Below are 72,089 nucleotides of genomic sequence, written 5' to 3' on the forward strand. Positions count from 1 at the left end.
CTCGGCTATCTGCTTCCCTTTCCTAAGCCTTGCCTCTTCTGTTCACATAACATAAGTATCTATCAATACTCAACTCATACGATAATATTCAACACACACTTCTATCTACCCTTCGTTTTACCCAAATTCGATTAACGGATTAAAAGTTACGCTATAAACAAGTAAACACCGAACATATAGACCGACAATCAACCAACATGTCACATATAGCTCATAACACGTCAAACAATCAATGATATATCATTTATAAAGGAGTCGCGGGTCATAAACAGACTTTCGGGTATTTAAAATAATATTTAAAACATTTTTCGGAATTAAAACGGGTCGTTGGATCAGATTTAAAGTAACAAACAGGGTTCGGTCCGTCAAATCTGGCTTCAAAACAATTTTATAATAATTATCGAGCCTTGGAAACAATTTCAAAATTTATTTTAAAGCACGAAACTATTTTTCAGAATTTTTAAATCATTTTAAATATTTAAATCTAATTAAATAATTAATTAAAATCAATTAATAATTAATTAAATCAATTAATCAATTAATTTTCGAATTAATTGACTAATTAATCAATTAATTATTAACTAAAATTATTTAACTAATTAATTCAGATTTATTTTTGAATAAAAAATAATTTTTTGGAATTAAAATAATAAATTTTGGAATTTTCAGAAATTAAAAACGAAATTTTAAAATCACAACTCCCTCCTCTAAAGACCTCGTCGATTAGCAAGACTTATACGATTCAATTGCAAATTTCATAAGGAACACAACCCACCCCTCTAGAACATCTGGTTATCCCGAAATAAGAAACCCCCAAATTCAATTAAGAACATTCAAACGAATTATAAACCCTAATTTCAAAATTCGAAAATCAAACTCAATTTTGAACATGTTATTGAACTCCAAATCAATCATATAATATATCAAAATCATCAGAAAAACAAGCTCTACAACATGCAATCATCAAATCATTCAAACAATCATCCGAACAAAAATTCATATTTTTAATCAAAATAATTCAAAAATAAATAAATTTACAGAAAATAAACCTTTGATTCTGTAGTTCTAAAACTTGAAGAAACTGATAGAACACTCTGAGACCTTCGTTTTGGTTACTCAAGCTTTGAAAATAGAGATCACTAACACCTTCAAACTGCTGTTTGATTCTCAGAAAGGTTTATGAATATAAGAATTTTCTCTGGAAAATTATATAAATACTGTCTTCAAATGATTTTCGGTACGAAATGAAATACGGTAAAGGCTATTTATAATTACGGAAAATTAGTATCCCGTTGGATCATTCCGGATATAAAATGGTACGTTTATTTATAAAAACTGATCCAAACGGTACCGGTTTTCGGGATAATTATCCAAACTAGTACAATTTGTAGTGCGGTCTTGGTCTCAGCACCTAGTTACACGTATTACGAGGTGATAGTTTAATAAAAAGATCCCGTTTATCAAAAATACGAGTTTTATTGATTTACCGAAACGAATAATGTATCGAAAATGTTGCGTCAGGACCCGCGCAGGATAAACCGTACGCCGGATCGAAAAAGTCGAAACATGAAAAATGCTCGGAATATTGCAATTAGGTTAGGAAGGAGTTATCGGAAGAGTTTCGGGTTATAAAAACGTAAAAACGGATGACGTCGGTTGGTTCATGATTGTATAAAATAGTTTTTAAATACTCGGAAAAAGATTTTATAATATCCATATATTTCCTATAAAATCATAAATCAACATAAAAATAGATAGGAAGATATGACAATTATTTATATTTTATTTTGGACATATAAAAATTAAAATACTCAATTAATATTATTTGTAAACATCCAAACACATTTAACACTTAACAAATAATTCACAGAATAAATACTGAACATTCATAATAATTATTTATTAGCAAAAATAATTACACGATATATCCCAGATATTATATCCTTCCCCCCTTAAAAGGATTTTGTCCTCAGAATCTCCTAAGAAAACAAATGAGGGTACTTTTCTTTCATATCACTTTCTAGCTCCCAGGTTGACTCTTCAACATTTGGGTTTCTCCACAATACTCTTACTAGCTTTACCACTTTATTTCTCAATACTTTCTCTCTTTCCTCTAGAATTTTTTCCGAACTCTCTATATATGACAAGTCTGCCTGAAGCTCTATTGGCTCATATTCTATTACATGCCTAGAGTCTGGATTATACTTCTTAAGTGTAATAACCCCAAAATTTTGGACTTTTTGTAACCCTTATGAATAGTGATTTTGCTGATTATGCTGAATAAGAAAACTTTTCATGCCACACTTTGTAGGGGTTCTTTTATTGTTATTTCAGAGATCTTATTAGTACTCTATATGGTATATAAGTGTATGTAAAGATCGTCAGAATCCAAATTCGAACACTTTGATTTTTCCCGAAAATCCACCAGATACCGAAAAAATTGAGTATAAGGTAACAGGATAAAAAAGATTTAAATTCAAGGATTATAAGAGAGGATCATAAAAGGAATATAATATATAGAGAAAGGTTAAGGGAAACCAAGTAATAAGATTTCGGGTATGATCCCTCAAACGATAAACGAAATTGAAAGTTAAGCGAACCGTATAACATATCAGTGATCCTTAGCCAAGTAATTAGGAGTTAATCAAAGAGGTTAGTGATGATGATGTCATCACACCAACAAGAAGAAGACAAGTGTGGGAAGATGACATAAGAGGATGATATAAGCATGATACAATGGGAAGGAATTGTTGGTTGATTATAAGCTACACAAATTTTACCATGGTAAAAGGTTAATTAACAACAAAAACAAAGCAACCAAGCCAAAACAAATCAAAAACACAAAACACAAGTTGACTTTCACTTTCCAAGCAAAGAAGCTCTCGGTCTTTGTCCATTTCAAGAAAGAAGAAAATCCAAATTTAAGTTCCAGGCTTTGTTAATTAGTGAGGTAATTATCCAAGGTTCCTTGTACATAGATATAGATATGCTATAAATCTAAGCTTCCAATTCCTTCACAATCTCTTCCAATAATTCATGGAAGAAGAGAGTGAATAGTGTTTTTCAAGAACTTGAAATTTTGATCTTGTGTTTTTGTTTAGATAAAGCTTTAGTAAGGATTTTCCAAGGTTGTTTCAAGCTCATTAGTTACTCCTACTCACAAGGAAGGTATAATCTCTTAACCTAGCCTTATTATTGAATGTTAAGATCTTGTTATGAGTAGTATAGTTCATGAGAGGCATGATTATTGTATATTTAGAGATTGGTTGGTTTTGTAATGTTTTTGGAGTTGTAAATCTTGATTATTAGTTAATGAACTTAAGTATAAGCTTTTAGTTCATGATTGAGGGTAGTATGAATTGAAAATCTTGAGACATTGGGGCTGTTGTAGTAGAGTATGGATGGAGTTTGGTTGTAGTAATGATTGTGGGATTGATTGTGGATTGATTTGGAGTTGTACAAATTTGGTAATGGCGTAAACATAGCCGTTGTAATGCCCGATTTACCTTAGGCTGCTTTTGTTCTTAACATCAGGACCCATGAACTCACTGTTAGGTTTTAACCATTGCCATGATTAGATAGTTCATGTTACGAGCTTCATTTTGATATGTGGTTCACTTAAATCCGATGTACGGTTTAGGAGAAACGACCGTTTTAAGTAACGGCGTTTCGCGACCGAACCATTACCCCTCACCTTACTTTGAAACCTTGGTTAAGGCCCTTAAATGACAAATTGGAATATGAAAGAATTATGTAAAGTGGATTAGGCAGTTGGTAGGGTACTCGCGAAAGAATCGCCTTCATATTTCTAATGGTTAATTTATTAAAAATGGTGGAGCCGAGGGTACTCGAGCGACTTAAGTGAATCGTTAAGCGCGAAAGCGAACGTTAGGGTCTAATTGGTTAAAGTATAGATTCTTAAGCGACTTTGGTTTAATTCCAACTTATATGTTGTTTATAGGTTACCAGACTCATCCCAGGACTTTTACCACCCCCAGTCGCTCATGCAAGTTTTCTACCCGTTATACTGTTGTTATGAAGTATATATGTATATGCATTATCTTGTGATAGATGCATGATGGTTAATTAGCAAATCTTGTGATATATTGGAGCATGCTGATATGGTTTATATGCATGTCTGTTTCGTAATCTTGATATCTATCTGTTGATTCCAATGCTTATAATTGCATAATACCTATGCTAGAGATAAGCAGTAGTTGCGTATACCCTTAGTATAGGGGACCCAAAGGCGAACATTTTCTAAAACCGGGAGTCGATGTTCCCGAGTATATTATATATATTATATATATAGATATAGTTTTCAAAACTATTAATCAAATAAGGTTTATTCGATAACTTTATTTTTATTAATGAATATTATCTTGAATATTCATTCGAGGAGTTATGACTCTGTTTATTCTATTTAATGAATATTATTTTGAATATTCATTCGAGGACTTATGACTCCGCTTATTTACTAAATAATATTCTTTATTTTATTAAAGAATAATGTTTCGATAATCAAACTTATTTTCGATTATTCAAATAAAGATCGTACTTTCGTATAAGTATATCTTTGGTTATTTATTATTCATTTCAAGTATGAGTTTTAAAACTTCTACTTCAAGTATTTATATAGAGATTATCTTTATGGGAATATTATTTAAATAATAATATTCAGATATTTTCTAATATATCGGGACTGATTTATTTCATTAAATCAGCATTACTCCAAACATTCTTAAAAATATTTTCGAGTCTTCAAAATGATTTTAAAAGTCAGAGCGGATCCCAAAACTCATTTTTATATTTAAGATCTTCCTTTCGAAGGGGATTTAAATACTTGCTCAAAACCTGAGGGATCCGGCTCTATGGTGTATTTTATATTCGCAACGAGGTTGCTGTTTTGATAAATGAATTGATTACTTACCCAACGTTCGGGAAGTAAGTCCATCTATTGAGTCGGCATAAGCAACATGGGCTCAGTGGGCGTCCATGAAAGTGTAAGTGGCTCAGTGGGAGTCCATCAAATGCGTAAGTGGCTGAGTGGAAGTCCAGCATAAGGTCTTATTGCGGCCAGGGTGATGACCAGTGGGGAATTCGTCCATCTACTAGTAGAAAATGTTACTTATTGGTATCTTTGCCTGATCAGCAAGATATCGGGTTTATGCCAAATTTCTTTTCTTTCCAAAATTCATTGGATATTACAAACTATGTTCATACTTTACATGACAGAGGTTTCCTGGAAATGTATAAGAGATATATATGTGGATATATATATCGGGACTTAATGAAGTATCTCGTAACTTCATTTCATTCAATAATATTTCAAATATTTAATCTATTAAAGTCTTAACTTGTGGTCTCATCTATGGGATGAACTTTTGAAACCTATTATACTTTGAACAGTGGTAGTTCAAGTAGTTTTCTAAAATGGTATAAGTATAGTGAAGTAATGGGTAACTTCATCTTCCTTTAAGCTTATATCCAGTAAATAATTACCTTACACTTAATAAAGGGTTCTAGTAAGTTATCTATTTAGATACTTGCATTATTGTTTACACAATATATTATCTTGCGAGCTGTAATGCTCACTCTTGCTTCATTTCTTCATCACACAACAACAGTTAGGAAAGATGGCCAGACTCAAGCAGACCCAGCGCAAGCGCGTGGGAAGCGTCCCGCGTCTTCCCGTTGATATCGTAGCTGCTATAGCTGCAAAGGTAGATCTATTTGTAGATCAGGCATTCTACTATTGGGAATGAATTATGTATAATTATAACTTGTGGCAGATAATGGCAATTAACTGTAAACTTATCAAGTAATCATTTTGGGTTGTAATAACTTTTAAATTGTGGATTCAAGGAATTGTACTTATTTCAATTTCATCTCTGAGACTATAATGTGTTGTGGTGTGTGTTAGTATGGGGTCACGTCATGAGGTTATTTATTTTTAGTTAAGTTAAGTGATATTGTAGAAAGAAAGACCGTGACAACCTGGATCCCTGACCCCGGATCTGGGGGTGTTCCAGATCTGGTATCAGAGTTGTGCGTTATAAACCTCAGAGATGATGCGACGATATAATAATAAACTCACAAAGATAATGAGAACTCTTGCCAAGTTCATAGTCGGACTACTTAAAGTAGCACTGACAGTTAAAACCCTTACGGGAACCCTTATAAGTATCATGATAGTAACTTAGCTCATTTAATGTGTAGGCACATGAGATAGAGGACCTAGAGATGTTCGAGCGTGAGCATGATGAGGCATTGCTAGATGCCGAGGATCAAGAGGAGCCTGAGATGGAGGAGGAGGAGGAGGACCCCTCAGAGGAGTCAGAGACGGAGGTTATTGCGAGTTCAGATGAGGAGGACCCGCATGAGGTCCTAGTAGCTGAGGAGCATGTCGGAGCTATGGTAGAGTACACTGGTACCCCTTTACCCTCACTCCCGGTGGTCAGAGCTCCTACCCCTCCACCACTATCTTGGAGACCCTATGATGACAGCTCTGAGACCCATACTCCCGATCCTAGGCAGACCGAGGAGGCACCCCCAGCGGCTCCAGATTCACCACCTCTCGACCCTGCCCATAGACAGTCTTTGTTAGTTCACGGCTATGTTCAGGATGTACTGAGGACTCGAGTGGCTGTTGCTGAGGCCCGACTGGATGAGGTCAGGAGGGAGTTGGAGGTGAAGAGGGCTGGTAGGCGTGCCCGAGCTTATGAGGCTAGAGCTACCATACCCGATCCCTGAGGAGGGAGCTGAATGGGATAGAGCTCACGACCCGTGCGAGACTGTAATAACCCCCAAAATTTTCAAATTTTTGTAACCTTTATGAATAGTGTTTTTGCTGAATAAGAAAACTGTTCATGCCACACTACGTAGGGTTTCTTTTATGGATATTCTGAGATTTTATTAGTACTCTATATGGTATATAAGTGTATGTAAAGATCGTCAGAATCCAATTCCGAACACTTTGATTTTTCCTGGAAATCCCCTAGATACGGAAAGAATTGAGTATAAGGTAACAGGATAAAAAGGATTTAAATTCAAGGATTTTATTAGAGGATCATAAAAAGGAATATAATGTATTGAGAAAGGTTAAGGGAACCTAAGTAATAAGATCCCAGGTATGATCCCTCAAACGATAAACGAAAACGAAAGTTAAGCGAACCGTATAACAGATCAGCGGTCATTAGGCAAACAATTAGGAAGTTAATCAAAGAGATTAGAGGGGATGATGTCATCCAACCAATGAGAAGAGGATAAAGAGGGGAGGATGACATCACATGATGACATAAGCATGACATAGGGAGGAAGGAGATGTGGTTGAATTAAAACCACACAAAGTTCAAGACTAAAAAGGTAATTAACCAAAACAAAAACAAAACTACATCCACCAAGCCAAAACAAATCATTTCATCAAAACAAAAAATTCTATTTCTCTCCACCAAGAAGCTTGCTCTCGGCTTTTTACATTTTCAAGAAGCAAGATTTTGAAAATCCAAGTTCCAAGCTTCCTAAATTGGTAAGATAATTCTCTAGTACTCCTTATGCATAGATATGGCTATCTTATGAGTTTAAGCCTCCAATTTATTCTCAATCTTCTCCAAGAAATCAATGAAGAAGACAATGAATAGTGATTTCAAGGTTTTTAACTTGATTTTTCTTGTCTTTCCTTTAAGATCCAAACATCCCCAAGACTCTTCAAGGCTTCCTAAGGCTTCCTAGCTACTCACACCACTTCAAGGAAGGTATATCATCTCCAAACCCTAGCTTTACTTGGTATATTAGGATGATTTTGGTTGTTATGGTAATAGAGTAGCTTAATGATGGTTGGGTTAGAGTTGGGTTGGAATGGTGGTGAATGAAATGTTGAAATCTTATGGTTTGGTTAAAGGATTTAGTATAGTTTAAATTCAAGTTTTAGGAACAAGTATAATTGTTAATAATGAGTTTATTGGGGCTGTTGTAATGTGATATGGATGGACTTTGATTGTATGAATGGATTGGGGTTGTTTGATGATTGAATTGGAATGGCATAAAATTTGGAAATCGCGTAAACATAGCCGTCGTAATGTCCGATTTACTTTAGACTGCTTTTGTACATAACATTAGGACCCTAGTTCATGTTACGAGCTTCGTTTTGATATGTGGTTCGGTTGATTCCGATGTACGGTTTAGGAGAAACGGCCGTTTTAAGTAACGACGTTTCGCGAACGAACCATTACCCCTCGCCTTACTTTGAAACATAGGTTAAAGACCTTAAAGGGTTAATTAATGTATGAAACAATTATGTTAAGTGTGTTAGGCAGTTGGTAAGACACTCACGAAGGAATCGCCTTAAAACTTGTAATGGTTAAATTATTAAAAATGGTGGAGCCGAGGGTACTCGAGTGACTTAAGAGAATCAGTAAGCGCAAAGCGAGCGTTAGAGTCTAATTTGGTTAAAGTATAGATTTACAAGTGACTTTGGTTTAATTCCAACTCACATGTTGTTTATAGGTTACCAGACTCGTCCCAAGCCATTAATCACCCTCAGTTGCTCAGGCAAGTTTTCTATCCGTTATACTGTTGTTGTGATGTATACACTTGTATATGCATGATCTTGTGATAGATGCATGATGGTTAAATTAGCAAATTCTTGCGATATATTGTAGCATGTGATATGGTACATATGCATGCCTGTTTCGTATTCTTGTCATATATATCTGTTGGTTCAGTTGATAATACCTATGCTAGAGAATAGCGGTAATTTGCATATACCCTTAGTATAGGGACCCAAAGGTGAAAACATTTTCTAAAATCGGGAGTCGAGGATCCCGAGTAGATTTTATATATATATATTTATATATATATGGTTATAGTTTTCAAAACTATTAATCGAATAAGGTTTATTCGAAAATTTTTATTATTTAATGAATATTATTTCGAATATTCATTCGAGGGCTTATGACTCAGCTTATTTATTTATTGAATATTATTTCGAATAATCATTCGAGGGCTTATGACTCAGCTTATTTATTTATTGAATATTATTTCGATTATTCATTCGAGGGCTTATGACTCAGCTTATTTTATTTATTGAATATTATTTGAATATTCATTTGAGGATCTATGACTCCGATTATTTGCTGAGATATATTCTTTATTTTATTAAAGAATAAGGTGTCGATAATCAAACTCACTTTTGATTATTCAAATAAAGATAGTACTTGCGTATAGGTATATCTTTGGTTATTTAATATTCATTTCAAGTAATTTTTAAAACTTCTACTTCAATTATTTTTATAAAGATTATTCTTTATGGGAATATTATTTAAATAATAATATTCAGATATTTTCTAATATATTGGGACTGATTTATTTTGTTAAATCAGCATCACTCCAAACATTCTTAAAAATGTTTTCGAGTCTTCAAAATGATTTTAAAGGTTGGAGCGGATCCCAAAACTCATTTTTATATTTAAGATCCTCCTTTCGAAGGGGATTTAAATACTTGCTCAAAACCTGAGGGATCCGGCTCTGTGGTGTGTTTTATATTCGCAACAAGGTTGCTGTCTTGATAAAAGAATTTTGATTACTTACCCAACACTCGGGAAGTAAAATTCTTGGAACAAGTTAATCCATTAACAGGCATCGCCTGGGAAATATCGGTGAGTTTTCCTTTCCAACTAGATACGACTTCTTGGTGGAGCCGTATCAACAAGTTTCTACTTGGGGAAAGTGGGGACGAGCTTTACGTTTCAGAGTCATGGATTTCATCTGAACTAGGAGTGGCGTAAGTGGTCGAGTAGCGCCGGCCCAGCCTTATTATATTGGCCCAAATGGCCTGGAAGTTCCGCTAAGGCGGTCCATTCCTTATGAGTTCAGTGTTCGGTTGACAAGTAAATCCGACAGGTTCTCCTCTACATGTAGAAAATGGTGGGGTTGTACTACTACGACTGATCATCGTAGGTGGTCTTCCTGGCGTGACAAACTCCCGTAATGAGTTCATCATCCAGTTGGATAATTCTGTAACACTACCCGTAGCATTTCGATCGAAAGGCTACGAATGGGTGGTTGCCGAAGCATTGACAGGGTCAAACAGTTTTATTGGTGTTTCTATTGAATGAAGTATCTCGTAAATTTATTTCTTTTAAAAATATTTCAAATATTGAATATATTCAAGTTTTAATTTATGGTCTCATCTATGGGATGACCTCTTGAATCTTATTATACTTTGAGCAGTAGTTCAAATAGATTTCTAAAAATGGTATAAGTATAGTGAAGTAATTGGTAACTTCATCTTCTTTCAAACTTATATCCAGTAAGTAATTACCTTACACATGATAAAGGATTCTAGTAAGTATCCATTCAGATGCTTGTATTATTGTTACCACTATGTATTATCTTGCGAGCTGTAATGCTCACTCTTGCTTTATTTCTTCATCACACAACAACAGTTAGGAAAGATGGTCAGGCTCAAGCAGACCCAACGCAAGAGCGTGGGAAGCGCCCCACACCTTCCCGTTGAGATCGTAGCTACTATAGCTGCAGAGGTAGATCTACCTGTAGATCAGACATTCTACTTTTGGGAACTAAATATTGTATAATTATAACTTGTGGCAGATAATGGCAATTACCTGTAAATTTTTTATGTAATCATTTTGGGTTGTAATAACTTTTAATTGTGGATTCAAGGACTTGTACTTATTTCAATTTCATCTCTGAGACTATGACGTGTGGTGGTGTGTGTTAGTGTGGGGTCACAGCTTGAGGTTGATTATTATTAATTAAGTTAAGTGATAATTGTGGAAAGAAAGACCGTGACGACCCGGATCCCTGACCCCGGATATGGGGGTGTTACAGAAATGGTATAAGAGCTAAGCGTTATAAACCTCAGAGATGATGCGACGATATAATAACAAACTCACAAAGATAATAAGAACTCTTGCCAAGTTCATGGTTGGACTACTTAAAGTAGCGCTGACAGTTAAAACCCTTACGGGAACCCTTATAAGTATCATGATAGTAACTTAGCTCGTTTAATGTGTAGGCGCCTGAGATAGAGGACCCTGAGATGTTCGAGCGTGAGCATTATGAGGCACTGCTAGATGTCGAGGATCAGGAGAAGCCTGAGATGGAGGAGGATGAGGAGGACCCCTCAGAGGAGTCAGAGACAGAGGTCATTGCTATTTCAGATGAGGAGGACCCGGATGAGGTCCCAGTGGCTGAGGAGCGTGTCGGAGCTATGGTAGTGTAAACTGGTACCCCTTTACCCACACTTCCGGTGGTCAGAGCTCCTACCCCTCCACTACCATCCTGTAGCACCTATGATGACAGCTCAGAGACCCATACTCCCGAGCTTAGGCAGACCGAGGAGGCACCCCCAGCGGCTACAGATTCACCACCTCTCGACCCTGCCCATAGGCAGTCTTTGTTAGCCCACGGCTATGTTCAGGATGTACTGAAGACCCGATTGGCTGTTGCTGAGGCCCGACTGGATGAGGCCAGGAGGGAGTTGGATGCGGAGAGGGCGGGTAGGCATACCCGAGCTTATGAGATTAGGGCTGCTATACCCCGATCCTTGAGGAGGGAGCTTACGGGGATAGAGCTCACATCCCGAGCGAGGCTCTGATCGCTCCAGGGGGACAAGCATGGTAGGATCTCCAGGCGGAAGGCCGACTATATCTTCCGTTGTGCGATGGAAAGGGTATGGGAGCTGATCCGCTCCGGTTTGTGATTCAGGATTGACGATGGAATAGTCTAGTTGTCTAGTTAGTCGAGGCCTTAGTAAGAGCCAATTTTCCGGGATAGTTGACTTGTATATAGCATCCCTTTTTCTGACTAGACAGATAGACTCTTATGTATCACTTTTGGGACAGATGGCTGTAGCACTGTTGTACTTTTGATCAGATCAAACTATGTATTTCTCGCATTATGTATATATTTGTTTCCTTTCAGTTCAGTTCCTTAGTGACGAGATCACTGTTTCTATCATTATTATTACTGCACTTCTTATTAGAACTGTCATAAAATAATAAAATTACGAGATACATTCTCCCCATTATAGAATTGTGCAAGGCACAATGTTGTGTATGATTGTGACCTAATGTTGAATTTCCCAATAATTTTTTTTTATTATCAGTATCATGCCGCCAAGAAAGATTGAAACTAGGGCGAACCTAGATCTGAGGACCAGGGAAGCCATAACCACGACGATAGGAACCAGGAACACAGTGAAGAGGAAGATGAGGATTATGTGGAACAGGATGACTCCCTGTATGAAGAGGAAGAGGAAACATATGATGTTGTGGGATTTGAGATAGAGGCTGAAGAAGGAGAAACTGATGTTGAGCAACCAGTACCAAACCCAGGCATAGATCCCATGGGCCATTTCATGCAACTACTAAGGCAGAACTTGGAACGTCAACCCAACCCACCCCCTCAAGGAAATAACAATGCTGTGGCAAACTCTTTCAGGGCTTTTAAGTCCCTTAAGCCCCCTGAGTTCCACGGATCAGCTGACCCAGTTGAGGCAAGGGCATGGTTAAAGGAAATGGAGAAATCCTTTGAGATTTTGAGTACCGATGAGGTACAGAAGACTGTATTTGCTACCTACCTTCTGAAAGGAGAGGCTAACTACTGGTGGGAGGCCAAGAAAAACATGGAGACAGATGCTATTATAACCTGGGAGAGGTTCAGTCAGTTGTTTCTGGGGAAGTATTTCCCGAGGTTTATGGAAAACCAGATGGAGCTCAAGTTCTTGGAGCTAAAGCCGAATAACTTATCTGTAGCAGAGTACGAAGCGGAATTTACTGAGTTATCAAGGTTTGTGCCGGAGTTTGTGAGCACCGAGGAAAAGAAAGCTAGGAGGTTTCGGCAGGGACTGAAACCGTGGATTCAGAATAGGGTGGCAATCCTTGAGCTTACGGATTATGCCACTCTGGTGCAAAAGGCAACAATTGTAGAAGCCGGAAGTGAACAGATGCAGAAGGAAAGAGAAAAGAAGGGAATAAAGAGGAAAAGTATGAGCATGGGTGGGGGTTCAGCAGGAAGGAGCTTCCCAACTAGATTTAATCGAGGAGCAGTGTCCCTACCGGGAAAGAACATTGGGTTTAAGCGGCCAATGAGCGTGAATGTGAGCCAGAGCGGCCAGAAGTCAAGAATGTCCTATTCCAACCAGTCTCGACCCTCATTTCCAGCCTGTAACACTTGTGGAAGAATGCATTTTGGGGAATGTAAGGGAAAGCCAGTAACATGCTTTAAGTGTGGGCAAGTGGGCCACTATTCTCACAAATGCCCTTCGTCAGCCCCTGCCGTCATTCCAACCACCACTTGTCATCAGTGTGGACGCCCGGGTCATTGGAAGAGGGAATGCCCAATGAACAAACCAGCAGCTTCAGGAGCCAGCAGGGCTGCCTCCAATAAGCCACCTACTGCGAGGACTTTCAACATGACAGTCCAGGATGCAATGAAAGACTCAGATGTGATAGCAGGTACCCTTTCTCTAAATTCAGTCAATACAAACGTTTTATTTGATTCAGGAGCAACTAAATCTTTTATATCAAGGGATTTTGCGCGTAAATTAAGACTTAAAGCTGAACCCTTGATAGCACCCTTACAAGTAGAAATAGCCAATCATGAAATTATTCCTGTTAACCAGATTCACCCAGCCTGTGAGATAGGCATAGGGGAGCAATCTTTTAGTGTTGATCTGATCCCTTTTAAATTAGGGGAGTTTGATGTAATTTTGGAAATGGACTGGCTATCTGAGGGGAAGAAAGTTAAGTTAAATATCCCAGCAAAGAAAGAAGTTATATTTAGAGGAAAGAGGCAGACGCATAAATTTTTAACTATGGCCCAGGCCAGAAGGATGCTACGAAAAGGAAATGAGGCCTACCTAGCCTATGTGGTGGACACGCAGAAGGAGGTGCCCAATTTACAAGATATTCCGGTAGTCAACGAATTTGAAGACGTATTCCCATAAGACCTTCCGGGATTAGCACCCGATAGAGTGATTGAATTTGCTATTGAGTTGGCCCCAGGGACGGCGCCAGTTTCAAAAGCACCTTACCGATTAGCCCCGTTAGAAATGAAGGAATTAGCTATCCAATTGCAGGAACTCTTGGATAAGGGTATGATAAGACCTAGTGTGTCTCCGTGGGGAGCACCAGTTTTATTTGTTAAGAAGAAAGATGGGAGCATGAGGCTGTGCATCGACTATCGAGAGTTGAACAAGCTAACCATAAAGAACAGGTACCTGTTACCTAGAATAGACGATCTGTTCGACTAGCTAAAGGATGCTGTTTATTTTTCCAAGATTGACCTGAGAACTGGATATCACCAACTAAAGATTAAACCCGAAGATATTCCCAAGATAGCGTTCCGTACCAGGTATGGGCACTATGAGTTCTTGGTATTACATTCACCCGGGAAGCACCAAGATGTATAGGGATTTGAATGAGTATTACTGGTGGCCCAACATGAAGAGGGACGTAGCAGAATGGGTAAGCAAATGTTTGACTTGCCAAAGAGTAAAGGCAGAGCACCAGAGACCCAGTGGACTTTTACGACCCCTAGAGATTCCCGAATGGAAATGAAACATATAGCCATGGATTTTGTTGTTGGCTTACCAAGGACGAAAGCCAATCATGATGCCATATGGGTGATTATAGACCGACTGACAAAGTCCTCATTTCATTCCTATTAATGAGAGATACACGGTCGATAGACTGGTGGGCATTTACCTTAAGGAAATAGTGACGCGACATGGAGTCCTAGCGTCCATTGTCTCAGACCGAGACCTCAGGTTCAACTCCAGATTTTGGAGGAGCTTTCAAGAATGTGCGGGGACCAAATTAAATATGAGTATCGCTTACCATCCCCAGACGGATGGGCAGAGTGAAAGGACCATCCAGACACTAGAGGATATGTTAAGAGTCTGTGCAATAGACTTTAAAGGAAGTTGGGATGATCACTTGCCTTTGATCGAGTTTTCTTATAACAATAACTTTCATGCCAGCATCGGAATGCCGCCTTATGAGGCCCTATATGGAAGAAGGTGTCGATCTCCCTTATACTGGGATGAAGTAGGAGAGCGGAAGATGCTCGGACCTGAAGTGGTCGAAAGGACCAAAGACATAGTGGATCTCATCAGAGGACGGCTGGTAGCAGCCCAAGACATATAGAAGAAATATGCAGACCTAGCCCGAAAGGACAAGGAGTATGAAGTAGGGGACTTAGTACTGCTCAAAGTATCCCCTTGGAAGGGATTAACGAGGTTCGGAAAGAAAGGGAAACTAAGCCCAAAATATATTGGACCTTTTGAGATACTAAGACGGATTGGGAAGTTGGTTTACGAGCTAGCCTTACCCCCGAACCTACAAAAAGTTCATAATGTGTTCCATGTGTCAATGATAAGGAAGTATCATCGGGATGCCAGACACATAGTGGAGTACGAGCAGGTGGATATGCAACCAGATCTGAATTACGTGGTGAAACCAGTAACGATTATGGATAAGAAGGAGCAGGTGCTTCGGAACAAAGTGATCAAGCTAGTCAGAAGGCTATGGCAGAATCATAATGTGGAAGAATCAACTTGGGAACTAGAGAGCGCAATGTTAGAAAAGTATCCCCATTTGTTTTCTATTTGATTCCGGGACGGAATCCTTTTAAGGAGGGGAGACTGTAATAACCCCAAAATTTTGGACTTTTTGTAACCCTTATGAATACTGATTTTGCTGATTATGCTGAATAAGAAAACTTTTCATGCCACACTTTGTAGGGGTTCTTTTATTGTTATTCTGAGATCTTATCAGTACTCTATATGGTATATAAGTGTATGTAAAGATCGTCAGAATCCAAATTCGAACACTTTAATTTTTCCCGAAAATCCATCAGATACCGAAAGAATTGAGTATAAGGTAACAGGATAAAAAAGGATTTAAATTCAAGGATTATAAGAGAGGATCATAAAAGGAATATAATGTATTGAGAAAGGTTAAGGGAAGCCAAGTAATAAGATCTTGGGTATGATCCCTCAAACGATAAACGAAAACGAAAGTTAAGCGAACCGTATAACAGATCAGTGATTATTAGCCATGTAATTATGAGTTAATCAAAGAGGTTAGTGATGATGATGTCATCACACCAACAAGAAGAAGACAAGTGTGGGAAGATGACATAAGAGGATGACATAAGCATGACACAATGGGAAGGAATTGTTGGTTGATTATAAGCCACACAAATTATACCATGGTAAAAAGTTAATTAACAACAAAAACAAAGCAACCAAGCCAAAATAAATCAAAAACACAAAACACAAGTTTACTTTCACTTTCCAAGCAAAGAAGCTCCCGGCCTTTATCCATTTCAGGAAAGAAGAAAATCAAAATTTAAGTTCCAAGCTTTGTTAATTAGTGAGGTAATTATCCAAGGTTCTTTGTACATAGATATAGATATCCTATGAATCTAAGCTTCCAATTCCTTCACAATCTCTTCCAATAATTCATGGAAAAAGAGAGTGAATAGTTTTTTTCAAGAACTTGAAATTTTGATCTTGTGTTTTTGTTTAGATAAAGCTTTAGTAAGGAGTTTCCAAGGTTGTTTCAAGCTCATTAGTTACTCCTACTCACAAGGAAGGTATAATCTCTTAACCTAGCCTTATTATTGAATGTTAAGTGATTTTTATGAGTAGTATAGTTCATGAGAGGCATGATTATTGTATATTTAGAGATTGGTTGGTTTTGTAATGTTTTTGGAGTTGTAAATCTTGATTATTAGTTAATGAACTTAAGTATAAGCTTTTAGTTCATGATTGAGAGTAGTATAAATTGGAAATCTTGAGATGTTGGGGCTGTTGTAGTAGAGTATGGATGGAGTTTGGTTGTAGTAATGATTATGGGATTGATTGTGGAATGATTTGGAGTTGTACAAATTTGGTAATCGCGTAAACATAGCCGTCGTAATGCCCGATTTACCTTAGACTGCTTTTGTTCTTAACATCAGGACCCCTGAACTCACTGTTAGGTTTTCACGATTGCCATGATTAGATAGTTCATGTTACGAGCTTCGTTTTGATATGTGGTTCGCTTAAATCCGATGTACGGTTTAGGAGAAACGACCGTTTTAAGTAACGACATTTCGTGACCGAACCATTACCCCTCGCCTTACTTTGAAACCTTGGTTAAGGCCCTTAAATGACAAATTGGAATATGAAACAATTATGTAAAGTGGATTAGGCAGTTGGTAAGGTACTCGCAAAAGAATCGCCTTAAAATTTCTAATGGTTAATTTATTAAAAATGCTGGAGCCGAGGGTACTCGAGCGACTTAAGTGAATCGTTAAGCGCGAAAGCGAACGTTATGGTCTAATTGGTTAAAGTATAGATTCTTAAGCGACTTTGGTTTAATTCCAACTTATACGTTGTTTATAGGTTACCAGACTCATCCTAGGACTTTTACCACCCCCAGTCGCTCAGGCAAGTTTTCTACCCGTTCTACTGTTGTTGTGATGTATATATGTATATTGGAGCATGCTGATATGGTTTATATGCATGTCTGTTTCGTAATCTTGATATCTATCTGTTGATTCCAATGCTTATAATTGCATAATACCTATGCTAGAGATAAGCAGTAGTTGCGTATACCCTTAGTATAGGGGAACATTTTCTAAAACCGGGAGTCGATGTTCCCAAGTATATTATATATATATTATATATATATAGATATAATTTTCAAAACTATTGATCGAATAAGGTTTATTCGATAACTTTATTTTTATTAATGAATATTGTCTTGAATATTCATTCGAGGACTTATGACTCTGTTTATTCTATTTAATGAATATTATTTTGAATATTCATTCGAGGACTTATGACTCCGCTTATTTACCAAATAATATTCTTTATTTTATTAAAGAATAATGTTTCGATAATCAAACTTATTTTTGATAATTCAAATAAAGATCGTACTTTCATATAAGTATATCTTTGGTTATTTATTATTCATTTCAAGTATGAGTTTTAAAACTTCTACTTCAATTATTTATATAGAGATTATCTTTACAAGAATATTATTTAAATAATAATATTCAGATATTTTCTAATATATCGGGACTGATTTATTTCATTAAATCAGCATTACTCCAAACATTCTTAAAAATGTTTTCGAGTCTTCAAAATGATTTTAAAAGTTAGAGCGGATCCCAAAACTCATTTTTATATTTAAGATCTTCCTTTCAAAGGGGATTTAAATACTCGATCAAAACCTGAGGGATCCGGCTCTGTGGTGTATTTTATATTCCCAACGAGGTTGCTGTTTTGATAAATGAATTGATTACTTACCCAACGTTCAGGAAGTAAGTCCATCTATTGAGTCGGCATAAGAAACATGGGCTCAGTGGGCGTCCATGAAAGTGTAAGTGGCTCAATGGGAGTCCATCAAATGCGTAAGTCGCTGAGTGGCAGTCCAGCATAAGGTCCTATTGCGGCCAGGGTGATGACCAGTGGGGAATTCATCCATCTTCTAGTAGAAAAGGTTACTTATTGGTATCTTTGCCTGATCAGCAAGATATCGGGTTTATGCCAAATTTCTTTTCTTTCCAAAATTCATTGGATATTACAAACTCTGTTCATACTTTACATGATAGAGGTTTCCAGGAAATGTATAAGAGATATATATGTGGATATATATATATATCGGGACTTAATGAAGTATCTCGTAACTTCATTTCATTCAATAATATTTCAAAGATTTAATCTATTAAAGTCTTAACTTGTGGTCTCATCTATGGGATGAACTTTTGAAACCTATTATATTCTGAACAGTGGTAGTTCAAGTAGTTTTCTAAAATGGTATAAGTATAGTGAAGTAATGGGTAACTTCATCTTCCTTTAAGCTTATATCCAGTAAATAATTACCTTACACTTAATAAAGGGTTCTAGTAAGTTATTTATTTAGAAACTTGCATTATTGTTTACACTATATATTATCTTGCGAGCTGTAATGCTCACTCTTGCTTCATTTCTTCATCACACAACAACAGTTAGGAAAGATGGCCAGACTCAAGCAGACCCAGCGCAAGCGCGTGGGAAGCGTCCCGCGTCTTCCCGTTGATATCGTAGTTGTTATAGCTGCAGAGGTAGATCTATTTGTAGATCAGGCATTCTACTTTTGGGAATCAATTATGTATAATTATAACTTATGGAAGATAATGACAATTAACTGTAAACTTATAAAGTAATCATTTTGGGTTGTAATAACTTTTAAATTATGGATTCAAGGACTTGTACTTATTTCAATTTCATTTCTGAGACTATAACGTGTTGTGGTGTGTGTTAGTATGGGGCCACAGCATGAGGTTAGTTATTATTAATTAAGTTAAGTGATATTGTGGAAAGAAAGACCGTGACGACCCGGATCCCCGACCCCGGATCTGGGGGTGTTACATTAAGCATCGATACATGAAAAATATTGTGAATGTACTCCATGTGCGGAGGTAACGCCAACTCGTAAGCTAGTTTGCCAACGCGCTTTAAAGTCTCAAAAGGTCCAACGTATCTTGGGCTCAGTTTTCCTTTCTATCCAAATCTCGTTAATCCCTTCCACGGTGATACTTTCAGCAATACCAAACTTCCTTCTTCGAATTCCATATCTTTTCTTGATTGATCTGCATACTTCTTTTGACTGTCTTGTGCTGCTATTAATCTCTTCTGGATAACTTCAACAACTTCCTTCATCTGCTGCACTAATTCAGGTCCAAGTATTTTGCGTTCTCCTACTTCGTCCCAATACACTGGAGATCTACATTTGCGTTCGTAAAGAGCTTCATAGGGTGGCATCCCAATACTGGTGTGATAACTGTTGTTGTAAGCAAATTCTATGAGGGGTAAATGCTTGTCCCAACTTCCTTTGAAATCAATAGCACAAACACGTAATATGTCTTCGATTGTCTGGATCCTTCTTTCACTCTGGCCGTCTGTTTGTGGATGGTAACGTACTCATATTCAGTCTCGTACCCAAATATTCTTGAAAACTCTTCCAAAATCTTGAATTAAATCTTGGATCTCGATCAGATACGATGGATACAGGAACTCCATGACGAACTACAATTTCTTTCAAGTACATATGGACCAACTTGTCGAGTGAAAATCTTTCATTTATAGGCAGAAAATGAGCTGACTTGGTAAGTCAATCCACTATAACCCAAAAGGCATCATGATTAGCTTTTGTCCTTGGTAATCCAACTATGAAATCCATAGAAATATGCTCCCACTTCCACTCTGGAATCTCCAATGGCTGTAGAAATCCACCTGGTCTCTGATGCTCTGCTTTAACTCTCTAACATGTATAACATCTACTAACCCATTCCATAATTTCTCTCTTCATATCTGGCGACCAATAATTTTCCTTTAAATCTTTGTACATTTTGGTACTCCCTGGATGGATTGAATACCTTGAACTATGACCTTCCTGTAAAATTTCATTCTTTAACTCCGTCACTTATGGAATCCATATTCTAGAAGAAAACTAAAGAATACCTTGATCGTCCTTTTACGTGCACAATTCTTCACCTACCAAACGATTTATGTCCTGATCCATTACTTCTTCTTGACACTTCTTTATCTTTTCTAACAACTCCGGCCGGAAAGTCATACTATACACTTTTGCTTCATCAGGCTTGCAAACTCTAATCTCCAATTCCAGTTTCTGAAATTCCTTATATATTTCTTCGGGTACTGATAACACATTTAACTTTTCCTTCCGACTCAACGCGTCTGCTACGACGTTTGCTTTACCGGGATGATAATTAATTGTGCAGTCGTAATCTTTGATCAATTCTAAACATCTCCTCTGTCTCATATTAAGCTCCTTCTGTGTGAATATGTATTTCAAACTTTTGTGATCCGTGTAAATCTCGCATTTTTCTCCATATAGATAATGTCTCCAAATTTTCAAAGCAAAAACTATGGCTGCTAGCTCCAAATCATGAGTAGGATATTTCTGTTCGTGTGGTTTCAGTTGCCTTGACACATACATAATCACCTTATCGTGCTACATCAGAACACATCCAAGTTCTTTATGAGAAGCATCGCTATAAAGTACGAAATTTCCTTGATCGTCGGGAAGTGACAAAAAAGGTGCCGTGATTAATCTTCACTTCAATTCCTGAAAACTCTCTTCACATTTATCGTTCCATATAAACTTTTCATTCTTCCGTGTAAGCTTTGTCAATGGTGTGGCAATCCTTGAGAAATTTTGAACGAATCGACGATAATATCCCACTAATCCCAAGAAACTTCTTACCTCTGTTGGTGTTCTCGGTCTTTCCCAATTTGTAATTGCTTCAATCTTTGCTGGGTCCACTTTGATCCCTTCATTACTAACTATATGTTCTAAGAACTGAACTTCCTGTAGTCAAAATTCACACTTCGAGAATTTAGCATATAACTTCTTTTTTCTTAAAATCTCCAAAGCTGTTCTCAAATGTTCTGTATGGTCCTCTTCTGTCTTTGAATAAATCAAAATATCGTCTATAAACACAATAACAAACTTGTCCAAATATTCCTTGAAAATTATGTTCATCAGATCCATAAACGCTGCCGGGGCATTGGTCAATCCAAAAGACATCACTAAAAATTCATAATGTCCATACCTTGTTCTGAAAGCTGTCTTTGGTATATCTTCTGGCTTAATTTTTAGTTGATAATATCCCGATCTTAAATCAATCTTGGAGAAGTACTTGGCTCTCTTCAATTGGTCAAACAAATCATCAATTCTGGGTAACAGATACTTGTTCTTGATTATAAGCTTATTGAGCTCCCGATAGTCAATGCACAGTCTCATGCTCCCATCCTTCTTCTTGACAAACAATACCGGTGCACCCCACGGGGATACACTATGTCTGATTACTCCTTTTTCTAACAACTCTTGCAATTGCTTCGCTAGTTCCTTCATCTCAACGGGTGCCATTCTATATGGGGCCTTGGATACTGGTTTTGTTCCAGGTGCTAAGTCGATTGGAAACTCAATTTCTCTATCTGGAGGAACACCTGGTAACTCATCGGGAAACACGCCTGGAAATTCATTAACTACTGGAATATCTTCAAGTTTTGATGGATCCTGACTTCTATCAATCACATATGCAACAAAATGCTCGCATCCTTGTCGTAGTAACTTCTTGGCTTGAATCATCGTTAAGAACTTCTTTGCTTGCTTCTGGCCCTTGAACGTTACTATCCTTTCATCTAGCGTCTTCACCATTACCTTCTTATTTCGACAATCTATCTGGGCATCGTGCTTAGATAACCAATCCATTCCTAAGATAACTATAAATTCTCCTAACTTAAATGGTATCAAATCTACACAAAACTTACTACCAGAAATCTCAATATCACATTTCCCATAAACTTGATTAACAGATACACGTTCCTGATTTGCTAATTCCATAATCATTATTTCATTTAAATACTCAACTGGACAATTTAACTTACTAACAAAATCTTGTGAAACAAATGATCGAGTTGCTCCCGAATCTATTAACACTTTGGCACATAAAGAATTCACATTAAGCGTACCTTCCACGAAATCAGTATCCTGGATAGCGTCCTTCACAGGCATATCAAAAACTCTAGCCCTTGGAGTCTCATTCACTGCTGGAGTAGATCCCATAATTCTCAATGCATTACTAACTGGGGCTGGTGTCTTGCAATCACTGGCTATATGTCCTGGCTTTCCACAAAAGCACGTAAATCCAATAGCTGGAACCTTCACTACTTGATTCCGGATAGGCTGATCCTTGTTTGCTGGCTCTCTTGCTGGCTGATTTCGGCATTCCCTCGAATAGTGCCCTTTCTGGTTACACTTGAAACAAACTACATTCAACTTATTACACACTCCTCCATGTTTCTTCCCATATACCTGACAATCTGGAAAAGTTAACCTTAACTGATTCGGATGACTCACATTGGCTGGACGGTTGCCCTAGCCTCCGTCGACTGCATTTTGCCTTCTGAAGTTAAAATTTCTTCCTGGCTGAAACTTGCCCTTCATAAAATTTGGAAACTTTCCTGGTTGTGACTGACCTTCATTCCCTTCAGACTTTCTCTTCTTACTTTCTTTTTCCTTCCGTGACATCTCGCTCTCTGTCTCTGCAATCATGGCCTTCTGTACAACTCCTGCATAGGTATCCAATTTAAAAATGGCTACCTTCCCTCAGATCCATGGCTTTAGACCTTGCTGGAATCTCTTAGCCTTCTTCCTGTCAGTATCCACATATGACGGCACATACCTTGACAACTCTTCAAACTTACTCTCATAATCTGCCACCGACATATTTCCTTGCTTTAATTCCAAAAACTTTAGCTCCATCTGATCCTGAACAAACTGGGGAAAATAGTTTTCTAAAAAAATTCCTTAAACCTTTCCCAAGTAATAACATCTGTTCCTACCAATGTCTTCACAGTTTCCCACCAATAGGTGGCTTCATTCTTCAAGTAATAACTCGCAAACTCAACCTTCTGATCTTCGTTCACTTTCACTAAGGTAAATGACTTCTCTATTTCCTTTAACTAAACATTTGCTTCAATCGTTTCTAAGGAACCCTTGAATTCTGGTGGGTTTACCGCCTGAAAAGTTTTGAAAGTTACCTGGGGATTGGTCTGTCTTTGTTGTTGTTGTTGTGCCAGGTGAACTGTTTGCTGGGCCAAGATTTGGAGAATCTGGGCTATTGCTGGGTCTTTGGGTCCTGGGTTCACATTCTAGTTTGTATCATCTTGGTTGTTATTGTTGTTGTAGTTGGTTTCTTCATTCTGGCTGTTGGTGCGGGTATTTCTTCTGGGAGGCATTTTTCTGTAAATAATCAAACAACTTATTTAGCTTTTAAATCAAATCCTTTGCATAAAAGAAAAGTTTTGTAAAACAAAAATATCTTTTTTTGAAAACAGTTGTAGCAGTTGAACTAAGTAAATTACATGCTTCTTTACAGAATATAAACAGTTATGGGAAACAAGGTGAAGGGTTTTTAGCACATAAACGCAGCGAAAACATAAATTTAAATCTTAAAAAAAAAACCGAAACCCTCTGCAGGATCCATGCGAAAAATTATATTTAATTCGTAGTTCAGTATGTTTACCTTAAGAAGCTTTACATTAGTGGAAAGATGGAGGTCTTTAATGGCGATCCAAAAACGATGAACGGAGATCCTTAGCAGCTGCTCCTCAAGTGTGAAGCACTCCACCGGTATCCACCAAGAAAATGATGTAATGAAGGAGGAGGAGATGGAGAGAATTAGGATTTTGTAAATCTTTTTGGTTGAGGCAAAAATAGGGTTTATAATAGTATATTTATAGGCAAAATTTTCAGCTGAAAATTTTCCCATAAAATATTATTATTATTAACCCTTTATTATTCTCACTAATAATTAAAACACTTTTTAATTATTAATCCTTTTTCTAAACTCTTTAGAAATAATTCTCTCACTTGATTTAATTTCCAAAAATTAAATTCTTAATTAATAATATTAAGTACCTTTTCTTAATTAATTTATAATCAATTAAATCTCATTTAATCAATTATTAAATTTGCCAATTAATTATTTATTTCATAAATAAATAATTATCAGCCATTATTAATTAATTCCTCCACCATTAAATCATTCTCTTTTATGGTGTTACCCTGTAGGTTCAATATTAAGCCGGTAGTAGGAATAAATAATAATAAAACTATTTTATCATTATTTATATAAATTCTCTAATTCATTAAATATGATTAATTAATTAATCATATTTATTCTACATCGTGAGGGATACTTCTCAGCATATCGCGACTATCCGGATAATACGAATTCACTGCTTAGAATACCAAGAACCTATTCAGTGAGTAGTTACCGTACAATTAATTCCTTCTACCCTGCAATGTCACGATTAAATACAAGGCATGGAACTTGTGTCAAGCCTATCTTATTTAATCAATTGCTTTCCCATTCACTATGCTTAGTTCTATTTAATGTAAATTAGAAACTCCTTTCTAATTTCATTCACTCTGGTCAGAGATTCCTGAACTAACATAAGTGGATCAACATTGAACATTCTCTTCCTACACTGGAAGGGGTAGATCCTTTATTGATCATACACTATCTTCGTGTACAAATTCCTATACCCAGTAGAGCCCTTATAATTGTCCCTTGAGACTAAGAACTAAACCAAAGCATAGTTCAGTGTACACAAGATGACTATGATGACCTCAAGTCTAAGGATACTTGTACAACTATCACTATGTGAACAACTGCTGACACGTGAGTGAACTCCATCAGTTGTTCAGCTGTGTGAGTCATGTTCAGTGAACTTATTCTATAATAAGCACCTACATACTAGCTATAGTGTCACTACACAAATGTCTATGAGAACAGACATCCTTCATAATGAAGCAAGCATAGTATGTACCGATCTTTGTGGATTATTAATTACCAGTTAGTAATCCTACGACCAGGAACTATTTAAGTTTAGAGTTATCATCTTTTAGGTCTCATTATTATAATCTCATCACAATCCATAAAAAGCTTTACTCTAAACTGTGGTATATCTTATTTAAATATTTAAATAGATAGAGCCCGCAATAAAAACAAAACAAGCCTTTTATTAATATCAATGAAATCAAAACAGATTACATAAAAGTTATTCCTAAATCCTCATACATGATTGGGCTTAGGACATATCTCTTTCACAGGGTACATGGTATCACAGGGGTATAACTGGTGCAATAAATAAGGTAAAGTAAAACAGGTGCAGTAAAGTAAATGATAATACTGGAAAGGAAAAAGGTACTGATATATAGATCAAAAGTTCTATGTAGTACAAGCGTAAATACGCTTCAGAAGTAAAAGCAAAAGGGTACAATAACCTACTCACTAGTCAGCAGATCTAGTCTATAAATACAACTCAAAAGTCTACTGCTACATACTACACACTACTGTACATACTATACAACCATAACAACACTGATCAGCATCTCCATCTCTGGATCTCTAGCTCAACTCCAAGGAAACTCTGGTCCTCCCAGCCTTTCAAAGTCCTCCATCACCTCAGTAGCCCATCCCATAAGTGTATCAGGGCCTCGACCAAGTAGTGTAGCTCCATGTAGCCTAGCCTCAAGAATCCTGCGTGTCACATGGATCTCCTCTCGAAGCTCCCTCACACCACGATCAACATCTGTAGTTTTGATGATATGCTGTAGCTCTCGGATCTGGGCCAACAAGGAATCACGTTCCAATAAAAGAGCCTCATACCGGTAATAAGGAACTGGATGCAATGTAGACTGGAATGGGGCACTCACAACTGAATGCCCAGTGGAATCTGAATCAGCTGGTGGGGGTCCTCTGATAGGTGGCCTCATGCCTAGGGGTGGAATAGCCTGCAGTGGTAGGGGCTGCAACACAGGTAGAGGTAGGATAACCAATGCTGGTGGAACAACAGGACGTGGATTTGAAGATGGTACTCCAACTGAGGGCTCTGAGTGATCAGCTGATACGGGGATGAAAGAGTTGGTCATCGCTGCTATCTGAAATCATATCGCAATATAAGAATCTCGAACCATGACGCGAATCATACTAATACCTATTATACTGTAGCACTCAACCTCTCGACATTCTATTTTTCTATTTCTTACTTCTAATCCTAACCCTCTACCCATTCCTGTCAACCTAGGCTTGTGTCAGTGACTCATAACCTGTAGCTCTGATACAAAACCTGTGGCGCCCTCCAAACCCGGGTCAGAAGTTTGGGGTCCACACACACCTTATTTATAACCTGCTTATAACAATAATAAAGATAATAATAATAATATGCAGTGACCCTACTTACCAACTACCACGGACCGCAATAGGTTAAAGTATGCACACAAGCCACACACACACTTTATATTACAAACGTCCAAATCCCAACTATTCAAACTCAGAACTGAGTATTAAGCATTATTACAAACTTTTACAAACTTAAATTATCTCAAAAGATGCCTACTAGCTTAACTCGATCAACCTGAACCCCTAGCTCTCGTGCTGGACTGGTGATCCTCGCTACCAATTGGTTCCTTCTTAACTGGAAAAGAACATAAACAACATCGCACAAATGAGCTAACTAGCTCAGCAAGTCACAATGACAAAACTGAGAATAATGATCATCAAGTAAAAAGGGTTATGATATCAAGTGAACAACAGATTATGATTTAGAATTGGATATTATATTTTTATTTTAAAAACCAAGGTTAGGATGTTGATCAGTCACGCAGTAACCCCGAGCAAAGCACACATCACTACTCTAACTATTGGATCGAAGGCACACATTGGCCTAACTTGACCATTTATATGGTCTTACCATGAATCTGGTCCACAATTTTATAAAACAATCCAATTCTAACATAATAACAGAATAAACAATGTAAATCAATAAACAGAATCATAAACAACATTGGATGTTCGATAATAAAATGGTTTCAACCTTCACAAAGGATCAATATGGCAATTTCAAAGCTTGGCTGTTAGGTAATGAAAGAATTGGATAACAAAGGAATCAACATTTCAAGGTTTCAAGGATTTGGTCTTTTCAAAGCATAAGGTACAATGGTTAGAATTTGTAAGTAATTCGGTTCTGTGTTTGGTATTTAGTTTGTATGTATTTATGGAGTAGTATCGTATATTTGTGGTTTGTATTTGGGTATAAAATAATCAATGGTTTAGAAAGAATAAGGTTTACGGCTCAAGATTAATAACTGGAATCAGGGTTTAGGGTTCAGTGCTTCAAAGCACTTGCAATATAAAATAGGACTATCAATCAACTACAATATATCTCGAGAAAGTTCAGAACACTTGCCTGGTACTAGCTTGCTCTATTGCACTAATTTCCAATTACAATCGTCTACTCCTCGACTATCTGCTTCCCTTTCCTGAGCCTTGCCTCTTCTGCTCACATAATATAAGTATCTATCAATACTCAACTCATACGATTCTATTCGACATACACTTTTATCTACCCTTCGTTTTACCCAAATCCGATTAACGGATTGAAAGTTACGCTATAAACAAGTAAACACCGAACATATAGACCCACAATCAACCAACAAGTCACATATAGCTCATAACACGTCAAACAATCAATGATATATCATTTATAAAGGAGTCTCGGGTCATAAACATGCTTTCTGGTATTTAAAATGATATTTAAAACATTTTTTGGAATTAAAACGGGTCGTTGGATCAGTTTTAAAGTAACAAACAAGGTTCGCTTGGTCAAATTTGGCTTCAAAACAATTTTATAATAATTATCGAGCCTTGGAAACAATTTAAAATAATATTTTAAAGCCCGAAACTATTTTTCGGAATTTTTAAATCATTTTTAAATAATTAAATCTAATTAAATAATTAATTAATAATTAATTAATAATTAATTAAATCAATTAATCAATTAATTTTCGAATTAATTGACTAATTAATCAATTAATTATTAACTAAAATTAATTAACTAATTAATTCAGATTTATTTTGAATTAAAAATGATTTTTTGGAATTAAAATAATAATTTTTGGAAATTTCAGAAATTAAAAACAAAATTTTATAATTAAAATAAATGGAGAATATGATTTTTAAACAATTTTAAAACAGGAATCCTATTCTTGCAAACTCTGAAAACTTCAGGGACCAAACTGCATCGTCCCCAAAGTTCCAAGTACTAAACTGTAATTTGACAGGGGTCGCCGGAAAACACCCCGTTTCGCCGGAGAAATCGATCCAAGGATGCTCAGGCCACCACCACCTCCAGATCAACTCAACACAACACCAGGAACACAACCATGCCATCAATTCATACTAATAATCCCTGAGTTGGCCGGAAAATGGCCGGGAAGTTCGCCGGTTTCCGGCGAACTCGACGTAACTTTAAAATCACAACTCCCTCCTCTACAGACCTCGTCGATTAGCAAGACTTATACGTTTCGATTGTAAATTTCATAAGGAACACAACCCACCCCTCTAGAACATCTGGTTATCCCGAAATAAGAAACCCCTAAATTCAATTAAGAACATTTAAACGAATTATAAACCCTAATTTCAAAATTCGAATATCAAACTCAATTTTGAACATGTTATTGAACTCCAAATTAGTCATATAATATATCAAAATCATCAGGAAAACAAGCTCTACAACATGCAATCATCTAATCATTCAAACAATCATCCGAACAAAAATTCATATATTTAATCAAAATAATTCGAAATTAAATAAATTTACAGAAAATAAACCTTTGATTCTGCAGATCTGAAACTTGAAGAAACTGATAGAACACTCCGAGACCTTCGTTTTGGTTACTCAAGCTTTGAAAACAGAGATCACTAACACCTTCAAAATGCTGTTTGATTCTCAGAAAGGTTTATGAATATATGAATTTTCTCTGGAAAATTATATAATTACTGTCTGCAAATGATTTTCGGTACGAAATGAAATACGGTAAAGGCTATTTATAATTACGGAAAATTAGTATCCCGTTGGATCATTCCGGATATAAAATGGTACGTTTATTTATAAAAACTGATCCAAACGGTACCGGTTTTCGGGATAATTACCCAAACCAGTACAATTTGTACTGCGGTCTTGGTCTCAGCGCCTGGTTACACGTATTACGAGGTGATAATTGTGATAGTTTAATAAAAAGATCCCGTTTATTGAAAATACGAGTTTTATTGATTTACCGAAACGAATAATGTATCAAAAATATTGCGCCGGGACCCGCGCAGGACAAACCGTACGCGGGATCAAAAAGTCGAAACATTGAAAATGCTCGGAATATTGCAATTAGGTTAGGAAGGAGTTCTCGGAAGAGTTTCGGGTTATAAAAACGTAAAAACGAATGACGTCGTTTGGTTCCCGATTGTATAAAATAGTTTTTAAATACTCGGAAAAAGATTTTATAAAATCCATATATTTCCTATAGAATCATAAATCAACATAAAAATAAATAGGAAGATATGACAATTATTTATATTTTATTTTGGACATATAAAAATTAAAATACTCAATTTATATTATTTTTAAACATCCAAACACATTTAACACTTAAGAAATAATTCACAGAATAAATACTGTACATTCATAATAATTATTTATTAGCAAAAATAATTACACGATATATCCCGGATATTACATACCTGGTGTTAAGGTGCTTTTTTATAGAGTGTTCGACAGAGTTGTGGGATTTGAGGTTATTTCTTATCATAACAAGAAATCAATCTTCTTCCACGAAGTTGACAGCTTCCTGTGATGCCCTTGTCACTTAAGTTGACAGCTTTAGAGATGCTTCTCCTGTCTTTCTTACAATCTGTGTAATCTATATCTATATAGCCAAACATGTTAAGAACAATATCTTTAGGGTACTTTACTGCAAGAGTTGATAGTCCCTTAAGATATCTAAAAATCCTGTTAATAGCTATACGATTGGATTCTCTAGGATCCACTTGGAACCTTGCACTTTGGCATCTTGAGAACATTATATCACTACACATATATAACATTATATTTGTGCCTAGTGATAAGAGAGTTATTAATATGACGACTCAACTAGTTTATATTTAGTTGTAACTTCAGTTAAAATAATCATTAGAGAATACTTTTCCTATTAATATGACGACTCTACTAGTTCATATTAATCCGTGACTTCCGTTAGAGTGCCATACCATGTCCTTGATGATTTCTTGAGTAAGATACCATTTCATACCATCATGAAGTGAGCTTGTGAAGAAGAGATAGATATAGTTCAATAGATCTGCAACTACAAAGTCCATGAACTATTGTGCATTGACTTCCTCCTTTGAATCACCAACCAAGAGTACACTTGTACACATCTACAAGAGTCCAATTTCAAGTGTGAATGTGCATCAGGTGCCTGATATGTCGTAATATCCTCAAGTCTCGTCACTGGTGCTTTTTGTTAGATACTGCTTCCTAATAATAACCTAGCATCCAGTTTGGCCTTGTCCCTCGTAAAAATGCCATTGTCATCCAGTTTTGACTTCTGGTTATCCTTATACAAATTACAAGATTGTCATTTATTTTGGATACCAGCTTCCCTTCAATCTGCTTGCTGACCGATTGAGTTCATCTTGCTTTGCAATCACCCAATCAATCCGGATCTATCAAAGCTTCTGTGACTTTCTTAGTTTCTTCTTCAGATAGATTACTAGAGAATTAATCATTCATACTCAATAGCCCTGCTAATCATTACTCCACCATCTGGATCACTTAAGAACTAGACTCTGGGAATAATATTGACATCAAACCCTTTTTCTCAGCAGATATGTTCTTTAGTGTCCTCTGATTTTCAATGTGGTATAGTGTCTGACTAGTTGATCCTTCTTTTGCTCCCCCTAAGCTGTTGCTGGGATTTCCTTAAAATCCTTACCCTTGCCGACTGGATTCATTGAGATAATGAGATATGTTATACACTGCCATTCCACTGCTTGGATATGAATCATCAATACCATTAATTTCTCCTTTAACAGCTTGAAGCATGGAGTTATTGAACTGTGTACTTACACTTTCAATCATCTTCTGTTGATCAACCACAAATGCCCTGTAGGTTGTAGACTCCACTGAGTAGCCATGGAAAATATCCTAACTAGTCTTAGCTGTAAATGCCAAGATCTTCAAACAACTAAAATCATTTTTTTGTTTGCTTCTGTAGAATATTCTCTCCAAACACTTTCAGGTTATCCAGTGTTTGCTTCTATTGGCCATTAATTAGTGGTCTTCATGTATACATCCCGATCAAGGCCTGATCTTACTTGTAGCAAATTGTGTTGACTGCTTCAACCCTTTGGTATTTAGAAAGTCTTGATTAGCTTGACATTGTCCTTTTTGCTTTAATCAAGTTTCGGTCCTTCCCTTGTACCACTCCATTATGACATGGAGCTCCCAGTGCTGAATATGTCTCAAAATATTCTTGATGTTATAGATATTAATTAGAACTGCTTCTTGAATTCAGTCCCATTATCTGACCATAAGATTATATCTTTCATAGTTGCTTCCAGCTTGATCTTCTTATATGATCAATCACCATCTGTGATGTCTTATCTTGAGAATGCATGAACAACAACTTTTTGTTAAGTGTAGTCATCAATCATCACTAAGGTATATCTTTGCTTTGATGTGATGTTGTCTTTGACTTCTCTTTCTGACATGCCTCATATTTATCATCCTTCTGAATTCCAGATGAGGCAGTCCACTCACTAACCCTTTTTGTAAAAGAGTTCCTTATGTTGATGTTCAAGGGTGAGAGCTTCCAATGCCATAGCTAAACTTTTGTCAGATGAAGCTTTATAGTAGAAACCATTGACTTCACCTTTTTTGAGACTCTAGTCTAGCCATAAGCATATCCTTTTCTTACTATAACAAGAGTAAGCTTCTCAACCTTTCTGCTTCATATGAGACACTAATCATTTGTTAAATTGACATTTTGTCCTTTGATACAGAACTATCTGATAAGAGGATTTGTGCCTTGATTCTCCAGCAAGAAAGATGCTTCAACTGTTATCAGTGACTCCAATGATTAATTATTATCAGTGATAGAAATTGTTGAATCCATGATGACATCCCTTTTTCCTGTATAGCTTATCCCGTAGTGAAAACCTTTGTTGTCATCTCCAAAGATTATTGACGGAATAGTTTTTATCAATCACATTTGATTGTGAGGCTCTTTCTTTGATCATATTCCTTGAGTATCAATTACCAAGAATTCATATGAATCGATTAACCTGTTATGTCCTGCACTCACAAATGGATTAACATTTCTTGGTACCCAACTTTTCAGTTTGGGTGCAGTTGGATTAGAGATTTTACTATAAACAAAGATAACAACAGTTGTAACCTTATCATGCTAATTCTTATCTTTGACTGACCATTTTCTCCATTATAATACCCTTGACAGGTTTGTCTCTAGGCTAAGGAAAAATGGTTCCAACCTTACATAAGGAGGACTAGCAGTTTATGCCCTATTGTAATCCTAAACATGTTTTTTCTATAATTAATGTAAGTACTAAGAGATGCATTTATGGCATAAAAATAAGCAAGCAATTTTTTCTGTGACTCCAATGATTAATTATTATCAGTGATAAAAATTGTTGAATCCATGATGACATCCCTTTTTTCTGTATAGCTTATCCCGTAGTGAAAACCTTTGTTGTCATCTCCAAAGATTATTGACGGAATAGCTTTTATCAATCACATTTGATTGTGAGGCTCTTTCTTTGATCATATTCCTTGAGTATCAATTACCAAGAATTCATATGAATCGATTAACCTGTTATGTCCTGCACTCACAAATGGATTAACATTTCTTGGTACCCAACTTTTCAGTTTGGGTGCAGTTGGATTAGAGATTTTACTATAAACAGAGATAACAACAGCTGTAACCTTATCATGCTAATTCTTATCTTTGACTGACCATTTTCTCCATTATAATACCCTTGACAGGTTTGTCTCTAGGCTAAGGAAAAATGGTTCCAACCTTACATAAGGAGGACTAGCAGTTTATGCCCTATTGTAATCCTAAACATGTTTTTTCTATAATTAATGCAAGTACTAAGAGATGCATTTATGGCATAAAAATAAGCAAGCACTGTATTAAGAATACATGGCATTCATTCGGAAACCTTACACATAAGAATTAAGCAAGAAAGGCATGATATCGAACAAACAGAATTATCAAGTAAATCACTAATTCTATCTAGTCCAATCCTGTTGATGAATCTCATCTAGCTATCTCAATCCAATTATAAACTAATACATCTTAACAAACAATTCAGATTAAAAGAATAAATCACATTGTAATATGATGCAGAAGATAAGCATAAACAAAGGTCTTAAGTGCTGGAAAACATATATCTCACTAAAGCAATTAATCATGTTCAACAAATATTCAAACACATATTTAAGATCATCTAAAGTAACATGCACAAGTTAAACATCAATCCTAGTTACCGGAAAAATATTCTAGTGAGCTAGTTCAGCATTATCTATGTGTGATGCTATCATGCTTGTGCGAATGTTAAATATTTAAACACTAAGATTTTATCATGCATTGAATATTGAGAGCAAAATATTGCCGTGGTTCAAGAATTTGAAACCTGAGATATGTGAGTTGGACCATCTTCAGAGATTGCTGTGAAAGCAAGATATTTATGGTTCTCATCATCTGATCCATCCCAACTCTTTCCCATGCACTATAAGTTTTGACTGGATGCTTCCCTAAGAAAATATTCCACCTTTGTCACAGCTCTTCAACTAAATCCCTATTCATCCTTGTTTGACAAGCTTCTTGTTCTATTATAGAAAAACCCCTTAAAGTTACTTGACACATATTGCTTGTCATACCTGTAGCTATAAAATCTTGTTTATGTCCCAATCTCAGTCTTGTAATCACCTCTTGAACTAAATCTATAAAAGTTTCTACTTCAGAATAGATAGGCTTGATCCTTTGATATAGCTTATGTACTCCTTGTGAATCTGATGCGACTAAACTTTCTGACATGTGAAACACTGCCCTGACGTCCAGTCCCTCAAATACTTCTACCTGAGCTTCCTCCGATTCAACTATCAGTACCTCTTACATTCTGTCCTGAGGTTCCAACTTTACTGCATGTAACTGAGATGTTTGTATATCCCCACTATTCTCTCTGACCTCCATAATTCCTGCCTGTATGATCTCATTGATTCCCGGATAAATGTAGCATTGGTACAAACCACTGTGTGACTGTATAATCTGGAATCAATTGAGTTGTCTTAAAGTCTTCGAGAAAAATTATACCCGTAGAAATTTCATTCATTTCCTGCGTTTGAAAACCCAGTGGTATCCTATGGAGTAAGCCTTGGAGGAAGATCCTCAATTTTCGTCTATAGGTCTGAAATTATTTTCGTTGGAGTGAGGAAACCATTATCTATGTTTTTCGTATTTGAGAATTTTCCGTCAAAAATAGCAAATGGTCTTCGTTTTCTTGGAAAGATTAAAAATATCTTTAAAAGTCCGGAGGAATCTCGAGTCTACCAATCCTTTGTAAACCCTTAATTTTAGTATTTAAGAAAAAATTAAATTCTCAATATTTTTATTTTTCTTAAAAAATAAATTAATCAAAAATAAATATTTACGTAAAATCTAGTTTTTAAGAATTTCGAATTTTCTTAAAAATTAAATAAAACGTAAATTATTATCTAAGAAAAATTTAAATTTAAGAATTTTAAATTTTATGGAAAAATAAATAAATTAAAAATATAAAGAATGGGGCTTCAGAAATTAACAAGTATCAACTAGCGACTGGATATTTCAGGAGGTTAACTTGCGACTAAATATCCTCAGTTGTCGCATGTTAGTACTTGTTCCATTTTTTTATATATATAAAACCAACCTGCAACTCCTTGAATTGTACGCTGCAATTACCTCTGCTATATGTCGCAGGTTACAACTCTAAGCTGCGACTTGAAAAGCTAATATCCTCGCATGTCTTGCGTGTGGAATAAACATCTGGCTGTAAACAGAATGCCAAGTTTGTTTTGTTTATATTGATTTACATCCTCTGTTCACCAAATGGTAACTAATATACAAGTGAATTGGCGAAGTAAAATGACAAGTATTCAAATTGAAAAATGGCAGCAAAAATTCAATCCGGCAGCAACAAAAAAATACCCGACAAATAAATTAAATTAAAAATTCTTATTTACAGTAATTTAAATGATAAATTAATTTAAATCAAATTTATAAAATAAATTTATTTAAATTAGGTTTATAAATAAACTTATTCAAGTTTAAATAATAAACTAATTTAAATTAAATTTATAGAATAAATTTCATAAATCAAATTTATAAAATAAATTATGTAAATTAAAATTAATAAAATAAATTTATTTGAGGATCCTGATTTGTGTATCGATCAGCCAGCTCTGATACCAATAGTTAGGTCCCGAATTATCGTAGAAGGGGGGTTGAATACGATAATCACTAAATTAAAAAAGTTCTTTCGAATCTTTTGCGGATATATAATTTAGTGCTCATTTAGTGGTTTCGTGTTCTTGAGAGGAGTAGTGTTTAGAACAATAAAACGAGGAACACAAGATATTCAGGGAAATATATATTCGTATATAAATCATCGAGGGGTGTTGTTACACTCCGGTAAATAAATTAACCGGTTACAATCTAAGAACAACAAAGTTCCTATCTTCTACAAAGATTTACAAATCAAATCCTATACAATGATCTAGCTTTTGTTTGTACTAGGATTTAATTACCGGGTAACGATTATAATGCCCCTTTGAATATACAAGAGTTAAATCGGACATTATAACGTTACTCCGGTGAGTAGAATAGCGGATATAGATCTAAGTGTGTATCTCCTCTATTTTTCTTTGCTTTTAATTTCACCAGCTCTTTGGGAGAGAAGATGAACAGAATAATTCAATCTCAATTGTTGAATCTGATCTGCTGCTTGTGTAGACTTTGTTAGGAAATGAATAACACATGGGGGGGGGGTGAATGTGTTTTATTGTTTTGAGCTTTTCTTGAATCTTTTATGGTTGAACAAAGTAAATTAAATCTTATAGTAAAAATGTGTTCATGCAGAAATTAAGGTTGCAGAAAATAAAATGAAAGGATATCTTCGATATATTATTTATTTTGGTATTTGTACGAATAAACATAAAATTAAAGAACACGTAGATCCTCTCCATTAAGACATGAATTTAATTGATCCAAATCAAAGTCAAACTAGCAAAATCATGTCTTTTAAACAGATAAAAGAGATATTCCATTCTTGCAAAATATCAAAACTATATCTTTATGGAATATATCTCTAAGGCAATATGATCGAAGAAGAAACATCAAGATATGATATTTCTTAGATCTGTGTTGCAACAGGAATATGACAACAAGCTCGAATACAGAATATATCAGAGATATTCTTTAGAAGTCTCGTGCTATATCAAAAACATTTAACTCTTCGCTCCAAAATATATCTCTACATATAATCAAAAGAGTTTTTATTCAAAGATTATTAATATTCATGATTGGAATATTAATATCCAGTTCTGCAACTCATTTCTGTATACTCACAGTAATTTTCTCCCGTTTCGTAAAATCAACATTTCTCGGAGAAAATTATTCAAAAAAAAATACTCAAACACATTTTCTATCACCCAAATATATCTCATATATTAGGAAATATATTTTAAGTATTTATACAAGTCAAAACTTTGGTCAAAAGATCCATCTCCTTTATTTCAAGACCAATGGTATTTTTACTCGGAAGAAAGGCTGACAGAACAGTTCCAATTTTAGATAAAATATTTTCACATGCTAGAATGACTTGAAATTTGGTATGGATCATTTAAATGGTATTTTCTAAGTATGGTAAAAATTTCGTAGCTTTTAGAGATTTTTTGTCAAGGTACAAAAATCGAGGCAGTTGGTCCCACAGTTGACCACAGTTGACCTAGCTACCATTGACTAAAGTTGACCAAAACTTGCAGGACATCATTTTATATTATTTAGGTAATTTTCATATTTTTTATGATATTTATTAAAGTGTTTTTGGGTGGTCATAATTAATGGTGCTTAATCCTTAATTAAAGTAATTAAGGAATGATTAAAAGAAAAGTAAATATATATTTAATATATATATATATATCAGCTGAGATTTGAATGAGTACTAGCTTTTGCTTCCTTCCCACTTGCAAAGAAACACAACCTACTTGCCATGTCATCAATCCATGTGATACACTCCATCCACCATCCATTCCTTCTCAAATCTTCACCATTCATTCCACCCAACTCCTCCTATAAATAAACCCCCACCCCAACCCATTTTCTTCAAGATAAAGAGCCACAAAATTGCTGGGATTTTTTCAAGAAGTGCTTCTCTTCATCTCTTTCAAATTCTATACATACACTTCTTCTCAAAAACCTTCTCTCTCTTCTATATACTTACATATATACAAGGTTTTTGAAACCCAAACTTAGCTTCACCCAACCAAGCTTTATACCACTAAGTGAGCTCATCCACTACCACTTCCCGGCCTCTCGAAGGGCTACCCAAGTTCGGCCAATAACCAAAATCCGGCCGAACCTCCGGCAAAATTTTCCGGCGAACTTTTCCGACCGTTTTTCAAAAGTGGTTAGTTTTAGCTTCTTATTTGAGTTCTTTGTATTTAAGCTTTGTACTTAACTTCTCTACTTCATCTTAAGCTCTAATACAAGCTCTATTATAAAGGAAGTTCTCGGGGAGAACTTAGATTCGAACTCAGAATTCGAATAAGTACTTGATTTTCGTAAAAAATCATTCCAACGAGCAGATCTAAAAAGAAATGTACTTTATCTCCAAGGGGAGATTATATTTGACACAAGTATGATTTAGCCAATTATTTCTTGCACTTTAATTGGATCTTGGCTAACACTCATTCGTGCTCATAAAATAATTATGAAGTAAAAGTGTAATCCCTTCTATCATCTTTAGTGTTCTGGGGGATTATTACTTGTCTCATATAAACACTTCGTAATTTGTCAAATCTTAAAACGGATCGTACTAGTTAGACAATTATTTAACGCTCTTTAATTGGATCTTGTCTAACTAATAACGTACATATAAAATATTACGAAGTAAAAGTGTAATCCCTTCTATCATCTTTAGTGTTCCGGGGGATTAGAGCTTGTTCCATATAAACTACTTCGTAATCATCCGTTAAAATTAAGGACGGATCAAATCCACGAGTTAGCCAATTAATTTACGCTATTTAATTGGATCTTGGCTAACACATATCGTGTATATAAACAATTACGAGTCAGATCGTATAAGCCCCTTCTAACATATTTAGTGTTCCGTGGGGTTATACTACGATATCTATAAAATACTCGTAATTATTCGTCCAAACTTCAAAAGCTCAATCTTAATCCAATTACTTGTACTTATTTAATTGGATCTTGGCTAAGACTCATAAATCTCATAAACGTGCTTGAAGTCAAAAGACTATACTTTGACCTTATAATCGTCAAAATACAAGTATACCTTAAAACCTTAAGTTGATATACTTAAAGGTAAAATTACAACTCCGAGGTTGTAATTAAAGTATTCTTCGATCCATAAATAAATAATCGAAAGAAGAAGAATACTAAAAAGTCATAAGCCATAAGTGCTTAATATAAAAAAGGACTTCTCATATTACTCCACAACTTTATTAAATCTATAAAGGAGTAATTATAAATATACTTGACCATCTTGTATTATTTTAAGTCAAGTATAACTAATTAGTTTAATATTCTTATTTGGATATTATACTACTTATGGGCTAGGAGAGTAACATACTAGTTCAAAATAAATCTTTTCCTACTTGTTTTGTTTCGTGGATTGTCTTGTTAGTTTTGTAGTGAGGTGAAGTGATGTGAGGTGATTCTCGTTCTAAGACCCAAGTCCTAGACGTACTAACGGGGAGTTAGTAGTCTTCACACCGTGAATAAGAGGAAAGACCCAAGACCGGATCACTATGATCCAAGACCAGCAAAAGCTAAGGAAGCTAAGTCCACACAAAGGCTCTACAACAACTTTGAAGAAATAGCGGGGAGTTATTGTCTAAGATAAGTTGTGTAGGTAATACATTTATTTTGAGGTGGTGACTGTTAGGAAGAAATCACGCGCTAATAATACACGCAAGTATACGCGTTCGCAAGTAATATAAAATACTTTCTAGTTCATTCCCACAGAGACTCAGACTAATTATGTTCAATTAAACTCACTCACCAATGTATGATTACTTCTCAATGTTAAGACAATAACACGTAGAATTGATTAACTAATTATTAACTACAATTAACTACTACAATTAAGCACTTAATTAACACTTCGAATTAACAATATTAAAACACTCATGAGATCACAATTTCATTACTACTTCCTTCAATAGTCATTGTTATTACCCTTAGCATGCAATAGTGATGATATTAATCGAATAACACGAAACTGATAAAAGCCAACTTACATTGTACTAATACCATTCTACCAAACATCCACAATTAAGATAGAAGTTGAATAGGCATCAATTATGTTGAGTCCCTATATGTCTACAAAAATTGACAACATAACGATTTAAGCACAAGTTATTCCTTTTGATTACACAGGGCGAATAAAATGGTTAGAGTTACCCACTAATCATGCATACTCGTACATGAACCTATGCTAGCATGGCAAGTTCTAAATCTCAAGATCCACCGTCGCTTCGCAAGAGATTAATACCCTATCTTATATGTTCGCGACACACATATGATGAATAAGTACAACCAATACTAAATATCATACAATCATCACACACTAAGGTATTAAACATTAACTAAAGAATTCCATAGTAAATCCGTTATGACCCCATGATCACGATTAGCCCATTATAGCACTCATCGTCATCATGGGTTCATATGAAAGCATGATAAATAAACATAAGAGAATAATAACTAAACTAATTATATTAAACCAGAGTACGTCACAAGAGTAAATAGGTTCAAAGTAAAGAAAACTAGCATCCAACGTTACAACGAAATAAGAATCACAAGAAAATATGCTTCCTCTTCGTTGCAGTGTGCTAAAACGGTCTTCTTCCTTATCTCCTTCGCTCCTTGATTAATACTACGATCCAACCTCCTTAAAACGTCTCTGAAATCTACTTATATAGGAGTCCCATAAAACCCAGATTACTCAGAAGTTGGAAGCCAAACAGAAATAGAAGTCTAAAATAATTATTCTGAATTTACGACCCTGCGCGGCCCTCAGCATCGCTGAGCGGGCGCTCAGCTTCCTGCGCGGCCGCTCAGATATGCTGAGCGGGCGCTCAGACCCCCCTCTGGAAAAATGGTCTGTTCTGCTCCGTTTCTTCGCTATAATCTGCTCCTATCTTCCCACTTGCAATGCTGAACATATGCCAAGGCTTATTATTGATGATTTCTCCCCCGAAATGCAACTAATACCCTGAAATGCACAAATACTAGAAAAACGCATCAAATACACAAAATACTTGATTTCAAGACACCAATTCAAGCTATTATAAGACGCTCTAAGTGGTATAAAATGCCACTTATCAGTGACCCTTGTGTTACGCACCAAGATAAATATTTATAAAGGTTGTAAAGGCTTTTCCGCCTACTAAAGGAGCGAGTTTATTATAAGGGAAAATCCTGAGTCCGGGAGAGGAGCTCAGGGACTGGAGTAAGGGTGAGTGAATCTATTAGAGGTTGCGCCATCGTGAACCAAGATAAAATCACCGTATGATATTTTTTTTCCTTGCACTTTATCTTTCGCACATATAAACTGCATAACAACTCGGTAAAGTTTTAAAAAGGGATAAAATATTTTTAAAATGCCTTAACAATTTTTAAATTGATAAATAAGCTATTCAACCCCCCCTTCTAGCTTAAAATAGCCCTCTTACGGGACCTTACAATTGGTATCAGAGCAGTGCTTTTTAACGTGTTTGTTAAGTGATTTGCAGATTTACAGGCACAACAAAAAGTGATCCGGAATGGTGTATATTAATCCTGTTGGATGTGGTGAAGGTCTTTCTAGCTCACGACCTCCTCTATTTGACGACACCAACTTTGCAACATGGAAAACGAGGTTTGGCATTTATGCTAGATCTCAAGGAGTCAAAGTTTGGATGGCTATAGAAGACGGTGTTCGCATTCCTACCAAAACTATCGATGACACCATCATCGAAAAGAAGGTTAGTGAATACAACTTAGAGGAAGAATCCACAATTAATATAGCCGCAAAGGCGGAAATGGTTCTCACAAGTGCACTTGCAGAAAAATAATATAAAAGAGTAAATAATTGCAAGTCGGCACAAGAAATGTGGAACAAATTAGTGGTAACCTATGAAGGAACCACTTATATAAAAGATTCTCGGATGGATACATTGATCCAAGAATATGAGAACTTTAAACTCCAAGAAGGAGAAAAGATCATCGATATGGAAACAAGATTTACTCGTATAATCGATGAGTTATCTTAACTTGGAAAGAATTATACTCAAAATGAAAAGAATAGAAGAGTGCTCAAATCTCTACCTCCTAGTTGGAAGATTAAAGTCACTACTATAAAGGAGATGCACAACTTAAATGAGTATAAGATTGATAACCTATTCGGAAATCTTCGTGCTTACGAAGAAGATAATGTTCCGGAAAAGGTTGCTCCAAAGGTGGAGGATAAAAAGAAAAATATGGCTCTAAAGGCCATACTAATTGATGAAGATGAAAACGACGAGGAGTTAAATGAGGAACTCCAAAATCTCGATGAGAGTGAAATTTCTCTACTCAAGAGACAACTTCGTTGTGTGCTTCAAAGCAAAGCTCAAAGATACGGAAAAGGCTTCCTTAAATCAAATAATCAGCAAAGAGTTTTTAACTCTAACGGAAGGCCAAATTATTCTCAAAATTATTCTTCCAATTATAAGAGTAATTATCCGTCAACGAGCTACAATAAAGGCAAAGGCAATCATAATATAAATATCTATAGTAATGCCAATACCTCTACAAACCATCCGGTTTACACTCCTCCAAAACCCAAAGAATTATCTCCAGAGGAAACACAAGATGTGTGTTTCGAGTGTAAACAACCCGGTCATTATAAAAGAGAATGTCCTAAACTTTCAAAGGACGAAGTCTCGTGGCCGAAAATGGTTGGGATCTAAGTGAAGATGAAAAAGCTCCGGAAGCTAGTGAAGAAGTGGTCAATCTATGCTTAATGGCTCTCGGAGATGAAACCACCTCAATGGAAATCTCCTCTTCAAATCAAGAGGTAATATCTAACTATGTCTCAATTAAATCTTTATTAGATGAATCTAGTTTATCTCTCATAGATATGAATAAGCATGATTTAATTGAACTTGTAGTAAGTTATAAAAATAAATATAAAGATGTTGAACAAAGGTTTCATTTGTTATGGTCCGAGGAGATGAAAATTGAGGAAATTCATCATACTCAAAATAAAGAATATACTCGGATGTTAGACTCAAAAGTCCAAGATGAGAATGAGATTAAATCTCTAAAAGATCAAAACCATCTCATCAAGATTGAGGTAAATAAACTTTAAGAAAACATACTCAATCTTGAAACGGAGAATATATCATTAATTCTCAAAGACGAAGAGATGGAACGTGAAAAGATACAATTGAATGACAATATTTGTAAACTTCACATTGATCTATTGAACTTAAAGATTCTAAATGAATCAAATGTTCAAGATATAGAAACATCTTATAAAAACAATCTTGATAAAGAAAAAGAGCTATTAGAAACCAATGAGCTTAAAAGTGAAGCTCTAAGGTTAAAAAAAGAAAATTATAAACTCATAGCTCAAGTTAAGGATTAAGAAAGAATCCTTAATAACAAGATTGATGCCTTAAAGAAAGAAAATGAAAATCTTGAAAAAGTCATTCAAAGATTTACAAAAGGCAATAAGATGTTGGATCAAATGGTGCATACAAAAACCTCATATAATCATGAAGGTTTAGGATATAATAAGAATTCTCCTCCTAAAGGAAATACTCGGAGATTTGTATCACCAACAAAGACTTCACCCGAATCACCATCTTATAAATGTTCTTATTGCAATAAAATGGGACATACCATTCAATATTGCAAATTCAAGAATGGTGAAATTAAGGGGAAGCATGTATGGATTCGCAAGGAATCATACAAGAAAGATGATAAACGTGTGCCTCACAAAAATATGGAATATAAGAATCCAAGGCAACAATGGTCTCATCAACCAACTATGTTTCAAAATAGAAACACACAATATCATGTAAATGGTAATGCATTTAGAAGGCAACAACCTCTTAGTAGAAATGCTTATTCTAATTACCATGCTAATAATAGATATAATGTTTATCATGTTCCATCAAGATTTAATGATAGCTCTAGGTATTATCTACCTCAAACTAGGCCTTATGCATCTAAAAATATTTATATGCCTAATGATAATTATAACATTCCTAGCTTCTTTCATAAATCAAATGTTATATATGATGTACTAACCCCAGGACCCTCAAGACAAAGGGGTACCTATAAATTTAACTAATCATGTATGTAGGTATGTCTTGCCGCAAAACAAGACATATGGTACCTTGATAGTGGATGTTCAAGACATATGACCGGTAATAAGTCACTCTTGAACAACATTAAAAAGGTTACCGCGGGGAGCGTAACATCTGGTGATAGTAGTAAAGGAAACATTATCGACATCGGAGATATCGGAAATGGGAAAGTTAAAATTTCCGACGTTCAATTGGTCAACGGGTTAAGGTACAATCTTCTCTCCATAAGTCAACTATGCGACAATGACTACAAGGTAATTTTCTACACTACTCATTGTTCTATATTAGATAAACTTGGAAAGTTGGTTCTCACTTGCCCTAGAAATAAAAATGTTTATACATGTGACATAAGCAAGCAAGTAAACGTATGCCTAATCACTATAAATGATGATCCATGGGTATGGCATCGAAGATTGATCCATGGCTATGGCATCGAAGATTAGGACATGCCAACATGAAGTTGATTAAGAATATATCAACTAAAGACCATGTCCGAGGTATACCAAAACTAAAGTATCATAAAGATCATACTTGTGAAGCTTGCGAAGTTGGTAAACAAATTCGAGCTTCTCACAAAGCAAAGTTTATGGTATCTACCTCGAGACCTCTCGAGTTACTACATATGGATCTTATTGGTCCGATTCCTATACAAAGTCTCGGAGGTTGCTCATATACGTTGGTAGTTGTGGATGATTATTCACGATTCACATGGACTGAATTTCTCAAAGCGAAAAGTGATGCTTTTGAGTCCTTCTCATCTTTATGTAAAAGGATTCAAAATCAACAAAATAAAACCATAGTCTATATAAGGACTGATCATGGTAAAGAATTTGAGAATTCAAGTTTCACCAACTTTTGTGATGAACATGGCATCACACATAATTTTTCCGCTCCATACACTCCTCAATCCAACGGAGTAGTTGAACGGAAAAATAGAACACTCCAAGAAATGGCTAGCACAATGCGAAATGAATATCGTCGACCTAAATATTTTTGGGCCGAGGCTATGTCAACCTCTTGCCATATTCTTAATCGGGTTTTGCTACGACCTATAAAACAAAAGACTCCTTACGAGTTATATTTTGGCAAAACTCCGAAACTAAGCTACTTTCGAGTATTCGGAAGCAAGTGCTTCATATTAAATTCAAAAAAGTACCTTACGAAGTTTGATCCTAAATCAAAGGAAGGTATATTTCTTGGATACTCGAACAATTGTAAAGATTATCGAGTGTTTAACCTCAAATCACTTGTGGTAGAAGAATCTATGAATGTCGCTTTTGATGAAAGTAAACCACCAGCGAAATATAAAGATCATGTTGACCAAGAAAATGTTGAACAAGATGATATTGAAAAGGTTATTCGACAATTCAAAAATCTCGGGACTCCCGTACATAAAAATCCATTAGAATTGGACGAAAAGGAAGATGAACTTCCTTAAGCAATTCCCACTATAAAAAGTCATCCATTAGATAACATACTTGGAGACTTAAGGAAGGGAGTTCAAACGCGGTCACAAGTTCAAAATGTTGTGAATCATCTTAGTTTTCTATCTCAAATAGAACCTAAGACCGCAAAAGAGGCTTTATTAGACGATGATTGAATTTCTGCTATGCAAGATGAATTACTCCAATTTACTCGTAGTAAAGTATGGGAACTTGTCCATAAGCCTCATGATACTTCCATTATTGGCACAAAATGGGTATTTCGAAATAAATTAGATGAAAATGGAATGGTAGTTCGAAATAAAGCAAGGTTAGTTGCACAAGGATATACCCAAATGGAAGGTATAGACTTTGATGAAACATATGCACCTGTAGCAAGAATTGAATCAATTCGAATGCTATTGGCTTATGCTTGTCATAAAAATTTCAAAGTCTATCAAATGGATGTGAAATCTGCATTCTTAAACGGGATTTTGGAAGAGGAAGTATATGTGAAATAAACTCCTGGGTTTGAAGATGCAACACATCCCGATTATGTCTATATACTATATAAAACTCTATATTGCTTAAAACAAACCCTAAGAGCATGGTATAAAAGGTTGAGCAAGTTCCTACTAGATAATAAATTTAAGATGGGAACGGCCGATAAAACCTTATTTACGAGGCATAAACAAAATGATATATTGCTCGTACAAATATACGTAGATGACATCATTTTTGGGTCAACAAATTATGCACTATGTACAGAATTCTCTGAAAACATGAGTAAAGAATTCGAGATGAGTATGATGGGAGAATTAAACTTCTTTTTGAGATTGCAAATAAGGCAATCTGATGAAGGCATCCATATCTCTCAATCCAAGTATTGTAAAGAGATGTTGAAAATGTTTGAAATGGATAATGCCAAATCCATCTCTACTCCTATGTCTACATCCGATAAATTAACGGAAGATCCAAAAGGAATTCCCGTAGACACAAAGAAATATCGAGGAATGATCGGTAGCTTGCTCTATATAACTGCAAGTCGTCCCGATATTCAATATAGTGTTTGTAAGTGTGCTAGGTTTCAAGTAGCACCTAAAGAATCTCATTTATCCGCGGTAAAAAGGATATTGAGATATCTTAAAGGAACCACCGATGTTGGTCTTTGGTATCCAAAAGGAATCCATTTGACTTAGTATATTTTTCTGATTCGGACTATGCCGGGCATTTAGTCGACAGGAAAAGTACTAGTGGTACTTGTCAGTTTCTCGGTGGATGTTTAGTTTCGTGGTTTTTGAAGAAACAAAATTCCGTATCCATCTCAACAACCGAGGCTGAGTATATAACAGCTGCAAAGTGTTGTGCTCAAATACTGTGGACGAAGCAAACACTAGATGACTATTATATAAAATTTGATGTGATCTCAATCTTATGCGATAATACGAGTGTTATTGATCTTAGCAAGATCCCATATTACATTCTAGATCTAAACATATAGATGTGAGACATCATTTTTATGTGATCATGTCAATAAAGGTGATATAAAAATGACTCATATTGATACCGAGATCAATCTCGCTGACATATTCATAAAACCATTAAATTCTGAAAGATTCACTAAACTCCACTTGGATTTAGGAATGTTGGAATTTATGAAATAATGGTTTATATAAAGAACAGTTGAGAATCATAAAGAAATCTCAACGATAAGGATATTTTCCCGATCAAGTTATTAAGTTTATCTGAAACTCAGATTTGTCAATAAAGAAATTTATTGATCGGGTTATTAAGTTTATCTGAAACTCAGATTTGTCAAGTTATTCAAGTGAATATTTATTATTCCATGAGATTTATAAATATTTAGAAATCCTTCTTATAGAAACTGATAATTATGTTTCAATTAATTATATATATATAAATATATCTATATATATCTGTTTTGGTCTTAAATATATATTCTAATTATTTCTAAATACATGTTATTTAAAGTATATATATATATATCTTTAATATTTATATATTTAATTATATCAAAATTTTTAAGGATAAATATAATCCAAATATATTTATAATTATTTTTTAGTTTTTCTTATTATCCAACCCAGTTTTTTTTGGCCCAATTTTATTAAGCCCAATGGGTGATTACATCTTTTAATCCCAGCCATTCATACCTTACCCTAATAAATCTGGGTCGTTCATTTCCTAAAATATAAAAACGTACACTGTTGGTACAGTGCACACTCTAGTCTATCGATTAACCCTAATCTCTCTCGCCTCTTCTCTCTATCTCTCTTCTAAAGAACCCTAATTCGTCTTCTTCATTTCTATCTTCAATTCTTGATGAAATTCATCAGATACTATGCTTATATTGCAATAATCGTAGTTAAGAATATACGATTAATAAATCGTGGTTGGGTTGGTGAAATCAAATCGATTTCTGATGATAAAAATCGATGATTTATAATTAAATCGAACGAGAATCATCAAATCAGACAGTTTATATATATATACACTCAATTATCTTTGATTTGAATCATTGATTTAGCAAAAACTGACTCGATTTCAAGTTGTATGACAGGAGAAGACGGAAAAATGCTAATTTTTCTAGGAAAAGGAAGACTATATGGTTGCATGGGACGGAGAAGACTAAATCGGAGGTTGACTCAGTCCACGACTGAGTCAACCAGGTAAGACCTACGAGTCAGGCCAGACTTTAGGCTCAGGTGTGAAATATTTGTCTATTTCAGTGGTATTGGTTTTGGTAAAGATGTGGTTTCATTTCAGTTTGTGTGTGATCAAATTAAAAAGAGTAGAATTCGGATTATTGATGAACTAGTTGTCATTTGAGAAATTATCTGATTGTATTTGTATTATCTGATGGAATTGATGCTATCTGTTGATTATGTAATTATTGGTTGAAATTCGGATTATCTATTGGATTTACATTATTTGGTGGAATTAGTGTTATATGTTGATTTTGTGATTTTCAGTTGGATTTCGGATTATCTGTTCAAACCGTGTTTATCTGATAAATTGGTAATCATTTGTTTGAAATAAAGTTGAGTCAAGAAAATAGGGTGATTAATCTGAAATGTATGATTGTTTAAAATGATCACTGTTAAGGGCAATTTGGTTAAGCTTACCCAGACTATAAAATATAAGTGTAAATTATGAGCTGGATAGTTGAAAGTATACTTAACATGCTTGGTTATATTGCTGGTTTGAATTAAAATCTCAGAGAAATTGTTTAAAAATCAGGTATCAAAATTTTCTTGGTTAATGATGGATTCTTGGTACAAGTTTGACTGATTGTTGATATACTTGAACTAAGTAAGTCAGTGTTCTGATTGTATTGAGTTGCTAGTTCCTTGATGATTCTGTGTAATATTTGAATCCCTATTTTTAAAATAAACCTAACAAGGTATACTAAAGAATGTTGGTAATTTGGTTTTTAATGACAATTACATATATTTATGTCCTGAGTGTCTGTTAATCTCTGTAGAACTATTGAAATGTTTAAATGCTAGTGATCTATGTACTATTAACAGGATGTTATTTGTCTCCTTTTCACAACTTATACACATTAGTTTTCAAAGAATTTTTTTATAAAAGGAATCTGTCTTGAATTAATAAGTATTAGTTGTGTTTTAAAGCCTTCTGCTAACACCTGATTATCTGGAGCACTGCTGTGATTAATGGCCACTTAGAAAATTAAGGTGACATTGTATTTTAACTTACTGCATTTAAAGTGTTTTATCTGATATAAATCATCTGAGTATTGTATTTCCTTGAATGCTATTTGAATTAAATGACCACTGATTGTGTATGCTCTGTTATATGTTTAATATGCATGACATTCCTTTGGTTGCATCTCATTAATAACATAATTTCTTGAGAAATAAATGTAACAGATCTTATTTGCATTAAAAAATTCAGTTCTTCAATCAAATTCACTCATCCTTAAATGCTTCTGCACTTAAAGTACAGTTCGTGTGTAGTAGAGTAAGCTAGGATATCAACTTTATGTCTCACAGTTTCCAAAATCTGTACTTATGTACTGTGTTGTTTTCTAAAGTAGACACAAAGACAAAGATTTAATACATTCTTTATTTGCTTGCTGGAATAATTTATGAATCTGTGTTGATATGCTGCATTACATCATTCTCTCATATGCATCATCCCAGTATCTACTTGGATTTTTGTATAACACAGCCATGCATGCATTAAATGTGTTTCACTGTTCATGAACAGTAAATTTTAAAAAAAAATCTTAAATTTTAAAATCTTTTCTCTTTGCATCTGTGTTAAATGGTTATATATACATGCATATCCTATGTGTTGCATTCACACACACACTAGTTGCATAAATTCCACTTCACTTGCAACATGAATCCAAATGCTAACCCTTTTTACCCTAAACCAAGACCACCGATTGAAAATCCATATCTTCTTGAAGATATGGAGAAAAATCAGTTTCATCACCATAAGACCTCTGCCTTCAAACCTGTTCCAACCTCACTACCCAAACACCATCACAAAAGACACCTCTCTCCAAGACAATACAGAAAGGGATATAAAAACCATATCATCCCTTTCTATCAAAGCAGAAAATATCAAAACCCTAAATCCCCTAACCCTAGACCTCCTAAACCCTTGCAAGCCAAAGTATACACCAGAAAAGCTTACCTAAGACAAAACACAAACACCTCTATGAACACACCAAAGCCTCCTCCACCAAAATTGTCAAACCCTTCAAACACCAAAAAGTTTCTTGAACTTATCAAAAATGTCCAACTTGGTACTTGTGTTGATGTGAAGGGTGAAGTGGAATTCTTAATTAGAAGGGCTAGGTGGGATGGTCTCATGTATAACTTAGGTAAGCACTATTGCACACACCTCATGGGAGAATTCTATTGTAACATGAATGTCATAAAAGGGGTAGATGGTATATTGCATTTCACTACATCAGTCAACAAAAAGGTCATTTGTGTTGATAACAAAAGCATTAATAGGGCAATGCATTTACCTTTGCATCTATGTGAGTTGCCTTGTGAGGACATCTTCTCTCTGTTTGTTTTTAACAAATCTGAATTTGAACTAATGCTTGGCACTTTTTGTAAATTTGACATTCCTGATGGTTTATGTGATATTAACTGTGGTATTCATTTCAAACACTTCACTGGCACTTTTCAGCATATTGCTCTAATCATTAGGGCAAATGTTATGCCAAAACCAAATCAAAGTAAGTACTTTGATTTCTTTGATATGAAACTCATGTACCTTTTATGTACAAACAAAATCCACTTCAGCATATCTTATGTTATTCTTCTAAACATGATCAATGCACATCTTGTAGATTATATGCATTATGGTATGCTAATCTCATCTTTCTTTGCACTTTGCAACATTAACATGCCTGAATCATTTTCTGATCTTGCTGATTCTCAAATTACTAATGAACACATAAGGCCACAAGTGCCCCTGATGCACTGTGAGCCTCAAGAGGCAACTCCCACAGTTATTCCTCAATTCTTTAGAGAGGAAGATGTGTTTCTGTCTAAGTTTGAGTCTGTTAAAACCATGTTTCATGAACTAAAACTTGAACTTAAGAGGGTTAAGGAAGAGAATAATGAGATTAAAGATAAAGTAGGAGCACTAGAGACTCTCACTGCCTCTTGCAAACATAGAATTGCATATTTAGAGCATTTGGATGCATCTACTCTAGGAACTCCTTGCATGAATGATCATGATATTGTCTCTTCTTTTCAAGTCCCTATGCATGAAAACACTGCTATGATTCATGAGTTAGAAGAAGTTAATGTGGGTGCTAAGGGTCAACTGATTGATAATTTTCCTGATTTGGTTCATATCTGTGATGCTGATGGAAATGTGATTGGTTAAGTTTGCTTGAGTCTGCTGTTTGGTGAAGTCTGCTATGTGATGTTGTACTGGTACTTGCTGTTATGTACCTATTTTTCTACTTTCTGATGTAGTTGTAATTTGTAAGGATTATGTGTTGGGGTATGTAATATTTAAACCTTGTGATCTTTGAATTTCAGAAGTGTATGCACTTTTTTAGTTTGTAATGACTTAAAACAGGTTCAGGATTTTGTTCTAAATAATCAGTGAACCACACTGATTATTGAGAACACTTTTGATAATATATCATGGCTTGTTTGTTGCAAATTTGTCTTTATCTATCTTATGCAGGAAATTGTAAGCATTGTCATGTGTCTCTATTCTAAATTTGGACTATATTGTTAGAATAAGGGTCAATAATGCTTATCAGATTCAGTCTAGCTGTCATCTGCCTAGTCCAGTCTCTTGTGACAATTAGTAACTTCTGAGTTATATTTAAAAAAAATTATATTTATAATATCAGAAATCAAATTATATGGTTTTAACCATTCTGCAGGATGTTCTTCGTTAATAAACTTAAACTGATTTGATGCATGTACTATGAACAGAAACTTTATACAATGTATAGGTACTCTATCTTGGACATCCTACTGTGCACTGTTATGACTAACAGATTACCTCAGGGTAGTCGTTGTTTTGTATCTAATTGACATGCAGAAATAGTCACATGTCCCAGAATGGACTCAAGAAGAAAAGAATGGCTACATTGAGCTTTGTGCATCCGGAAAAAGTCTCACCAAGGTTGCAAGGCACCACTTGAATTTCCCAGTAAACAGTCAGAATCCATAAGGTAAAAACAGGTATATACTTTCCACAGCTCCTCATTTTACTTCACATACACACACTAAGTGTTGTATTATGTTCCAGTATCAAACCCATCCAACTACATCCTTTGTGGTAATTGGTTGTGTAAAATTGTTAGTAATATAGATTTATATGTATTGTTTTTCGGTCATTTTAGAAATGTGATTCTTCCCTAGAATGTATTAGATCTCCAAACTATGTAATCTGTTACTCAGACCTAGATTAGATAGTTTGTATTAGTTTTAGAATTTGTAAACTTACAATTTAGCCAGAATTGTCTAAAGGACAAAATAGTGTGTATTAGTGCTAGACTTTGTACCAAGAACACGGTCTGTATTAGTACAATTATTATACCTTGTGGTTGCTGAATTATGTTCTCCAGAATGTAAAACATTTAGACTATTGTTTGTACTAATCAAGATATACTCCAGATTGCAAAAGAATAAAAATGGCTTAGTACAAGTTGTCTAAAAATGATGAACTTGCTACAATCTTAACTGACCTTTAAATATAAGTGGCTAAATTCACACCTTCTATAAAAACTATTCTAAACTACATCTTTGGTAATCAATTTGGAAAGGGGTATTAACATTTACTTCATATCTTTTAAATTCAAATCATGCATGCTTAAAAACAGTTCTTCTATTTTTGATTTACAAAAACTATATTAACCGGTTTCCTCAATACATGCAAAGATTACAAATACCATGCATACAATGTAGAATTCATCCTTATATGCTCAAACTGCATGCACTTGACTAGATCTGTGATTACATGGCCATGCTTACCTAGTCAATTCTGTTAAATAAAACTCTTCCTCATAAATATATATACACTCTTTTTGGCATATACCAAACAAAAGGGGAAGAGAATTTGTGATCCATTTCAACAAATATACTTGCTATCTTTTTGATATATAATGATCTATCTGTGTTCTATTATTGCATGATACATATAACAAAGTATTTTGCAGGATCTCAAGAAAGAGATTTAATATCTAAGTAAATAAATGTTTTATGTGCAAAATATTTTTCAAAAATTCATGCATACACCAAGGGGAAGCACACATTGATAATTTTATGTTTGTTTGGAAAATACCAAAAAGGGGAAGATTGAAAGGATATCTTCGATATATTATTTATTTTGGTATTTGTACGATTAAACATAAAATTAAACAACACGTAGATCCTCTCCATTAGGACATGAATTTAATTGATCCAAATCAAAGTCAAACTAGCAAAATTATGTCTTTTAAACAGATAAAAGAGATATTCCATTCTTGCAAAATATCAAAACTATATCTTTATGGAATATATCTCTAAGGAAATATGATCGAAGAAGAAACATCAAGATATGATATTTCTTAGATCTGTGTTGCAACAGGAATATGGCAACAAGCTCGAATAAAGAATATATCAGAGATATTCTTTAGAAGTCTCGTGCTATATCAAAAACATTTAACTCTTCACTCCAAAATATATCTCTACATATAATCAAAAGAGTTTTTATTCAAAGATTATTAATATTCATGATTGGAATATTAATATCCAGTTATGCAACTCATTTCTGTATACTCACAGTAATTTTCTCCCGTTTCGTAAAATCAGCATTTCTAGGAGAAAATTATTCAAAAAAATACTCAAACACATTTCCTATCACCCAAATATATCTCATATATTAGGAAATATATTTTAAGTATTTATACAAGTCAAAACTTTGGTCAAAAGATCCATCTCCTTTATTTCAAGACCAATGGTATTTTTACTCGGAAGAAAGGTTGACAGAACAGTTCCAATTTTAGATAAAATACTTCCACATGCTTGAATGACTTGAAATTTGGTATGGATAATTTAAATGGTATTTTCTAAGTATGGTAAAATTTCGTAGCTTTCAGAGAATTTTTGTCCGGGCACAAAAATCGAGGCAGTTGGTCCCATAGTTGACCACAGTTGACCTAGCTACCATTGACTAAAGTTGACCAAAACTTGCAGGACATTATTTTATATTATTTAGGTAATTATCATATTTTTTATGATATTTATTTAAGTGTTTTTGGGTGGTCATAATTAATGGTGCCTAGTCCTTAATTAAAGTAATTAAGGAATGATTAAAAGAAAAGGAAAATATATATTTAATATATATATATATATGTATATATATCAGCTGAGATTTGAATGAGTACTAGCTTGTTCTTCCTTCCCACTTGCAAATAAACACAACCTACTTGCCTTATCATCAATCCATGTGATACACTCCATCCACCATCCATTCCTTCTCAAATCTTCACCACTCATTCCACCCAACTCCTCCTATAAATAAACCCCCACCCCAACCCATTTTCTTCAAGCTAAAGAGCCACAAAATTTCTGGGATTTTTTCAAGAAGTGCTTCTCTTCATCTCTTTCAAATTCTATACATACACTTCTTCTCAAAAACCTTCTCTCTCTTCTATATACTTACATATATACAAGGTTTTTGAAACCCAAGCTTAGCTTCACCCAACCAAGCTTTATCCCACCAAGTGAGCTCATCCACTACCACTTCCCGGCCTCCCGAAGGGCTGCCCAAGTTCGGCCAATAGCCAAACCTCCGGCGAATTTTTCCGGTGAACTTTTCCGACTGTTTTTCAAAAGTGGTTAGTTTTAGCTTCTTATTTGAGTTCTTTGTATTTAAGCTTTGTACTTAACTTCTCTACTTCATCTTAAGCTCTAATACAAGCTCTATTATAAAGGAAGTTCTTGGGGAAAACTTAGATTCGAACTCGGAATTCGAATAAGTACTTGATCTTCGTAAAAAATCATTCCAACGAGAAGATCTAAAAAGAAAAGTACTTTATCTCCAAGGGGAGATTATATTTGACACAAGTACGAGTTAGCCAATTATTTCTTGTACTTTAATTGGATCTTGGCTAACACTCATTCATGCTCATAAAATAATTACGAAGTAAAAGTGTAATCCCTTCTATCATCTTTAGTGTTCCGGGGGATTATTACTTGTCTCATATAAACACTTCGTAATTTGTCAAATCTTAAAACGGATCGTACGAGTTAGACAATTACTTAACGCTCTTTAATTGGAACTTGTCTAACTAATAACGTACATACAAAATATTACGAAGTAAAAATGTAATCCCTTATATCATCTTTAGTGTTCCGGGGGATTATAGCTTGTTCCATATAAACTACTTCGTAATCGTCCGTTAAAATTAAGGACAGATCAAATCCACGAGTTAGCCAATTAATTTATGCTATTTAATTGGATCTTGGCTAACACATATCGTGTATATAAACAACTACGAGTCAGATCGTATAAGCCCCTTCTAACATCTTTAGTGTTCCGTGGGGTTATACTACGATATCTATAAAATACTCGTAATTATTCGTCCAAACTTCGAAAGCACAATCTTAAGCCAATTACTTGTACTTATTTAATTGGATCTTGGCTAAGACTCATTAATCTCATAAACGTGCTTGAAGTTAAAAGAGTATACTTTGACCTTATAATCGTCAAAATACAAGTATACCTTAAAACCTTAAGTTGATATACTTAAAGGTAAAATTATAACTCTGAGGTTGTAATTAAAGTATTCTTTGATCCATAAATAATTAATCGAAAGAAGAAGTATACTAAAGAAGTCATAAGCCATAAGTTCTTAATATAAAAAAGGACTTCTCATATTACTCCACAACTTTATTAAATCTATAAAGGAGTAATTATAAATATACTTGACCATCTTGTATTATTTTAAGTCAAGTATAACTAATTAGTTTTAAATTCTTATTTGGATATTATACTACTTATGGGCTAGTATAGTAACATACTAGTTCAAAACAAATCTTTTCCTACTTGTTTTGTTTCGTGGATTGTCTTGTTAGTTTTGTAGTGAGGTGAAGTGACGTGTGGTGATTCTCGTTCTAAGACCCAAGTCCTAGACGTACTAACGGGGAGTTAGTAGTCTTCGCACCGTGAAGAAGAAGAAAGACCCAAGACCGGATCACTAAGATCCAAGACCGGTAAAAGCTAAGGAAGCCAAGTCCACACAAAGGCTCTACAACAACTTTGAAGAAATAGCGGGGAGTTATTGTCTAAGATAAGTTGTGTAGGAAATACATTTATTTTGAGGCGGTGACCCTTGTGTTACGCACCGAGATAAATACTTGTAAAGGGTGTAAAGGCTTCTCCGCCTACTAAATGAGCGAGTTTATTATAAGAGAAAATCCTGAGTCCTGGAGAGGAGCTCGGGGACTAGAGTAGGGGTGAGTGAATCTATTAGAGGTTGCGCCATCGCGAACCAGGATAAAATCACCGTGTGGTATTTTCTTTCCTTGCACTTTATCTTCCGCACATATAAACTGCATAACAACTCGGTAAAGTTTTAAAAAGGGATAAAATATATTTAGAATGCCTTAACAATTTTTAAATTGATAATTAAGCTATTCAACACCCCTTCTAGCTTAAAATAGCCCTCTTACGGGACCTTACATAAAATAACACAAATCTTCAAAACTCACTTAATTTTATATTAATATTAAGAATGTTTTTCTACAAAATTTCTAGGCTCTTTGTTGATAAAGAGCTTAGCTTCTTCTTGAGAGAGTTACAGGATTTTCTAACTAAATTGTTACTACTGACTAAAGGACCAGTGTTAACTTTATAATTCAGTTAACTGCTGGTTTACACAGTGTACAATAAGACATGTTATTAGCTTTAGTAAACAGTCACTTGTCATTTCCATTTATTAAAAAGTATATCTTCTATTTCTGGCTTTGCATATCTTTAGAATCCTGTGATTATCTTGATCTTCTTTTGTCAGTTAATCTTTACCATTGATCTTGCACATCCTTCAAGCTGCTTTTTGTAGACTTGCCAATCCAGCTGTTTGGATTGGTTGTTGATTGTTAATCTTGGATATTGAACTGATCTACAATTTTGTACTTTGAGATTTTACCTCGAGATCTCCATTTGGTCTATAGAGAACTTGACATCTCGATAAGTATTTTGACTTTTCGAGATCTCTAATACTCCATAGCAAATTTGACTTGTAGAGGTCTCTGAGTTCTCTATAAGAGAATTTGGCTTGTAGAGATCTCTAGTCTTTATATCTTCACTTCGACTGATCGATATCTCTGAGTTCTCTAATGGCATATTGACTTATCGATAACTTAGAGTTCTTTAGTCAAATTTGACTTGTCGACAACTCAGAGTTCTCTAGTAAATTTTGACTTATCGATATCTCTGAGTTCTCTAGTGAAATTTGACTTATCGATAACTCAGAGTTTTCTAATGAATGTCGACTTGTCGATAACTCTGAGTTCTCTAGTGAAGAAATGACTTATCGATATCTCCAAACTCCATGACTTCAATTTGGCTTGTCGATATCTCTGTGAGTTCTCTAGTGCCTTTCCTGACTTCTTGATAAGTCATTTCGAGTTCTTGAATGACTTCCCTATAACACTAAATATGTGTCTTGTAGAGATCTTGACTTTAAATATTTTTCCTAAAACAGATTTATTCAACTCCAAGCTTCTTCATAATTCTTATGAGGCATGATCTTCTTCATCTTCTTCCAGATAGAATTCTTAGGCTTGACACTGTTTATAGAAAAAGACTCTAGTATGCTCATTTGACATTTTTACAGACTTTAAGTGTTACAAGTACAAAATACAAATTTAGATAACAATACAACTTACTTAGGGTTGATAAACTGTCTCAGTCTTGTTAAGGCATGTCTTACACAACAATCTCCCCCAATTTGTGAGAAGATTGCTTAACACAAATTCATGCCTGTTAACAAGGCTAACCCCAAGTTTAAAATGATGGACAATAAAATTAATACACAAAGCTTGATAGAATTATAACTTTTATACAACATAAGATTTACAAGGTTCAATGGTTTCAAGTATCAGGTAAAGGCAATTTTTGTATCTGCTTCTCTTCTAAGAACATCCTTCAAGTGATCTAGAAATTCAAGTTCTTCTATTATGGGTGTTCCACATAGAGCTTCCACAAGTTTTTATCTTGCTACCTTGGGGTAACCACTGTCTAGCAAATCTATTCTAAACCTTGAGAATCCACCAGCTTTAATGTTTAGAAATTTCCCATCTTTAGAGATTCTGCTAATTCCTTTGGCCTTTAGCTCTTATGATCTTTTTATATACATCTCTATTTCTTCATCATACTTCCTCCTTCTCTCTTCAGCTTCACCCTCATTTCATTTCTTTGTTTCCTCCCTTTCAATCAACCATTCAGCTAGAACTGATCTCCATGCCCTTGTAGCAATATCATTGTCCTTTAGCAAACTTATCACTCTTTTAATTTCTGTTGGTGATAGATAATCTATTAAGTCATTTCCAAGAAAAGTGAAGGACCATCTTAAAAATAAATTCTAACTTCTCTCATGGAAACAACCCAGACTCTAACTATATCTTCATCTAGATGTTGGAAATAATCTTCATCTGAGGTGCACCAATTTAGAGGTAGAAAGTCAGACTCCTTAAAATAGTTCCAGATGGCCCTTTCAGTGACTTCTTATTTCTTTGTAGCCTTAACTTTCTTAGGCTTTCTCCCAACAGATTTGTGCTTAATTTTCAGTGAGGGTTTGGCTAAAGGTAGGGTTGTCATTTTCTTGAGATTTTTCTGGCTTGTGGTGATTGGAATTTTTAGGAAAGAGTTGGATGTTTGTTTGTACAGAAATTTTGGCTTTGAGGTTTGAGGTGGTTTGATGTTTGAGATAGTTGATGTTGTAGGTTGAGCTGAGGTTTGAGCTAGTTGTGTTTGGATTTTTAGGGATTGGTGTGGTTCTGAGCCATCATGAAGCTTCTTGCTTCTCCTCTCACCTCTTCTCTTCTTTTCTTCATCTTTCTTGTCATCCTCCATCTTCTTCTCTCCACCCTTGCTGCCAGATGGCTTACTAGATTGACTTGGATTTGATCTAGAAGGATTTTCATCATCTTTTTTCTGCTCATCATCATCCAAATCATCCTTGTTGATTTGTGTTTTTGGCTTCTGCATTATCCGAATATCTCCTCAATAGCTTTATCATTTCCATATCATCATTGTTCTTGTTTTTCTTGGTTTTTAAGCCAGTTTCTAGGACAATGATAAGCTTCTTGTTGCTCATGACACACTGTTTGGGGATCTGAAAATGTTTGAATTGTTTGGTGTTTGGACAGATGTATGCTATACCCTTGCTTGGCTGTAGATATGCTTTAGGAAAAGCAGCCACTTGAGCATTTCTCAATTCAGTTAATAGCAAGGTATCTTCATGAGTTATTACTTTGACTTTGTTGATGAAGATATTCAACTCACATGCCCTCCTTGAGATAAGGTAATTGAGGGACACCTGCATACATCTATATGTCCCTGAGTCATTTGTATTGATCACTATCTTCTTTTGAAGAAAAATTGTCCTGATTGACCATGATCACTCTTATGAAATTAATTGTCTTGTCCAGGGCCTTTTTGTATGTGAAGTGATTGTTGTTGAGAGAACCTTTTAAGGCTTTGAGTAGTTCATCAAACTCTCTACTCAGACTAGGTCCTTCAGCAGCCCTAATAAGTCTCTCAATGTCAAGATTAACTTCTTTAAATAATTTCTTTTCAGCACCCTGGACTTGTTGTTGAGATGATCTTGATTTTGACAATCTAGCCTCTATCTCCCCCTTAGTCTTTGTTGGCAGGCATGAGGAGGGGAGTAGGGATTTCAGGCCTTACTTGTTCAGGTAGAGAAGGTAGTGGTATGTTGAGTTTTCCTATGATGGCTTCCAAACCTATAGAATTCTGTATTTGAAGATGCTTATGGGAGTCCACTAGGGTCTGAATATCTTTTTGTTGGCTCTTGACAAGAGATGTCAAGGCCTGAACTTGTGCAGTGAGAGAAGAGTTGGATTCTTGCAGTGCTGAGACTTGGCCTTGTAGAGATTGAATCTGTAAATTTGTTGAAGTGAATCCAAGTTGATAAGAGCTTCCAGATGTGCCAAAGTTTTCTTTTACAGCCTGTTTGATGCCTTTCATTAGAAAAGCTGAAGGCTCATATATGTTCTGGTAAAGTTGATCCAGCTTGACCTTAGTGTCATTAAAGTGAGTGATTTGCTGCTGGACCATTTTATGGAGATTGATGAAAGATTGTTTGAGATTTATGACTTCCTTCTCTATTGTAGTAAGATCCATCCTTCACATCTGATCAGCAAAATGCTTGAACTTTGAGGTGATCTGTACTTGAGATGGAATAATTTTATCCATCTAATCCTTTACCAGCTTCCTGATTTTATCCTCATGACCAGTCATTTTGACTTCAAGAGCTTTACCAAAAAGGGGAAAAGCCTTGAGCTGAGCTTTGTGTACTTCTGTGAATACATCATACACTTCTTGTGGAGTCAAAGCCTTTGCATTGCTTCCAAGGATTGTAACATACTCTTCCCTGAATCTGGCCAAGACTTGATCCATCTCCAACACAAAATCTTGGGATATCCATGCATCCATATTACCATCCTGTTCTTCATCATTTACAATCTTCTCCTTCTGTTTTTCCGAATCTTCATTGTAGGTCAGCATGATGGCCTGATAGTCGTGATTGCTCATATCAATAGTGAGTAGATGTCGAGATATGTAGCTAGTCCATAAATCTTCTCTACTAGTAGATCATCTAAAGAAGTTGGTTGAGAGCCAGATTCTTGCAGCCACTGAGATCGAATGTGTGGTTGATGAGGTTGGGAAGTTGAAGGCTGTGAGGTTGATGGTTTAGAAACACCTGTGACTGAAGTCACAGTTTTACTCACAGATTGCTCTGTGGTTATGGCTAGTTGTTGTTACTCGCTAGGTGTGGGAACCTCCAATTGAATTGGAGGGGATTTGACTGCTGCCATGTGCACCAGTTTCAAACCCTTGTGTGTCTTGCAACACACTGGCACCTGAATGTGCTATACTTGCCTCCCCTATGACACGATCATTGGCTATTGTACTCCTAGCATCAACTGCCAAGGCAATTTCTGCTAAGGTTGTGAGGGGAGTTGTTCCTACATGAGGAACCTTCAATTGAATTGGAGAGGATTTAGGTAGCTCCCCCTCAGGAGTACTACCCTCAAATCTTATAGTCTGTGAAGACTAATTGGCACATGAAGGTACATTTTAAGTTTCCGCGGGTCTTGTAACACCCTCAAATCCGGGGTCGGGGATCCGGGTTATCACGAGTTCCATTTCCCTTAATAACACCCAATCTTAATAAACAATCAACTACTCCGTACTGTGACCCCACAATAAACACACAAACCACAAGTTATAGTCTCAGAGACGAATATCCAAAAAATAACACGAGTCATTTTATTCCACAATTATATGCCATTACACCTTAAAAGGGTTTCTGAATAAATTTACATTTCTTTGCCATTATTACAATTCATAAAGATACATAAGTCTGGTACATTAAAAGTTGAAAGCCTAGCCTATTGGTAGTTCCTACCTCAGCTACAATGACATCAACGCCTATAGGAAACTGCGGAACGTTTCCTATCCGCTCGTGAATTGGGAGCTTGCTCCTGTTCATCTTGTCTATCTGATGTTATATGATGAAAGAAGAAAGCAAGGGTGAGCAACAAGCCCACCAAAATAATATGTATAATGATTTACAATATGTGACCATCCTCATAGTACTCATGAAAGTCTTGGTCAAGAAGAAATGAACCAAGTTTGTGATTTTAATGCGACGAAGTCACAAAATATTCAGTATATATATACACATATACTTCTCAAATCTTTGAAATCCTCTGACATGTATAATATACACAGAGTTCCAGTTTATAACTGTATAAAATATCATTGCAAGGTGATCTCATATATTTAACCTTGTCTCAACGTTTTTCTGAAAATCTTTGTCATGCATAAGATAATCATTTACTAGATATAAGTTGAAAAGATGAAGTTACAAGATACTCCAATATACTTATATCTTTTCCGAATACTACTTGAACTACCACCATTCAAGGTATATAATACGTTTCAAAAAGTTCATCACATAGATGAGACTACAAGATAAGATTTGAATAGATTCAATCCTTGAAATATCATTATAAATAATGAAGTTACGAGATACTTCATTAAGTCCCGATATATATATATATATATGTTAGTGTAGGTGCCCTAGAGGCAATACATTATTCTTTTATAATCTTTATGTCAGTTGATCATTCAATAAATGTATTTATTATGACCTTAATTACTGCGATATTTTGTTAGCATAATAAATGTCCTTAGAATCATGATACAAATTGTATAGTTTAAGTACATGACTTGAACTTGAGATTATATAATATATCATATTCTTAAAGGTCCCTAATCGAGTATTATTATATAGGACAATAATAATACATAGATAGACTAGTATGTTGTTTGACAAGATAACCACATCTCATTGGTTATAAGTATGGGGATACTAAAGTCAATACATAGGTACATGTGAGAGTACATGGTACTGGACAGACCCACGGTGAGATTCTTCATGTTTAATAAAGTCATAAGAAAGACTCACAGTGATAATGGTGTAACGATCCTTTAACTTGAAATCATTATATTTCTATATGAGGATTAATATACTTTGACTACATTAAAAGTTACTTTTGATCGGGTGATGATAAAAGTGGACATCGGGTATATCATGAGTCGTATGAGAAATATGAATGATAGATAAAGGATTTAACCCTCCTATAATTAGGGGAGATATTATTGGCCTCTTGATTGAGTGAGATTATAAAAGCATGGCCATGCTCAAATAATGATTTATCTTGATAATCTACTCATGGATCAAGTAAACCCGGATTAAATGTTGAAGAGGATGACTAAATACATGCCTCGAGTTTAATCTATAATATGTATGGTTAAAGGGATTATATTACACGAAAAACATTAATCACGAAAGGTTTTATCTAATCACGATTTAATTATTGTTTAATTGGGTAACAATGATGTATTACTAGATACCGCTCATTGTTTATAATTTTATTAGAGAATAAAATTATTGCCAATTAAATGATAGCCTATAGGGTCGCACAAATAGAGCACTTGATGGAATAGTTAATTTAAATTATGGATTTAAATTAATTGATGATTATTTGAATTTTATTATAATTAAGTAAGACTTAATTGAGATAATATAAATTCGAATTAAAAGGAATGTTTTTGCCCATAATAATTAAGTATGACTTAGTTATTAATTAAATAATAGAAATTTGTTTTTATTATTTAATCCAATACCTACTAGGGTTGGGCTTTGCTGTTATGGGCCTTTTTAATCAGCCATTATAAATACATAATGATAGGTTAAAGAGGCTTGTACGTTTTTGAGAAAACCCTAGCAGCAAAGAGAGGCAGAGGCAATTCAGATCGTCAAGAAGGAGGCTAGTACATCCATTCCGTAGTCAAGTTCGTGAGACGTTCTTGAAGGTGCTCGTGTGGATACCATAGAGGTGTTTCTCCGAGAGGTAGACACAAAACGTGATAGCTAGGATCTCCGTTGAGTTCGTGAAAGTTAAGCTCTTGAAAGGTATGATTCGTTATCTCCATAATCTGCCCATAATTATACATGGATCCTATTTTTGGGTTTCGAAATTTTGTTTTATTTACGTTTATCCGCTGCGTTTTATGCCTTCGAAACCCAACAATGGCATCGGAGCTACGTGTATAAGGGGCTGATTTGGTTACGTGTTTACTGTATTTTTACAAGTATGCATGTGTGATGAGTCTGCCATGATAACTGTTATGTTATATGAGTCTGCCATGATAACAGTTATGTTATATTAATGATATGATGAATCTGTTAATGATCTATATGATGATACTAGTATGTTTAAGATCTGCCATAACTCATATGTATGCGATCTCTTAAAATATGTATACTGATACATGTTTTTGGTAACTGGGATATGGATCGTGTGTATACTGATACATGCTTCTGGAATAGTATTCTGATACATGTTTTGCTAGTATTCTGATACTTGATTTTGCAAAAATTTCTGCCATCGGGGGGCTCGCTGCCCCCCCGATCCGCGTGCTTAGGGTTTCGTTTTTAATTTGTGCTTATGACATATGCTTTACTTATTTATTATTCTTGATTGGATCATGATAAGTGATAAATAGTATGTCATCTTTATATGATCTATCATGTTCTTTAATGGTTACTTGAGCATGGTGCATAGTTATGGCCTTAAGACCTTAGTTATAATGGTTTATTCTTTTGGTTTGTAATAAATACGACTTGTATGTCGTTTTCTATTTGTAGTTGTTTTATCTCGAATGTAACTCGAGTTCTTTTGTAAGTTCATTAGTATAATTCTTAATGTAACATCCAAGAAGGACAAGGGAAAGAGGAGACATCCTATGAAGGCCAAGGAGACAATAGAAGCAATAGAGAAGACATATGTAATAGTTATTTTTACACCATAGACTGACCTTGATCTTTTCATTAGCCTGAAAAGATCACATAGGATTGGGCCATAACTATTGCACGTTTACTTTACGTACTTTTTATATGATGTATAAATAGTATGTGTAGAGTAGAAAATACATGTTTTAATTAGAATAATGATGCATGTATGTATTAGATACATCACCCATGACATGCCTTTAAACAAGATAAAATCTATAATGACTCAAGATTTAAAATTAACAAACGATCATGAGATTCTCGTGTTTATGAAACACAGAATAAAATACGAATTTTCTTTATTTCTGATATGGGGCGATTTTGTCAACAACGGGTTCATAGAACTTGTAAGGCTGTGGGTTTTAAGCGAGACCGATGTGACTCCTCCACTACCTGGAAATCAAACCATTAACGAGTATTGATTTGAAGTATTTTATTCAAGGAAAAATTGGGAATCTCTTTATGATGGGATCATGATCGTTCTAAATTAAAAATCACTAAGTAAAAATATTAAGTTTTAATCAGATGCTTTCCAATGAATGAACACTCATTAAATCCTAGATCGATAAGGGGAAGGGCTGTCAGTGGCAGGGGACTCCTATCTATCATGGTGAAATGCGACGAATATAAACGGTTATATTCGGACGTTGTATCATTGGGTCTAACTTAACTGAGTCATCATAATAAGGTGAATATATAAACAGTTATATTCAACTATTATGAAGTTAGAAGCATAGAGTTTGGTTAAAAATCTATTAGATAGATAAGATCAATTGTTGTTCACCAAATTATCCAAGAATTATATATGATATAATTGACAACTGTTGTCTACCTAAATAATCATGTTTTAAGGATTCCAGTGGTTGACTTAGAACAGGACGAAATATGGATCTTGGCTCACTAGAAAGATTTATGGGATATACTTTCCGAATTAATAGTTAGGGCTATTAATTTGATAAAAAAAATAGTGGGAGATATATTATGAATATATCATAATCATATGAACATAAAATTTTAACTCAGAGAATCTAATGTTTATTTTGCACTTTTATTATTGTAGATACTGAGTAATGGCAAACAACACAAACACACTATCCGTACATTCAGTCCTTGAGAAGGACAAGCTGACAGGAGGAAACAACTTCCTAGACTGGCAGAGGAATTTGAGGATTGTCCTCAGGCAGGAGCGCAAGCTTCATGTCATTGATATTCCTCCTCCAGGCCCCCTTCCTGAGGGTGCTACTGCTGATGAACGAGCAGCACGCACAAGGGATGAGAATGATGCAAATGATGTTGCATGACTTATGTTGGCAACTATGAGTGCTGAGCTTCAAAGACAACATGTGCATATGGATGCATATACTATCAATGAGCACTTGCAAAGCATGTTTGCAAGCCAAACTCGTCAAGAAAGGTTCAACACGAGTAAGTCACTTTTTAATTGCAAATAAGGGGCGAGTGAACCAGTTGGCCCACCTGTTCTGAAGATGATTGGTTACATTGAGTACCTTGAAACTTTGGGTTTCCCGATTGGTCCGGAAACTGGTATTGACCTAATCATAAATTCATTGAACAACAAATTCACTCAGTTTGTTGTGAACTACAATATGAATGAATTTGACAAAACACCTACTGAATTGTTGCATATGTTGAGAACATATGAGACCAACATGAAGAAAGCTGAACCTGCTCCCATACTGATGGTGGGAAATAAAGGTAAGGCCAAAGGGAAGGGAAAATGGAAGGGTAAGAAGAAGATTGGATCTGATTCTACACCCAAGCCAAAGTCAGGTCCCAAACAGGCTTTAAAGCCTAAAGGTGGTGTGGCCAAGGGTGAATGTCACTACTGTAAGAAAGATGGTCACTGGAAGAGAAACTGTCCAATTTACTTGGAGGATCTGAAGAAAAAGAAAGCAGTTCAGATTTCTGGATCAGGTATTTATGTTATAGAAGTCAATTTGTCTATTTCTACATCTTGGGTATTTGATACTGGATGTGCTTCTCACATTTGTATAAATGTGCAGGGCCTGCAGAGAAGTAGAACTTTGGCTAAGAGAGAAGTGGACCTAAGAGTAGGCAATGGAGCAAAAGTTGCTGCTTTAGCTATAGGGACTTATTATTTATCTATGCCCTCTGGGCTTGTTTTAGAACTAGAAGACTGTTTTTACGTGCCTTCGATTCGCAGAAACATTATGTAACACCCCCAGATCCGGGGTCGGGGATCCGGGTTGTCACGAGTTCCATTTCCCTTAGTAACACCCAACCTTAATCATTAATCAACTACTCTGTACTGTGACACCACAATAAACACACACACCACACATTATAGTCTCAGAGATGAACATCCAAAAATAATCACAAGTCATTTTATTCCACAATTATCTGCCAATACACCTTAGAAGGTTTTCTGAATAAATTTATATTTTCTTTGCCATTATTACAATTCGTAAATATACATAATCTGGTACATCAAAAGTTGAAGCCCAGTCTATTGGTATTTCCCTACCTCAGCTACAGTGACTTCAACACCTATAGGAAACTGCGGAATGCTTCCTATCCGCTCGCGAATTGGGAGCTTGGTCCTGTTCATCTTGTCTATCTGATGTTGTGTGATGAAAGAAGAAAGCAAGGGTGAGCAGCAAGCCCACCAAAATAATATGTATAATGATTAACAATATATGAGCCTTCTCATAGTACTCATGAAAGTCTTGATCAAAAGAAATGAACCAAGTTTGATATTTTAATGCGATGAAGTCGCAAAATAGTCAGTATATATATATACATATATACTTTTCAAAATCTTGGAAGTCCTCTTCCATGCATAATATACACAAAGTTCCAGTTTATAACTGTATAAAAAGTATCGTTGCAAGGTGATCTAATATATCTAACCTTGTCTCAACGTTTTTCTGAAAATCTTTGTCATTCATAAGACAATTATTAACTAGATATAAGTTTAAAAGATGAAGTTACAAGATACTCCAATATACTTATATCTTTTCCAAATACTACTTGAACTACCACCGTTCAAGTTATAATTAATTTCAAGATGAGACCACAAGATAAGACTTGAATAGATTCAATCTTTGAAATATTATTAAAGGAAATGAAGTTAGGATATACTTCATTAAGTTCTGATATATATATATATATCCACATATACATCTTCTTTATACATTTCCTGAAAACCTCTGTCATGTAAAGTATGAACAGAGTTGCAATATCCAATAAATTTGGAAAGGAAAAGAATTTTGGCATAAACCAGGTATCTCGCTGATCAGGCAAAGATACCAATAAGTAACCTTTTCTACTAGTAGATGGATGAATTCCCCACTGGTCATCACCCTGGTCTCAATAGGACCTTATGCTGGACTGCCACTCAGCCACTTATGCATTTGATGGACTCCCACTGAGCCACTTACACTATCATGGACGCCCACTGAGCCCATGTTGCTTATGCCGACTCAATAGATGGACTTACTTCCCGAACGTTGGGTAAGTAATCAATTCATTTACCAAAACTGCAACCTTGTTGCGAATATAAAATACACCACAGAGCCGGATCCCTCAGGTTTTGAGCGAGTATTTAAATCCCCTTAAAAAGGAAGATCTTAAATATAAAAATAAGTTTTGGGATCCGCTCTAACTTTTAAAAATCATTTTGAAGACTCGAAAACACTTTAAAGAGTGTTTGGAGTAAAGCTGATTTAATGAAGTAAATCAGTCTCCAGTATATTTAGAAAATGTCTGAATATTATTATTTAAATAATATTCCCATAAAGAATGAATATTATAAATAATATTCATAAAATAAAGGAGTCATACATCCTCAAATGAATATCCAAGTAATATCCAATAATAATATAAAAGAGTCATAAGCCCTCGAATAATATTCGAAATAATATTCAATAAATAATATAAAGAGTCATAAGCCCTCGAATGAATATTCAAATAATATTCATTTAATAAAATAAAGAAGTCATAAGCCCTCAAATGAATATTCAAAATAATATTCATTTAATATAAAGGAGTCATAAGCCTTCGAATGAATATTCAAAATAATATTCAATAATAAAATAAAGTTAAAGTTATCGAATAAACCTTATTCGATTAATAGTTTTGAAAACTATGACCATATATATATATATAAGTATATATATATATATATTTATATCCATATATACAAAATCTACTCGGGATCCTCGACTCCCGGTTTTAGAAAATATTTTCACCTTTGGGTCCCTATACTAAGGGTATATGCAAATTACCGCTATCCTCTAGCATAGGTATTATCAACTGAATCAACAAATATATATGGAAAGAATACGAAACAGGCATGCATATATATATACCATAGCAGCATGCTTCAATATATTGCAACATTTGCTAATTAACCAACATGCATCTATCGCAAGATAATGCATATACATATATACATCACAACAACAGTTATAACGGGTAGAAAACTTGCCTGAGCGACTGGGGGTTATGAATGGCTCGGGACGAGTCTGGTAACCTATAAACAACAAGTAAGTTGGAATTAAACCAAAGTCACTTGTAAATCTATACTTTAACTAACTTAGACTCTAACGCTTGTTTTGCGCTTACTAATTCTCTTAAGTCACTCGAGTACCCTCGGCTCCACTATTTTTAATAATTTAACCATTACGAGTTTTAAGGCGATTCCTTCGCGAGTGTCTTACCAACTGCCTATTACACCTTACATAAATGTTTCATACTTCAATTAGTCCTTTAAGGTCTTTAACCTATGTTTCTGTTAGAAAATTAGGATTTTAGAGCTTAATTTAATTATGTTCTTGATGTTAATCCTAAAATCTAATGATTGGAAATTGTTCAATGATATTTGAACTTAAATTTTCATGTATGGTTTTAAGAATTTTCTTAATGAAATCCATATGAAATGAGAGTTGAAAGTAGCTTGGAAAAGCTTGGAAAAATTTGAGAATGTTTGTCCCACATTGAAATAAATAAAGGAGGGTGTGTGCTTTATATGGTATTACCCACATGAGTAGTATACAACTACTAAGGTGTGTGATGGTCCATTGTGTTGTTGTGTGCTTCACGCGCACACACACACACACGCGCGCGCCCCGCCCCGCCACGCACCGCACCGCACCGGACCGGGTCGGGTCGGGTCGAAGGGCGATTTGGGCGAATGTCTCGGCGTCTCGCGTACGCGAGGCGACCTGGGCGAGGATTTTATTTATTTGAGAATTATTTTAATTCGAATTTATTTATCGGTGATTGGATTATTGGGCTGGGTACTGGAATAGGCTAAGTCCTGCAAATAATCTGATCTGTAACAAGTTCTGAAATAAGAATCAGAACTTAAGAACTGATGAATAAAATCAGAACTTAACAAGTTCTGATATCAGAATCAGAACTTAAGAACTGATGAATAAAATCAGAACTTAACAAGTTCTGATATCAGAATCAGAACTTAAGTACTGATGAGTCATATCAGAACTTAACTTAATTTCTGATTATAATGTGGGTGTTTAATGTGAAAAGCTGTTACAAATAATTTAAATTCAAAAGCTGTTCAGTTTTGATTTTTTCATTAATGAATTCAAAATCTGATCAGTTTTTATTTTTCATTAATGGAGCAGTTTAATTCAGACATTAAGTATGTGGACAGTTTCATTTTTCCTCTCCTATAAATAGAGGCTAAACTGAATGAATGAGATATAACATACACTACATTCTCTTCTCTTCTCTTCAACCTCTCTGCATTTCTCTTCCACAAGTCCTGAAGTGCTGATATTTTCCGGCGACTGAGGTGCTGGTCGAAGTGGAGCTTTTGTTGCTGCTGTTAACATAAACTCCGAGCTGTTTTATCCTGGTGGAGATATTGCGCACATCCCAAACGCAGCAGGTAGGGGGCAATAATCTCTTCAAGAGCAGCCAGGACTTCGAGCAAGGCCTGGTGACTCAGCTGTGATCATTTTCTTGGCATTTTGTATCTGTAAACCTTTGTTTCAGTCACGGTTGAAAGCTATGGTTTCGGGTACATCTCTCTTTCTCTCTTCGTTATTTCAGTTACTGATTTTGTTTACCTGCATGTTTTGTTTTGTTAACTGTGGTCTTGGCCTAAACTTGTTAAATTCTTTATACACTTGCCTCTATGTTGCTATACTTGTTAGTGAGATATCCAACATTCTTGAAGAGATTATTGGTTATATAGAATTTAGCATAATGGTTAACGAAAGTGAGATTATCGTTGGTGGTGGTAGCAGTTCGGGTGTAACTGCTGGGGCCATTGATTGGACCACCTATAGTTTCCCACAAGCTGTTGAACTAACCGGTTTACCGGAGAAATTTAACGGTGGCATTGACTTTTCTCGCTGGCAGAAAAGGATGAAGTTGTGGTTGACTATAAAGGGTCTGTGGCCGGTTGTGGAATATGAGAAACCAGTAGTGGATCAAGAGAAGGCTGACACAGTTAAGGCTTTTGCGAAGTGGGCTGAGAAGGATGGAGTGGCTAGGGCGGCCATTCTGGCGGCACTAACAAACACTTTGTTTGATGTCTATTCTTCTGATGCCTACTCTGCAAAACTCTTATGGGAGAAGCTGGACCAGACACATAATACTGACTCACAAGGTCTAGAAAAGTATTCTGTGGCAAGGTTCCTCGAGTTCAAGCTGGTGGACAATAAGTCCATGACTGAGCAGGTGCATGAGTTCGAGATGATAGTGCATGCTTTGAAGGAGTCTGGAATGAATCTCCCGGAAAAGTTCAAGGTGATGAGTGTGATTGAAAAGCTCCCGAAGTCTTGGGAAGAGTTCTCTCTCTCCCTGAAAAGACAGAAAGGAGAGATCACCTGGACCAACCTTATGCTGGACATCTCGGTACAAGAACAACACAAGTCCAAACAGGGACATGTGATGCCAACTGAACACGGTACCTCGAAGGTAAACATAGCAACTGTAGGACAAAAGAGGAAGGCTTTTGCTAAGAAAGCTAATAGTAATAAACCTAAGAGTGACAAGGACAAGGCCAAGAAACCCAAGGCAAACAAACCATGCTGGTCTTGTGGGCAGGTTGGGCACTGGAGTAAGGACTGCCCTACGAAGAAAGCGAAGAAAACCGAGGTAGCGCAAGCGAATGTTGTGCTTGGAACCGCAAGTGGGCCTGTAGTGAACATGGTTGTTGGTGAGGCTACGGCTTCTGAAACCAACGTTGACCGGTATGTATCCTACAACCCTGTGATATTTTCTACCTATCTGTCAAATGAATGGTTGATAGATACTGGAGCTAATGTACATATTTGTGCTGATATTAGTTTATTTGTATCTTATCAACAGAGTCATAGCTTGACTGTGAAGATGGGGAATGCTAGTGCTGCTCAAGTACATGGAGTTGGAAACGTGGATC

At 35.3% G+C, this 72,089-nt stretch overlaps 1 protein-coding gene across 1 annotated transcript in view; it reads left to right on the forward strand.

The window, feature by feature from the left end:
* The first annotated feature begins 71,401 nt into the window (after window positions 1-71,401).
* Window positions 71,402-72,089, forward strand: part of LOC141674177 (uncharacterized) — a 1,021-nt gene continuing 333 nt past the window's right edge. The window contains exons 1-2 of the mRNA XM_074480898.1: window positions 71,402-71,901; window positions 72,020-72,089. The exon at window positions 72,020-72,089 is cut by the window's right edge and continues 333 nt beyond it. Of these exons, the coding sequence (XP_074336999.1) occupies window positions 71,402-71,901; window positions 72,020-72,032 (513 nt within the window). The 3' untranslated portion in view covers window positions 72,033-72,089. The remainder of the gene's footprint in view (window positions 71,902-72,019) is intronic.

The sequence above is a fragment of the Apium graveolens genome, chromosome 7 (assembly GCF_009905375.1).
Source record: "Apium graveolens cultivar Ventura chromosome 7, ASM990537v1, whole genome shotgun sequence".
Classification (NCBI taxonomy): Eukaryota; Viridiplantae; Streptophyta; class Magnoliopsida; order Apiales; family Apiaceae; genus Apium; species Apium graveolens.